This window comes from Triticum aestivum, chromosome 3D, assembly GCF_018294505.1.
Source record: "Triticum aestivum cultivar Chinese Spring chromosome 3D, IWGSC CS RefSeq v2.1, whole genome shotgun sequence".
NCBI classification, from domain to species: domain Eukaryota; kingdom Viridiplantae; phylum Streptophyta; class Magnoliopsida; order Poales; family Poaceae; genus Triticum; species Triticum aestivum.
In genome coordinates, this window is record NC_057802.1 from 304,216,934 (window position 1) to 304,289,022 (window position 72,089).

Consider the following 72,089-nt stretch of genomic DNA (forward strand, 5'->3'; position numbering starts at 1 on the left):
AAGGAAGTTGTCGAGGCAAAGAAGCACCCAAAGTTTTTCTACAGTTCCACCAAAATCGAGCATCCCTGTTGGCACATATATTGAGAGAGTGAGATTACTGTAATAGTGGGACTAGTTGATGAAACATACACTAACAAATAGAACCACCCTCATTATCTTAATGGGTAAAGTTAGCAGCATAGTAGTTTTGCTTAAACAGAGGTATTTGTTTATTTAATCAGTGCCAATTAGCTCAACACTCAAAGCATTGCCATGTATCATAGGTTGCAAAACTTTAACGTGCAAAGATAAAGGAGTTTCTCATGACAGTAGCACGATACAAATAGAGATGACAGCAAACTAATATGGATGAAGGCCATAGGCCGGTACCAACCTGAGCAAAAAAGCTTATTCATGTAGTCCCACAAGAGATGATAAAGCACTCACTGGAATCACTCAATAGTATATATTTTTGTGCACTTCAAATGTATGGTTGAAATCACTCTTGTTTACCAGTGCTGAGGTTATATCAAAAGATTATCAAGAACTTCCAGCAGAGTTAAAGCACTGGCTGGGATACAGTTCATTGTATTGTCTTGTGTAGTTCCACTAAAACGTATGATTGGCACAACATGATCCCTGTTTGCACAAGTAGGAACAAGGTGAAACCTTCATTAGCTTAGTGAGAAAGGATAGAAAGACATTAGCATATTACTCTAATAGTAGCATCAAATTCATCATGGACAATACACAGAAGTGGAAGGGCTCCCTGGAGGATCGTCTCACATGTAAGGTAGATGTTGCCGGAGCCCTTGAATGGCCTCGACTAAGGCCTCGGCTTTCAGCAATATCACCTTGGCACTGTTTATTCTTCTTCTTCTTCTTCCTCCTCTTCATGCTCTGTTTCTCTTTCTCCTTACCAATTGGTGAAACTAAGTACATGATTGGCCTTCTATATCGGAATTGGTTTTGTCAGTGAGGGAGTACAGGTGTACTAGTAAACAATAGCATTATTTTCTCATGGCAGTCGCAAAATAGAGATGAACACATGCATTAAATATTATTCTTACCTAAAGGAAGGTTACGGTGTCAATACGGATGATGAGGATTGGAACACAAATCTCCCTTTGTGCAGTTCCACCGAAATGAACCAACTGTTCCATTCTGACATTCCAGTTAAACATCACAAAAGTCACTTCTTTTAAGAAGTGTTTTGTGCAGTGCACCAAAAGGTCACAACAGCAACCAGGTGAAATGGATATCCCTGTTTGCACAAATAGCTACAGAGGAAATAGTCAGAGTCTCAAACAATTACTGGCAAAAACATTTGGCTAAACTTGTCATGGCTTATAACAGTGGCATGACTTCATTTTACCAGGGGCATTAGATTAATAACAACTAAATATTTGGTATAAGGGCATGGGACAGTGGGTGCACCAGCAGTCCAGCACCATGTACCTAAACCGGGGCTTAAAGTGGTGATTCAGAGTTTGTTGCCCCGAGAAACAAACATCCAAGAAACATATCTGGGTTGGTCTCATTTTTGTTCACTCTAGCCACCTACTCCTATGATTTTTTTGGAAATGGAAGCGTGCCCCCGGCCTCTGCATCATAATGATGCATGCAGCCATCTTATGTGTGGATAGCAAATCTAGTCCTGGTCATACCACTGTGTACAGCATTTCCCCTATATTTCCCTTTTCGATCAAGAGACCGGTTGGATGACCAGTATGTACTACTTTCACCCCCTATCCTTCCTATTTGTACCAAGTCCGATGCACATACTAAATTCCCCCACCCCCACTTTATTTCTTGTTTGAACCAAGTACAAGATTCGACTCCATGAAGTAGCTTTACCTCTAACAATAGAAAAAAATAGGTGACGTTGGACCATCCGATCGAGAGGGGATGAGAGGCAAAAAATGATGCACATGCAGCAACGTAGCGAGCTGGGCAAGTAGAGCTACGACGGTTTCGAAGGAAGATATACCTGAAGGTCGTCGGGATGTGGATAGGTGGGCGGCGGGAGGCCAGATCCGCCCACACTAGGGCAACGACGGAGGGATCGGAGGACCTCCCGCGCCGGCGCTCGGCCAGAGATAACGGTGCGGCAGACAGTGGGTCTCCTCCCTCGCTGTCGATGACGGCCTAAACGCTGCCCCTCCTCCCCTTCACCGGTGGAGGGGAATACGTCCGGATCTGTAACCAGCGATGAGGATAGAAAGATAGTGTTTTTTGAAGGGAGAAAGACAGTGTTACCGCCGCTATCTTGTTTAGATCCGGAGAGGTTGAGAGTGTGTGAATAGAGCAACCCTAGCAAACAAGCGCGAAGGCTCCGGCCTATATATACGTAGTGGGGTAGTTTTCCTTTTTCACTCCATCAAAACAATCGTTTAAAATTGTATACGTGCTAGGTCACTGTTTTTTTAGTTGTTGATTGTTTTTTGAGATAGCTACCCACTTATTCCAAGTGGTGTTACGGTGTGCCAGGTCACGCTTTGTATTGTTCAAGTCTGGTACAAGACCCTCCATTAAATGAACAACCACCCCCTCGTAAAAATTGTGAACAAGCCCACGGCTAAAAATATCAGAAACGTGGGCTGCCCCAACATGCATTATTATTTATATTTTCTACTCCCTCCGTTCCTAAATATAAGTATTTTTAGACATTTCAAATGGACTACAACATACGGATGCATGTACACATATTTTAAAGTATGGATTCGTTCATTTTGCTCCGTATGTAGTCACTTGTTAGAATCTCTCAAAAGACTTATATTTGGGAACGGATGGAGTATGTGGGAGTATGATGACCCACAAGTGTAGGGGATCTATCGTAGTCCTTTCCATAAGTAAGAGTGTCGAACCCAACAAGGAGCAGAAGGAAATGACAAGCGGTTTTCAGTAAGGTATTCTCTGCAAGCACTGAATTTATCGGTAACAGATGGTTTTGTGATAAGGTAATTTGTAATGGGTAACAAGTAACAAAAGTAAACAAGATGCAGCAAGGTGGCCCAATCCTTTTTGTAGCAAAGGACAAGCCGGGACAAACTCTTATATGAAGGAAAACGCTCCCGAGGACACATGGGAATTATTGCCAAGCTAGTTTTCATCACGCTCACATGATTCGCGTTCGTTACTTTGATAATTTGATATGTGGGTGGACCGGTGCTTGGGTACTGACCTTCCTTGGACAAGCATCCCACTTATGATTAACCCCTATTGCAAGCATCCGCAACTAAAAAAGAAGTATTAAGGTAAACCTAACCATAGCATGAAACATGTGGATCCAAATCAGCCCCTTACGAAGCAACGCATAAACTAGGGTTTAAGCTTCTGTCACTCTAGCAACCCATCATCTACTTATTACTTCCCAATGCCTTCCCCTAGGCCCAAATAATGGTGAAGTGTCATGTAGTCGACGTTCACATAACACCACTAGAGGAGAGACAACATACATCTCATCAAAATATTGAACGAATACCAAATTCACATGACTACTTAGAGCAAGACTTCTCCCATGTCCTCAGGAACAAACGTAACTACTCACAAATCATATTCATGTTCATAATCAGAGGAGTATTAATATGCATAAAGGATCTGAACATATGATCTTCCACCAAATAAACCAACTAGCATCAACTACAAGGAGTAATCAACACTACTAGCAACCCACAGGTACCAATCTGAGGTTTTGGGACAAAGATTGGATACAAGAGATGAACTAGGGTTTGAGAGGAGATGGTGCTGGTGAAGATGTTGATGGAGATTGACCCCCTCCCGATGAGAGGATCGATGGTGATGATGATGGTGATGATTTCCCCCTCCCGGAGGGATGTTTCCCCGGCAGAACAGCTCTGCCGGAGCGCTAGATTGGTTCCGCCAAGGTTCCGCCTCGTGGCGGCGGTGTTTTGTCCCGAAAGCTTCCTTATGAATGTTTCTAGGGCGAAAGACTTCATATAGCCAAAGATGGGCACCGGAGGCTTGCCAGGGGGCCTGAGGGAGTCCTGGATTAGGGGGTCCTCGGACAGCCGGACTATATACTTTGGCCGGACTGTTGGACTATGAAGATACAAGATTGAAGACTTAGTCTCGTGTCTAGATGGGACTCTCCTTAGCGTGGAAGGCAAGCTTGGCAAATCGGATATGTAGATCTCCTCCCTTGTAACCGACTCTATGTAACCCTAGCCCCCTCCGGTGTCTATATAAACCAGAGGGTTTAGTCCGTAGGACGACAACAATCATAATCATAGGCTAGCTTCTAGGGTTTAGCCTCTACGATCTCATGGTAGATCAACTCTTGTAATACTCATGTCATCAAGATCAATCAAGCAGGTAGTAGGGTATTACCTCCATCGAGAGGGCCCGAACCTGGGTAAACATTGTGTCCCCCGCCTCTTGTTACCATCCGCCTTAGACGCACAGTTCGGGACCCCCTACCCGAGATCCGTCGGTTTTGACACCGACATTGGTGCTTTCATTGAGAGTTTCACTGTGCCGTCACCGTAAGGCTTGATGGCTCCTTCGATCATCGGCAACAATGCGACCCAGGGTGAGGTTTTTCTCCCCGGACAGATCTTCGTATTCGGCGGCTTCGCACTGCGGGCCAACTCGCTTGGCCATCTGGAGCAGATCGAGAGCTACGCCCCTGGCCGTCAGGTTAGGTTTGGAAGCTTAAACTATACTGCCAACGTCCGCGGAGACTTGATTTTCGATGGATTCGAGCCCATGTCAGGTGCACCGCACAGTCACGACGAGCATGACTTAGCCCTGCCGTCGGACAGTGTTCGGGAGATCACACCTGCGGCTACTCCGGCCCTCGATCCGGAGCAGATTACGCCGTCCGAGGATGGGTGGATGGACCCCGCCACGGAGGCCGCACACTCAGTGGCGATAGAGCCGAATACTGACTTCACCTCCTACAAGACCTGTGTTGCCGGATCCTTGGATTCATCCCCGGCCACGGGCTCCGAACCGCCTGCGTCAGTGCCTATCGAATCTGATCAGGCACCGATCATGGAGTTTTCCTCCGCGGATATCTTTCAGCACTCGCCCCTGGGCGATGCGCTAAATTCATTAAGGTCCCTCTCCTTGTGAGGAGGCCCTTAGCCGAACTGTGTCCGGCTTGAGTGGGAAGCGGACGACAAAGAAATTCGTTCCCCACCCACCACCCACTTAATAGCCACTGTCGACGACTTATCCGACATGCTCGATTACGGCTCCGAAGACATCGACGGTATGGACGACGATGTAGGAGAAGAACAGGAACCACCGCCCACAGGGCGCTGGACTGCCACCTCATCATATGATATATACATGGTGGACACCCCCAAAGAAAGCGATGGCAACAAGGCAACAGAGGATAATCCCCTCGAGAAGCAATCTAAGAACCGGCGTCAACGGCGCCGCTCTAAGCCCCGCCATAGCAAAAGCGGTGATACCGGCACAAGAGACAATAACGTTGAGGACAGTGCCGAAGACGAAGACAATACCCTCCAGCCAGGCCTCGAGCGGGAGGATGGGCAAGCTAGCCCCAAGGAACAGGCAGCAGACGGAGAATCAGAGGATGACAATTACATGCCTCTCTCCGAAGACGAGGTGAGCCTCGGCGACGAAGAATTTATCGTGCTTGAGGATCCCGTCGAACAGGAGCGCTTCCAGCGCCGGCTTATAGCCACAGCAAAAAGCCTGAAGAAAAAGCAACAACAACTTAGAGCTAACCAAGATCTGCTAGCGGATAGATGGACTGAGGTCCTAGCGACCGAGGAATACGAACTCAAGCGCCCAACCAAAAGTTACCCAAAGCGCAGGTTGCTACCCCAACTCGAGGAGGAAGCATTAAAGTCTACGCTTCCAGCGTATGATGCGGCTGACCGGCCACCTCGTGGCCGAGACAAAGCAGCATATCAGGCCGAAGTCCAGCCCGCACCCCGCCGCCAGTCAAACAAAATTACTAAGGCCCGGGGCAATACGCAGGACCTGCGAGACATATTGGAAAACAAAGCAGGACATGCAAGATCGATCTACGGATCACGGGGGCACACCCCAACGCGTGACGATGACCGTCACGCCGGATATACTAAAAGCAAATCCGGCCGGGCCGAATACAGCAGACAAGACTTGTATGAACTGCATCGTGATATAGCCCGGCACAGAGGCGCCGCACACCCCCTATGCTTCACTGATGAAGTAATGGATCACGAATTCCCAGAGGGTTTTAAACCCGTGAACATTGAATCATATGACGGGACTACGGACCCCGCGGTATGGATAGAGGATTTCTTCCTCCACATTCACATGGCCCACGGAGATGATCTACACGCCATCAAGTACCTCCCGCTAAAACTCAGAGGGCCGGCTCGACATTGGATGAATAGCTTGCCGGCAAACTCCATTGGAAGTTGGGAGAACCTGGCAGACGCATTCCTGGACAACTTCCAGGGCACTTATGTGCGGCCACCGGATGCTGACGATTTAAGTCACATAAAACAACAGCCCGGAGAGTCAGCCTGGAAATTCTGGACTCGGTTCCTAACCAAAAAGAACCAAATTGTCGACTGTCCGGACGCCGAAGCCCTAGCGGCCTTTAAACATAACATCCGTGACGAGTGGCTCGCCTGACATCTCGGCCAAGAGAAGCCAAAATCCATGGCAGCCCTCACGACACTCATGACCCGCTTTTGCACGGGCGAAGATAGCTGGTTGGCCCGTAGCAACAACACAGCAAGCAAACCTGGCACATCAGAAGCCAGAGATAGCAACGGCAAACCCCGACGCAACAAACACAAGCGCCGCAAATATGGTGAAAACGCCAAAGATACGGCAGTTAATGCCGAATTTAGTGGCTCTAAGTCCGGTCAGCGGAAAGGGCCACTCAAAAATAACAACTCGGGTCCGTCCAGTCTGGACCGCATACTCGACCGCCAATGCCAAATTCATGGCACCCCAGGAATGCCAGCCACCCATACCAATAGAGAATGCTGGGTCTTCAAACAAGCCGGCAGGGCAGGCGCCAAAAAAAAGATGGGGGGTCCCAAAGCGATGATGGCGACGAAGAGCCCAGATCACCAAATACAGGAGGGCAAAAGAAATTTCGCCCGCAAATCCAAACGGTGAACGTGGTAAACAACACCCACATTCCCAACCCGGACCGGATGTGCACCCTTAGGGATGCCGACTTAACGGAACTAGTCGTCCCACAATATAAACTAGGGCCGGTCACCTTCAACCGCACGGATCGTCCAGTTAACGCCAATCAGGGCAATCCAGCCGCACTAGTCCTCGACCCAATAATTGACGGGTTCCACCTCACACGAGTCCTTATGGACGGAGGCAGCAGTCTAAACCTACTTTACCAGGACACAGTGCGCAAGATGGGCATTGATCATTCGATGATCAAACCAACTAAAGCCACTTTGAGAGGCATTATACCAGGTGTGGAAGCCAGCTGTACAGGCTCCATTGCCCTTGAGGTAGTCTTCGGATCAGCAGACAATTACCGTACCGAAGAGTTAATCTTCGAAATCGTCCCCTTCCGCAGTGATTATCAGGCACTGCTCGGACGAACCGCGTTCGCTCGATTCAACACGGTGCCACATTATGCCTACCGTAAGCTCAAGATGCCCGGTCCACGCGGCGTCATCACGGTTAAGGGCAAGGCCGAACTTTCCTTTGGCACCAACGAGAACACTGCTGCCTTAACAGCAGAAGCAACGAGCAGCACCTTGCAGCTGAACCTCGAGTCGACGGCCAGGCTCCCGGACACCGCCAAAGGACTCCGAACTACTTCGCGGCAGGATAGCCCGGCTCGTCCAGAGCTCAATTAAACACTCCGGCGAAGGCCAGGGCAGGCCGCACACAGCGGCTCAACCGCTCTCCGGCACATAAGCATTTCTTACATTTCCTTTGCAGGTTCACCTTTGCGCCGACCAGGACGGGTGGTATGGAGGCAGCTCGAACGCGCAAGGGAATCCTTAGATATTCCCCGCGATGACCATCCGACTATACTCCGGATCCGCACACAACTTCTTCCCCCTAGTCTCAGCAGGTTCCACAGTCACATTTCTTTTTTTATCACATTACCTGTACTCATACGCATCGACGTACTATTCAAATACAACATGTGGATTTATATGACGCTTATCTGCTGTTATTTCCTATTAAAATTCTTTTGTCAAGTGGCATCCGTACACCGAGATATGCCTTAAAACATGCCAGGGGCTTCGTTTTACCCATAATACGGCAATAAAGTCTGAGCACCTTCACGGAAGTTCGGCACCCCGAACCTATAACATTATATGCATCAGCTCCGAATCATGTCTTGGGTCAATAGTTGGGTTTGCCCGGCTCCCATGTTTTGGTACCTTACGTTCCGCTATATCGGCTAAGGTAGCACTAGGAGAACTACTGCGATTGTGTCCCGGTTCTTCCGGACGAGCACCTCAGAAGAGAAAGCCGAAAACTGACTGTCATGATACGGCGAGAGCTGGTCAGCTGTTCGAGAGGTTGTAAAATCTTTAAGGATTTCTCCCGCATAATGCCATAACCAATGCAGCGTGCGATGGATCAATTTTTCTTCCGATCGGGCGCTTATAGAGCCCCTCGTGCGGTATTCCGAACACCAGGGGCTGCGCCCACCTTCCTAAAGCTCCTATGGCTAAGTGAGAGTGATAAAGCCCTATAGTCCGATTGCCTGGTTCGTTGTGCTGAACACCTCCTTCGAAGGACCCAAAACTGGGATAAAGAGTGATCAGGTTTATCCCGAACACCCCCGTACTTCTTACGTGGGGGCAGAAGCCGACGACTGGCCAACTCTTAGGATCAATATATAAAACGGCCGCGCAGGAGGATAAACTTTTATATAACAGGCAATAAATAATATAAATGACCTTGTTCAAACATTACAAAGGACAACATAATCTGCATTCATGGAAATATAATGTCCTTGGTACACAGCTCCGCCGCAAGGTAGGATCCTTTCAGGACACCTTCATAATATAATTCGGGCTTGTGGTGCTCCTTCCCCTCTGGCGGTCCTTCGATCATCAGCTTTTCAACATCCATCTTCCCCCAGTGCACCTTTGCGTGGGCGAAGGCCATTCGCGCACCCTCTATACAGACCGACCGCTTTATGATGTCAAGTCGAGGGCAGGCACTTACAAGCCGCTTCACGAGCCCGAAGTAGCTGCTTAGAATCGGCTCAGCAGGCCATAGCCGGATAATTAAATCCTTCATGGCTAGTTCCGCCGCCTTATGCAGTTCGATCAGCTGTTTCAGTTGATCGGCAAAAGGCACCGGATGATTCGGTGCCAGATACTGCGACCAGAAGAGCTTGTCCGCAATGTTCCTTTCTTCGGCTCGGTAGAATTGGGCGGCATCTGATATGCTGTGGGGCAGTTCCGCAAACACCCCTCGAGAAATCCGAACTCAAAATTAGAAACATGGTTTTCTCCTCAAATACTTAATTTACATGGAAAAAGCCTTACCCGCCGCGATCTTCCTCGCCTCTTGGATCTCCTGCAGGGCGCCTTGGGTTCCCCCCCGGGCATCGCGCGTGGCCTGATGAGCCTTGGTGAGTTCGGATTCTTTCTCCGTTAAACTCTGCTCCAAGGTCTCGCATTTCTTAACGGTCTCTTGAAGCTTCTGCTCAGCTTCAATAACCCTGGCCTCGTGCTTCTCACGAAGGGCCTGCTCTGCGGCTGCCTTTTCCTCGGCCTTGGCCACAGCCTTCTTAAGAGCCTCGACTTCGGTCATCATCCCTAGAGAAAATCAGGGAAGATATTTTATCATATTGAAAATTCGTTCGCAATAAATGCGAACAATCCTTGCGCATACCTTGTTTATCTCCCAACTGCATTTTCAACTGGCCAAGTTCTTCTTTGGCCCTCTCCAGACTTTGATTCAGTCCGGAGACCTCCGCAGTATGAGAAGCAGAAGCCGCTACAGACGCCTGCTTATAAAAAAGAGAGATAGATGTCATCAAGTGAGTCTTCCTGCGAACATAAATTTGATCCTCTGTCCGGTTCTTTCTTTCACCGAACAGTGTATCAGGGGCTACTATCCATACCATGACACTCTTCGAAACCTCATAAAACATACCTCAAAACCTTTTATAAGGCTGATACAGGCTTCATTCAGTCCACTCTCAGCAGACTGAATCTTCTCAATCACCGCACCCATAAGGGCACGGTGTTCATAGACGATGGAGGCGCTCTTCAGCGCCGCCAACAAAGCATCCGACAGCTTTGGTTGGACAGAGGTTGCCGGTGGAACAGGTACGCCCCGTCCAGCCGAAGGAGGCCGTCTGCTTGATTCTGGAGCTGTATTGGCCTCCGGAATTGCATCCGGCTGGGAGCTGAATTCAAGATGGCTCCCGCCGATGACTCCCATGGGAATCTTCTCGCCCATGTCACCGGACCCTGAAGTTTGACCTCCAGGCGCCGCTTTCACAATCTCTTCCTCCCCTCCTTGGCCGGGGTCCTTCTGGGATGAAGCCTCGGTGTTATCCACATGTTCCGGGGAAGGGGCCTTCCGGGGCGTCCCGCTCTCCATAGCATCCGAGCTCAGCAAATCCTCTGATAAGGATTGTTCGGTGCGGGGCCTCGCCGGACTACAAAAAATACGGCTCAGGTCAAAATATTACGCCATGATGGAACTGGACGCATAAATGTGTTCAGATTTTATACTCACGAGTTCACCAGGGGCTGGGCCCTGGGATCCCGCGCCGGGCTGTTGTCGGCGGCGGCAGTAGACCCTTCCGGAAGAGGAGCTTTTCCCCTCTTAGGCGACTCGGCCTCCAAGTGTATGGAGGCCGCCCTCTTCTTTCTTCCCCCCGCGGGGGATTCATCTTCCTCCTCCTCGTCCTCTTCGGAGGCAGAACGGGCGTTGGAACCTTCGGATATTGTGTCCGAAGTGCCGCGGCGACGAAGGCCACCACGGGTCTTTCTGGCCTCCTTCTCGTCCTTCTTCTTCTTCGGCACCTTTTACGGCGCCGGGACCAGCATCTTCGTTAGAAGTGGGACGGCCGGTCCTTCGGGCAGCGGGGCCGGACAGTGGATTCGCTCCGCCTTCGTCGTCCAGCCCTAGGGGAGTTGAGGAAAACACACTAAGAATTTCCCTTGGGTTATGCGGATAAAACGTATGATAACTTACCGAGCTTGCAGGGCGGGACAGTTGGTAGCCGCGGTCCTCGGCCGAGTCCGGCCATGATTTGCCGGACTTGAAAAGCACCTTCCAGATATCTTTGTGCGAAGAGCCAAAGAGCTCTCGCAGGGTCTGGTGCTTGGCCGGATCGAATTCCCATAGATTGCAAGTCCGGTGTTGACAAGGCAGGATCCGGCGAACTAACATCACCTGGACTACATTGACAAGTTCGATGTTCTTGTCCTCCATGCCCTTAACGCGTGTCTGGAGCACCGACAGTTCGTCGGGCGAAGACCAGTTCAGGCCTTTCTTGAGCCAGGACGTAAGCCGCAGTGGGGCTCCGGATCGGAACTCGGGAGCAGCGGCCCATCCCGTGCCGCGCGGCTCAGTGATGTAAAACCACTGCTGTTGCCACTCCTTGACGGAATCATTAAAAGTACCTGTTGGCCATGTGATGTTGGGCATCTTGCTCACCATAGCGCCCCCGCACTCGGCGTGCTCGCCGCTCACCACCTTGGGTTTCACATTAAAGATCTTCAGCCATAGGCCGAAGTGTGGCGAGATGCGGAGGAAAGCCTCGCACACGACAATGAATGTCGAGATGTTGAGGAAGGAATTGGGGGATAGATCATGAAAATCGATCCCATAATAATACATGATGCCGCGAACGAGCGGGTGGAGGGGAAACCCTAGCCCGCGGACAAAATGAGGGAGGAATACAACCCTCTCGTGGGGTTCCGGAGTAGGGACGATCTGTCCCGCCGTCGGAAGACGGTGGCTGATTTTCTTGGCCAGGTACCCGGCCTCCCGAAGCTTTTTGATATCCTTCTCCCGGACGGTAGAGGCCATCCACTTGCCTCCTGCTCCAGATCCGGACATTTTCGGAAGGCCTTTGTGGGCGGAGAAGACGAACGCTTGGGCGCTGGAGCTCGAGCGAAAGGGAATGAATCGGGAAGGAGAAAGCGTGGGTGCGAAAGGGAGTCCTTATCCCCTTATAAAGGCAGCAGGGATCCTGCGCCTCCCCACTTGCCTGATAAACTCGCTTATTCCCCAAGCACCGTGATTAATGGCGCGGTTGGGTTACCCACACCCATATTGATGAGAATCCCGTGATAAGGGGACACGATCTCTGCTTCAACAAGACGTGCCAAGAAAACCGCCTCGCAGTATGTGCAGTAGCTGGTTGAGAAAAATGGTTCGAATAATGACCGGGCCATGGCGTGATGTCACGCTACTAAATGTGTCAGCAGATTAGATTTGTGGGATATTATACTCTCTACGGTGGTATGTGGAATTTGTTTTGCAGAGCCGGACACGATCCTTGTGTTCGAAATCATCTACGGAGTATTCGGAGGAAGAACCCGCCTTGCAATGCCGAAGACAATCTGCGCGCCGGACTCATCGTCATTGAAGCCTGGTTCAGGGGCTACTGAGGGAGTCCTGGATTAGGGGGTCCTCGGACAGCCGGACTATATACTTTGGCCGGACTGTTGGACTATGAAGATACAAGATTGAAGACTTCGTCCCGTGTCCGGATGGGACTCTCCTTGGCGTGGAAGGCAAGCTTGGCAAATCGGATATGTAGATCTCCTCCCTTGTAACCGACTCTGTGTAACCCTAGCCCCCTCCGGTGTCTATATAAACCAGAGGGTTTAGTCCGTAGGACGACAACAATCATAATCGTAGGCTAGCTTCTAGGGTTTAGCCTCTACGATCTCGTGGTAGATCAACTCTTCTAATACTCATATCATCAAGATCAATCAAGCAGGAAGTAGGGTATTACCTCCATCGAGAGGGCCCGAACCTGGGTAAACAATGTGTCCCCCGCCTCTTCTTACCATCCACCTTAGACGCACAGTTCGGGACCCCCTACCCGAGATCCGCCGGTTTTGACACCGATAGGGCCCACGAGGCAGGGGCGCGCCCAGGGGGGTAGGGCGCGCCCCACCCTCGTGGCCAGGGTGTGGGCCCCCTTGGGTTGATTCTTTCTCCAATATTTTTTATATATTCCAAAACGTGCCTGCGTGAAGTTTCAGGACTTTTGGAGTTGTGCAAAATAGGTCTCTAATATTTGCTCCTTTTCCAGCCCAGAATTCCAGCTGCCGGCATTCTCCCTCTTCATGTAAACCATGTAAAATGAGAGAGAATAGGCATAAGTATAGTGACATAATGTGTAATAACAGCCCATAATGCAATAAATATCGATATAAAAGCATGATGCAAAATGGACGTATCAACTCCCCCAAGCTTAGACCTCGCTTGTCCTCAAGCGGAAGCCGATAACGAAAAATATGTCCACATGTTTAGAGATAGAGGTGTCGATAAAAGAAAATACGGACATGGGGGCATCATGATCATTCTTATAACAACAACACATATATATATTGTCATATGATTTCTTATGCTAAAGTAACAATATATTCACAATGTAAAGTATGAATCAGAAACTTCATTGAAAACTAACAAACTATGATCTCGGTCATTGAGGAAATTGCAATTTATCATAACATAGGAAAGAGTCAATAGAAGAGCTTTTCAGCAAGTCCACAGATGACCCACAAGTATAGGGGATCTATCGTAGTCCTTTCGATAAGTAAGAGTGTTGAACCCAACGAGGAGCAGAAGGAAATGATAAGCGGTTTTTAGCAAGGTATTCTCTGCAAGCACTGAAATTATCGGTAATAGATAGTTTCGTGATAAGGTAATTTGTAACGAGCAACAAGTAAAAAAAGAAAATAAAGTGCAGCAAGGTGGCCCAATCGTTTTTGTAGCAAAGGACAAGCCTGGACAAACTCTTATATAGAGAAAGCGCTCCCGAGGACACATGGGAATTATCGTCAAGCTAGTTTTCATCACGTTCATATGATTCGCGTTCGGTACTTTGATAATTTGATATGTGGGTGGACCGGTGCTTGGGTGCTATCCTTACTTGGACAATCATCCCACTTATGATTAACCCCTATTGCAAGCATCCGCAACTACAAAAGAAGTATTAAGGTAAACCTAACCATAGCATGAAACATATGGATCCAAATCAGCCCCTTACGAAGCAACGCATAAACTAGGGTTTAAGCTTCTATCACTCTAGCAACCCATCATCTACTTATTAATTCCCAATGCCTTCCTCTAGGCCCAAATAATGGTGAAGTGTCATGTAGTCGACGTTCACATAACACCACTAGAGGAGAGACAACATACATCTCATCAAAATATTGAACGAATACCAAATTCACATGACTACTAATAGCAAGACTTCTCCCATGTCCTCAGGAACAAAAGTAACAACTCACAAAGCATATTCATGTTCATAATCAGAGGAGTATTAATATGCATATAGGATCTGAACATATGATCTTCCACCAAATAAACCAACTAGCATCAACTATAAGGAGTAATCAACACTACTAGCAACCCACAAGTACCAATCTGAGGCTTTGGGACAAAGATTGGATACAAGAGATGAACTAGGGTTTGAGAGGAGATGGTGCTGGTGAAGATGTTGATGGAGATTGGCCCCCTCCCGATGAGAGGAGCGTTGGTGATGATGATGGCGATGATTTCCCCCTCCCGGAGGGAAGTTTCCCCGGCAGAACAGCTCTGCCGGAGCCCTAGATTGGTTCCGCCAAGGTTCCGCCTCGTGGCGGCGGAGTTTCTTCCCGAAAGCTTGCTTATAATTTTTTCTCAGATGAAAGACTTCATATAGCAGAAGATGGGCACCGGAGGGCCACCAGGGGGCCCACGAGGTAGGGGGCGTGCCCAGGGGGGTAGGGCGTGCCTCCCACCCTCGTGGCCAGGGTGTGGCCCCCTATGGTATTTTCTCCGTCCAGTATTTTTTATTAATTCCAAAAATGACTTCCGTGAAGTTTCAGGACTTTTGGAGCTGTGCAGAATAGGTCTCTAATATCTGCTCCTTTTCCAGCCCAGAATTCCAGCTGCCGGCATTCTCCCTCTTCATGTAAACCTTGTAAAATAAGAGAGAATAGGCATAAGTATTGTGACATAATGTGTAATAACAACCCATGATGCAATAAATTTCAATATAAAAGCATGATGCAAAATGGACGTATCATCCACATACTCAACTATCATTTAGTCTTTCACAATTGCTAACACTCACGCAATACTTATGGGTATGGAGTTTTAATCAGACACAGAGAAAGATAGGGGCTTACAGTGTTGCCTCCCAACCTTTTACCTCAAGGGTAATGTCAACAATAATAGTTCATGCTAACTTACATCCAATTGGATATATATATCAGGGTCTTTCCAACACAATGTGCTTGCCAAAGGATAAAAAATAAAAAGGAAAGGTGAAGATCACCTTATCTCTTGTATAAGGTATAAGGCAAAAGTAGAAGATAGGCCCTTCGTAGAGGGAAGCAGAGGTTATCATGTGCTTTTATGGTTGGATGCATGAAATCTTAATGCAAAAGAACGTCACTTTATATTGCCACTTGTGATATGGACCTTTATTATGCAGTCCGTCGCTTTTATTGCTTCCACATCACAAGATCGTATAAAGCTTATTTTCTCCACACTAATAAATCATACATATTTAGAGAGCAATTTTTATTGCATGCAACAATGACAACTTACTTGAAGAATCTTACTCAATCCATAGGTAGGTATGATGGACACTCATGGCAAAACTGGGTTTAAGGATATTTGGAAGCACAAGTAGTATCTCTACTTGGTGCGAAGAATTTGGCTAGCATGAGGGGGAAAGGCAAGCCCAACATGTTGGACGATCCATGACAATATACTTTATTTCGGATATAAGAAAACATAACCCATTACGTTGTCTTCCTTGTCCAACATCAACCTTTTAGCATGTCATATTTTAATGAGTGCTCACAATCATAAAAGATGTCCAAGATAGTATATTTATATGTGAAAACTTCTCTTTCTTTATTAGTTCCTATTAATTGCAATGATGACCAAAACTATGTTTGTCAACTCTCAACAACTTTTATTCATCATACTCTTTATATGTGAAGTCATTACTCTCCATAAGATCAATATGATCTCTTTAATTCTTTTTACTCTTTCTTTTATTCTTTCAAGATCATAGCAAGATAACCAAGCCCTCGACTCAAAACTAATCTTTATTATATATAGCTCACAGACTCGATTACATAGAAGGATCATAAAGCAAAACTCAAACTAGATCATACTTATACTTTATTCTACTAGATCAAGATATTACCAAAAGGATCGAACTAAGAAAAAGGTAAAGATAGGAGTGTGATGGTGATACGATACCGGGGCACCTCCCCCAAGCTTGGCAGTTGCCAAGGGGAGTGCCCATACCCATGTGATTATATCTCTTTCCTCTGGGGTGGTGATGATGGAGTTGTTGATGATGTAGGCTTGTCGTCCATCTTCCAAGGCATAGGCTCACCATCATAAAAGGATGATCGAGTCTCCGGGATCCTCAAATCTGCAGCCAAACTCATCCTCTTGAATCTATATTCATACTCACAGTTTTGGTTTTGCAGGTCATAGATCTGGGCTTGGAGGCGCTCAATTTTCTTGTGAAGCTTGAAGATGGCATCCCCAATGTTCTTGGCATCCAGCTTGTGGTTATTGGTGAACTCCATGATCATTATGTGATTGGCATCGAGTCCACGTTCCACCATCTCCTGGTACTTGAAAACTTGTTGCTCCATTGCTTCGAGCCTTGTCTCCGTGCTTCCGGTCCTCCTTGTTCCCTCAACATCGCGGATGTGCAACAACCCCTCATGCATCTCAATGGTTTGAGGATGTTGTAGCACTTCCGCGAGGTAGGGGTTGATGACCTTCTCGAAGAACTTGTCCTTGGGGGCACTTCGAGACGTCATGGTGATCTAGATCTGTCAGAAAACAGCTTGAAACAAAAACAGAGGATATTTGCATGATACGGTAGTCAAAACCTTCAGGAGATTATATAGTGAATTTTTACCGACTAAAAGAAGTATCGTGCAAGAAAACGGAGTCCGGAGGGCACACGAGGTGCCCACGAGGCAGGGGGCACGCCCTCCACCCTCGTGGATGCCTCGTGTCCTCTTCGGACTACTTCTTATTTTCCTATTTTCTTAAATATTCCAAAACGGAGAAAAATTGCCATTAGAACTGTTTTGGAGTCGGTTTACTTACCGTACCACATACCTATTCCTCTTCGGAGTCTGAAACATTCTGGAAAGTGTCCCTTATATATTCCTCCGAGGTTACGGTTTCAATAACATTAATTTCAACATTTATGGGATTACCTGAGATATAGTGTTTGATTCTTTGACCGTTCACCACCTTCGGATTTGTGCCTTCGAAGTTGTTGATTTTTATGGCACCGGAACGATAGACCTCCTCGATAACGTAAGGGCCTTCTCATTTAGAGAGAAGTTTTCCTGCAAAAAATCTTATACGAGAGTTGTATAGCAAAACATAATCACCTACATTAAACTCACGCTTTTGTATCCTTTTGTCATGCCATCTTTTAACTTTTTGTTTGAACAGTTTGGCATTCTCATAGGCCTGGGTTCTCCACTCATCAAGTGAGCTAATGTCAAATAACCTCTTCTCACCGGCAAGTTTGAAATCATAATTGAGCTCTTTAATGGCCCAATATGCCTTATGTTCTAGTTCGAGACGTAACTGACAAGCTTTTCCATAAACCATTTTATAAGGAGACATACCCATAGGATTTTTATATGCAGTTCTATAGGCCCATAATGCATCATCAAGTTTCTTGGACCAATTCTTTCTAGATCTATTAACAGTCTTTTGCAAAATTAATTTGAGCTCTCTATTACTAAGTTCTACTTGACCACTAGACTGCGGGTGATATGGAGATGCAATTCTATGATTAACATCATGCTTAGCAAGCATTTTATGAAAAGCACCATGAATAAAATGTGAACCACCATCAGTCATTAAATATCTAGGAACTCCAAACCTCAGAAAAATAACTTCTTTAAGCATGTTAATAGAGGTGTTATGATCATCACTACTAGTAGGAATAGCTTCTACCCACTTAGTAACATAATCAACAACAACGAAAATATGTGTATGCCCGTTAGCGGAAGGAAACGGTCCCATATAATCAAAGCCCCAAACATCAAATGGTTCAATAACAAGTGAATAATTCATAGGCATTTCTTGATGTCTACTAATATTACCGATTCTTTGACATTCATCACAAGACAAGACAAACTTACGGGCATCTTTGAAGAGAGTAGGCCAATAAAAACCGGATTACAATACCTTATGTGCAGTTCTATCTCCAGCGTGGTGTCCTCCATAAGCCTCGGAGTGACACTTGCGTAGGATATGTTCCTGTTCATGCTCAGGTACACAACGTCTAATAACACAATCTACTCCTTTATAAAGGTGTGGATCATCCCAGAAGTAATGTCTTAAATCATAGAAAAACTTTTTCTTTTGCTGGTATGTGAAACTAGGTGGTATAAATTTAGCAATAATGTAATTAGCATAATCAACATACCATGGAGTAGTGCGAGAAGCATTTATGACAGCTAATTGTTCATCAGGAAAGCTATCATCAATAGGTAGTGGGTCATCAAGAACATTCTCTAACCTAGACAAGTTGTCTGCAACGGGGTTCTCAGCTCCCTTTCTATCAATAATATGCAAATCAAATTCTTGTAGCAAGAGAACCCATCTAATAAGTCTAGGTTTAGCATCTTTCTTTTCCATAAGATATTTAATAGCAAGATGATCAGTGTGAACAGTTACTTTAGAATCAACAATATAAGGTCGAAACTTATCACAAGCAAATACAACTGGTAAAAATTCTTTTTCAGTAGTAGCATAATTTCTCTGGGCACTGTCTAGAGTTTTACTAGCATATTGGATAACATTTAATTTCTTATCAACTCTTTGTCCTAGAACATCATCTACATCATTATCACTAGCATCACACATAATTTCAAAGGGTAAATTCCAATCAGGTGGCTGGACAATAGGTGCAGAAATCAAGGCTTTCTTAAGTATTTCAAATGCTTCTACACAATCATCATCAAAGATAAAAGGGACATCTTTTTGTAAATGATTAGTCAGAGGCCTAGAAATTTTTGAGTAGTCTTTAATGAACCTCCTATAAAAACTGGCATGACCAAGGAAACTTCTTATACCTTTGATGTCCTTAGGACACGACATCTTTTCAATAGCATCAACATTAGCTTTATCAACTTCAATACCTCTTTCAGGAATTTTATGCCCCAAGACAATACCTTCATTAACCATAAAGTGGCACTTCTCCCAATTCAAGACAAGATTAGTTTCTTCACATCTCTGCAAAACTCGATCAAGGTGCTCAAGCAATCATCAAAATAAGTTCCATATACGGAGAAATCATCCATGGAAACCTCAACAATCTTTTCACAAAAATTAGAGAATATAGCCGTCATGCATCTTTGAAAGGTAGCAGGTGCATTGCATAAACCAAAAGGCATACGTCTATAAGCAAAGGTACCGAAAGGGCAAGTTAAAGTGGTCTTTTCTTCATCCTCTTTTGACACAGGTATTTGAGAGAAAGCAGAATAACTGTCTAGAAAGAAAAAATGTGTATGTTTGGATAATCTTTCTAGCATTTGATCAATAAAAGGTAAAGGGTAATGATCCTTTTTAGTAGCTTTATTTAGTTTGTGGAAATCAATTACCATTCTATAACCTGTAACAATTCTTTGTGGGATCAATTCATCTTTACAATAGTAATACCTCCCTTCTTACGGACACAATGGACAGGACTTACCCACTGACTATCCACAACAGGATAAATTATACCTGCCTCCAGAAGCTTTAGTATTTCTTTTCTTACCACTTCCTTCATCTTAGGATTTAACCTTCGTTGGTGATCAACAACCGGTTTAGCGTCTTTCTCCAATTTTATTTTGTGCTGGCGTAGAGTGGGACTAATACCCTTAAGGTCATCAAGAGTATATCCAATAGTAGCACTGTGCTTCTTCATAGTTTTCAATAATTTCTTTTCTTCATGCTCTGAAAGGTTAGCACTAATAATAATAGGATATATCTTTTTCTCATCAAGATAAGCATACTTAAGAGTATCAGGTAATGGTTTAAGCTCAAACACGGGATCACCCTTGGGTGGAGGAGGATCCCCTAGGATTTCAACAGGCAAGTTGTGTTTCAAAATAGGTCCCTGTTTAAATAATACTTCATCTATTTCCCTTCTTTCATTCATAAACATATCATTTTCATGGTCGAGCAAATATTGTTCTAAAGGGTCATTAGGAGGCACTGCAATAGAAGCAAGACCAATAATTTCATCTTTACTGGGCAATTCTTTATCATGGGGTTGTCTACGAAATTTAGCAAAATTAAACTCATGAGACATATCCCCTAAACCAATAGTAACAACATCCTTTTTGCAATCTATCTTAGCATTAACAGTATTCAAGAAGGGTCTACCAAATATAATGGGACAAAAGTCATCTTGTGGGGAACCAAGAACAAGAACATCAGCAGGATATTTAACTTTCCGGCACAAGACTTCAATATCTCTAACAATCCCAACTGGTGAAATAGTGTCTCTATTGGCAAGCTTAATTGTAACATCAATTTCCTCTATCTCAGCAGGTGCAGTATCAGGCATAATTTCTTTGTATAAGGAATGAGGTATTGCACTTGCACTAGCACCCATATCACATAAGCCATGATAGAAATGATCTCCTATTTTAACAGAAATAACAGGCATGCCTACAACAGGTCTATGCTTATTTTTAGTATCAGGTCTAGCAATTCTAGCAGCTTTATCACAGAAGTAAATAACATGCCCATCAATATTATCGGCCAGGATATCTTTAACCATAGCAATACTAGGTTCAACTTTAATTTTCTCAGGGGGTGTAGGTGTTCTAGTATTACTCTTACGAACTACAGTTGAAGCTTTAGCATTATCCTTTATTCTAACAGGGAAAGGTGGTTTCTCAATATAAGCAGTAGGAACAACAGAATCAACATTATAAGTGATAGTTTTTTCTTCAACTTTAATAGGTGCAACTACTTTTACTTCAATGGGAGGATTATATTTAAACCACATCTCCTTAGGGATATCAACATGAGTAGCAAAGGATTCACAGAAAGAAGCTACTATCTCAGAGTCAAGTCCATATTTGGTGCTAAATTCACGGAAAACGTCGGTATCCGTAAAAGATTTAACACAATCAAACTTAGGTGTTATACCTGACTCCTTACCTTCGTCGAGATCCCAATCTTTAGAGTTGCGTTTATCTTTCCAATAAATCCCATTTGAATTCAATAGTCTTCAGCATAAAAGAGCCAGTACAAGAAGTATCGAGCATGGAGCGATTGTTGAGAGAAAGCCGAGCATAAATTTTTTGAATAATAATTTATCTTGAGAGCTCATGATTGGGGCATGAATATAACATTGACTTAAGCCTCCCCCAAGCTTGAGCGATGCTTTCTCCTTCACGAGGCCAAAAATTATATATATAGTTACGATCACGATGAACAAGATGCATAGGATAAAACTTCTGATGAAATTCTAATTTCAATCGGTTGTAGTTCCATGATCCCATATCATCACATAGCCTAAACCATGTCAATGCCTTTCCCTTTAAAGATAAAGGGAAGACCTTCTTCTTGATAACATCCTCGGTCATACCTGCAAGCTTAAATAATCCATGAACTTCATCCACATATATTAGGTGCAAATCGGGATGTATTGTTCCACATGTGAAAGGATTAGCTAGCAGTTTCTCTATCATACCCGAAGGAATTTCAAAGTGAACATTTTTAGTAGGTTCAGTAGGTTGAGGAGCAACTCTTTGCTCTACTGGTCGAGGTGAAGATACCCCGAACAAGCCCCTCAAAGGATTACTTTCCATAGTAACAAGTGACAGTAAATTTCAGCACTCTATATAATTTTTTCCTTACTAGATTCCACTTACCAAAGGCGCTTCACTCCCCGGCAACGGCGCAAGAAAAGAGTCTTGATGACCCACAAGTGTAGGGGATCTATCGTAGTCCTTTCGATAAGTAAGAGTGTCGAACCCAATGAGGAGCAGAAGGAAATGACAAGCGGTTTTCAGTAAGGTATTCTCTGCAAGCACTGAATTTATCGGTAACACATAGTTTTGTGATAAGGTAATTTGTAACGGGTAACAAGTAACAAAAGTAAACAAGATGCAGCAAGGTGGCCCAATCCTTTTTGTAGCAAAGGACAAGCCGGGACAAACTCTTATATGAAGGAAAATGCTCCCGAGGACACATGGGAATTATCGTCAAGCTAGTTTTCATCACGCTCACATGATTCGCGTTCGTTACTTTGATAATTTGATATGTGGGTGGACCGGTGCTTGGGTACTGACCTTCCTTGGACAAGCATCCCACTTATGATTAACCCCTATTGCAAGCATCCGCAACTACAAAAGAAGTATTAAGGTAAACCTAACCATAGCATGAAACATGTGGATCCAAATCAGCCCCTTACGAAGCAACGCATAAACTAGGATTTAAGCTTCTGTCACTCTAGCAACCCATCATCTACTTATTACTTCCCAATGCCTTCCCCTAGGCCCAAATAATGGTGAAGTGTCATGTAGTTGACGTTCACATAACACCACTAGAGGAGAGACAACATACATCTCATCAAAATATCGAACGAATACCAAATTCACATGACTACTTATAGCAAGACTTCTCCCATGTCCTCAGGAACAAAAGTAACTACTCACAAATCATATTCCTGTTCATATAAAGAGGGGTATTAATATGCATAAAGGATATGAACATATGATCTTCCACCAAATAAACCAACTAGCATCAACTACAAGGAGTAATCAACACTACTAGCAACCCACAGGTACCAATCTGAGGTTTTGGGACAAAGATTGGATACAAGAGATGAACTAGGGTTTGAGAGGAGATGGTGCTGGTGAATATGTTGATGGAGATTGACCCCCTCCCAATGAGAGGATCAATGGTGATGACGATGGTGATGATTTCGCCCTCCCGGAGGTAAGTTTCCCCGGCAGAACAGCTCCGCTGGAGCCCTAGATTGGTTCCGCCAAGGTTCCGCCTCGTGGCGGCGGTGTTTCGTCCCGAAAGCTTCCTTATGAATTTTTCCATGGCGAAAGACTTCATATAGCCAAAGATGGGCATCGGAGGCCTGCCGGGGGGCCCACGAGGCAGGGGGCACGCCCTCGTGGCCAGGGTGTGGGCCCCCTCTGGTTGATTCTTTCTCCAGTATTTTTTATATATTCCAAAATGTGCCTCCGTGAAGTTTCAGGACTTTTGGAGTTGTGCAGAATAGGTCTCTAATATTTGCTTTTTTTCCAGCCCAGAATTCCAGCTGCCGACATTCTCCCTCTTCATGTAAACCTTCTAAAATGAGAGAGAATAGACATAAGTATTGTGACATAATGTGTAATAACAACCCATAATGCAATAAATATCGATATAAAAGCATGATGCAAAATGGACGTATCAGAGCATCCTCAAAACAAAATGTGAGAGTACAATATTTATTGGGCCCCTTTGTAATTGGTGCTAAATTTTGACCAAAGATTTAACTGACAAAATGTTAGTGCATGTTAACAAAAATTATATCGTTTGATTCGTATTTGAACATAGTTTTCAGTGATGTAGGGGCTGTTTGGTTTCCAGCCACATATTGCCACACTTTGCCACACCTCACCTTAGGCAATTTGACCAAGTTAGGTGGGTGTTTGGTTCTAGCCACACCTAAGACAAGAATTTTTTCATTAGGAGTGAACCCCACATGTCATAGACACAAAAAGTGTGGCAAGATTCCCTTAGGCAAGCCAAAGTGGGTCTAACAATTTTAGCAACTCAAGTTAGGCAAGTGTGACAAGTGTGGCACAAATAATGTGGCAACATAAGACAAACATAGTCACAATCCAAACAGCCCCGTAATTTTTTGTGACATGCATGAACATTTGGTTAATTAAATTTATAGTCAAAATTTGGCAAGGTGCATCAAATCAACACATGCAAGTATCAAAAGGAAAGTCACGGCATGCATGCATGCATGTGTTGTACTCCCTCCGTTTCCAAATATAAGTATTTTTAGAGATTGCAACAAGTGACTACATACGAAGCAAAATGAGTGAATCTACACTCTAAAATATGTCTACATACATCTGTATGTTGTAGTCCATTTGAAATTTCTAAAAAGAATTATTATATTTAGGAACGGAGGGAGTAACTAATGCATTGGTAAACGCAAATTATTGAAATATATCGAGTGCAATGCTTTGATGTGTCGCGTCAACTCGTACAAGACCGAGAAGTTTGATTACTACAACGCCCTCTTGCCTTAACCGCACCTGCCTTTGGCTACATGACAGGTGGGCCACCGACCTGTTGGGCCCACCTGTCATAGACGCAAAGGCAGGAGTAGTAAGTAAATGAAGCTGCGTCCCTCCCTCGCCCATGAGCGTGGTGTCTGGCAGGACTAGGAGAAGCTTTCGTTTGCTACACGCTCTCCCTCCCGCACGCGGTGGACATGCATCAGTTCAATCGGTGTCAGACGGCCAAAAGCATACTATAGTACTCCTCCACTGCAGTAGTACTCCATCATTGTTCGACTTCCCGAAGAGGCGAAGAGCCAAGCGCAGCCCAGACACTCGTGTGGCAGTTTCATGTGTAGAGTAGTCTAGGATAGCGTGTACCATGCCTGTAAGCTTAAAATCGTTGGGGTCGGCTCCATGCTTTTTTTGATTAAAATAATCTTGTGGCCCTACCTGTCATCCTGGTGATTCTAGTTTGCACGCTCATCTGGTCAAGACAGGAATATATATTTTAATTTGTGGTGGGGTAAATGTTAGAGGTTGCAGCAAATGGAGTATTGTACACTGCGAGTCTTTCAGCCAAGTTTAGAGGCAACCATGTGGGGCCAGTGCTATGATGTGTCGCGTCAACTCGTACAACGAGGAGAAGCTTGATTTTACTACTACACGCCTTCTCCCTCACCCATGCGCGCGGTGGCTATCCCTCCCGCACGCGGTGGACGGACATGCAGCAGTGGATTCGATACTACTGTAGAAGCAGTAGTAGTAACATCATTGTTCGTCTTCTCGAAGAGGCGAAGAGCCAAGCACAACCCGAACGTGGCAGTTTCGAACGCTCGCGTGGCAGTCTTTGTGTAGGGGTGGGGCGTGGTGCGGAGCCTTGGAGCACGCATATAGCCAGGCTCTTGCATGAGGCAAAATTGCTATTTGAGCCCACTATTGTAGTACTAGTACTTGCTAGTATATCCCTGTAAACCGGAAAGGAGTATTTGCCTTTCTAGAGATTTCACCGCGTGCAGTACTGGCTCAAATCTCAAATCTCATCAACCAAGGCATTTTGTGATTGGAGGAATGTATCTCATACTTTACAAAACTACCCTAATTAAAATCATGCATTAATTACGTAGTTCTCTCGTTTTCCTCTCCGCCTTGGTCGCGGTTCACAATATTGAGCACTCCTATATGACTACCCGCTCTATCTACATGCGGGACATCAAAGCATGCGGGCCCGCGTGCCATCCACCAAATCACAGCGAGGTGCTACAGTCGAGACTCACCGGTCACCCCGGTGTGGCCGTCATGACCCGTCATATCACAAAATCCACCTTTACCAGCAGCGGTAAAGTGGCCTCGAAGTGACCTCGAAGTTGGACAGGACGAAGCAACCATCATTTCACTGGAATGCTCGTTGAAGCCCTTTCTCCCCTTTCTTGAAGAAAACCTCACTCCAGGCTACTCACTTCTGCCATTTTTCTTCTGTACCGACGAAGGAAAGGTGGGCGAATCAGTGATGCTGCTATATTTTCATTCCAAGAATCTTCTTTTTGCGAAGCATCGACCGATTCTCACAGCCTATTCTTTTCCTGTTTTCAATGCGATTGTGGTTTCCTTTCGATTGCTTTTTGTTTGTCAGTTCATTTATGGATCCTGGAGCACTAGCCAAAGAGTTGCCGGCGGACAACCCACTGGAGACAGCGATCTCCAGGAAGCGAGCACCGACCAACGAGTTGACTATGTTGGCGAGCCAACCCATGGAGACGAAGAACTCCAAGAAACAAGCACTGGCCAAAGAGTTGATGACGTTGGCGGACGAACTCCTCAAAGAAAGTTGGAAGAACAGCAAGGGCCCCACCGTGCCTACCCCAGAAATTCTAAGGCCACCTATGCGAGGCTCAAGGCCGAGTTTGAGGAGATAGTCGCCGTTGAGAAGCAGTATTCCCCGGGCACGGTGGGGTGTCGCCGACAAAGCCGGGAAGGAGAACGACGGCGTCTGGCCAGCATGTGAGAAGTAGTAGTACTAGTAGTAGTTAGTGTGTGTGTCTGTGTCTGAGTACGTGCATGTACCGGTACTACTATTTACTACTGTAGTTTTTAGAGCAAATTACCAGTACATTAGCCTAGAATCAATGGAAAATTCCTATCCTATGCATCAAATGGCATCTCTTTCTCTATAGGAATTGAGATGCATGTCATCTCACTTCCTATGATTTTCATATTCCTATAAAATTCCTATTCTATGAACGAAAGGAGGCCTCTGCTGGAGTAACTACTGTAGCTAGCAGTACTGCTAGTACAGTAGTTTTCTTCAAGAAGAGGACTTCAACGAAGTCATGATGGTTCCTTCGTCCGAGCAACTTCACAGTGGGAAAGGTTGGGCCTATGATTTGATGGCTCATTAGTCATTACTACTGCGGCGCGACGACATGGGTGACTCTCCCTTGGAGTTCTGCGTGCATGGCAAGTGGACCAGGATGGTCGACGTCCCACATGTTGGCGAACGGAAGTACTCTTTCTGTCGTGGTTTTGTCACGGCAGATGTCCTAGAGAAAGGACTTAGTCGTGGAGCCATTGCTATGGGTTAGCTTAAAGGGGTTAAAGCGGACAAGGGACGCAAGAGAGTTTTATACTAGTTCACCCCCTTACGATGAAGGTAAAAGCCTACATCTAGTTGTGATGGAATTGATGGGGTTTCGATGACCAGGGAGCGAATACGCTTTGCCTAAGTCTTGGGTTGTTGTCTGTTGTCCGTGAACCGCCGCCGGGTCGTCCCCTTATATACATGGGTTGACGCCCGTCGGTTTACAGAATCCCGAGGCCGGCTCATAATCGTGTCCGGCTCGGTCTCTGCTACTTCTATCTTACAACACAAGTTTACATATCAATGCCGGTTTATGTCTACAGGCCTTAAACCGGCTTTGGGCCCTGGGCCTTCATGAAGCGTCACCGTCTGTCTTCATGGACTTCAGATACAGATGAACTACTTATGGGGTTAACCCGGCCTCTCCTGGCCGGTTTACGCCCAGTGGTAATATCCCCAACATTAGGCCCCAGATTGATTTGAACTGGTTCATGTCAATCCTCAATACTTAAGAAAATTTCTTCTTCAACATCTTCACATAATCTTGTAAACCGCCATGACACCATCTTCTAGGATCATGGTAAACCGCCATGATGTCACCTGTCATTAACGAGCCTCCGACAATCGAGGCGACAGCTCCGCCTCATATCCAAAATTTAGGCTCCTCGATTTTCGTACCTAACGCTTATCTTTCTGCCCTTATAAATAGGGCCAGGGGGTCTTTCCATTTTTCCCCTCGTGCCTCTTCGCGTCGTCGTCTTCCTCGCTCCGACCGACCCTCAAGCTTTGCCGCCGCCGTCGTCCTTCGCCTCTGCTTCGACAAAGGCCGCGGCATCAACCTGATCGCATCAGAGAAAAGCGGTGATCCTCCGCTGCTTCCTCCTGCACCAGTAAGTCCCTCTTCTTCTCGCCCTAGATCCGCCATTAGGGTTCGGTGTTCTTCGCCGCTTGAAGCTGTTCTTCCTTCGGTAGCACCAATGGCCGGTTAGATCTGACTATTTTCAACACCTTTTGTAGTTTAGACTCCCTTCTTTTGTTAAGGCACCTGCTTGATATCCAACTCATCTCAACTTGGTGATCCTTTAGCACGTTGGAAATTAGGTCAGAATATATTTTGTTTTTCCAACGCAGGGTAGATCTGAAATCACCATAGCAAGATGTGAAACTTGTTTCTTCCTTCACTTACACACTTTGAATACCAGATTGGGCGGTTTAACTTCACAGATAAAAGGATGACCCGGTAGATACCATTAGTCCCCTGTTGAACCGCCAATGCATTACACCGTTTCCATTGTCAGACTTCGGTTTACGAATAACCAAATCCGGTTTATCAATATGCTTGTATCCTTATACCGCCGTATAGTTGTCCACTGTAAATCTTAAACCGGTAATAATCATGTTTCAGATCTTTCATTGCCATGGCCAAGCAAGTCTATGAATGCAATTGGGCTCCTTCTCGAGTAACCGAAGAACAGCTAAACAATCTTGTTAAAACGGGTGCTTTAGCTAAAAAAGATGTCATCCACTGGAGGGTCCCTGGCCCGGAAAATCCTCCTACACCCAAGGACGGAGAGGTAGTCGTGTTTGCTGATCATCTCGGACGAGGTTTTAGCCCTCCCGGTTCAAAAAATTTCCGGGATGTACTAGCCAGTTTTCAACTGCGCCCTCAAGACATCGGTCCCAATTCTGTGACCAACATCTTCCACTTCCAAGTCTTTTGTGAGGTTTATCTACAAGAGGAACCTACCGTCGAACTGTTTAGGGATTTCTTTCACTTAAACCGTCGCACAGAGTTCTCGGATGGACCCAATACAGAACTGGGCGAGATGGAGGTTCAGAAAAGGAAGGAAGTCACCTTCCCTCATCCCAAACTCCACAGCCACCCCAAAGAGTGGAACCAGACTTGGTTTTATTACATGGATACATCTCCACCTGATGAAAACCCCCTGCCAGGTTACCGCCCTGAACGCCTGAGCAACACACATCCTTTTCCTCAGAGGTTGACTGCAAGAGAAAGGGCCAGCTATGCTCCTCAATTATCAAAACTTAGAGCCTTCATGGCAAACGGTTTGACAGGAGTTCATCTCGCTCGTTGTTGGATAAGCTGGAGTATTCTGCCCTTAAGCCGGCGCTCCGGTTTGATGTGTGAGTATACGGGGAGCTTGAAGGATGCTCAGCACCACATTGACATTCAGCTTACAGATGCAGAAGTCACTGAGGCTGTAAAAAAGATACTGAACGAACCGGAGGCTGTCTGTGCCCAAACTGGAGTACTCCCTTTCTGCACCTTCAACAAACCACCAGCTGTAAGAATCATATAATCTTTTTATCTGAAGTTGCTTCTGTCCAAATATTCTCTGAAAGTGTGATTATTTTCCGACAGGGTGATGATCCGTTCTGGAACAAGAAACCATCACAAGACAAACCGGCGAAGCCGCAAGACAAACCGGTCAAGCCAGTTCGTCCAAAGACCAAGGTTGTTAAAAAACCTGCCAAGAGAAGGACCACTGCATCCTCCGATCTACTAGCTGATGACGATGTGGGTAATCTGGAAACAGAGGTAGAACTTGACTCTCTTGGTTCATTTTTCGTACACCTCATTGACAATGATTATTATCAGGACGACGCTGAAGGCAGCCATGCTGATGACGTAGAGGTAACCATTCTTTCCTCCGATTCAGATCCTCTGCCAACATCAAAAATCCGTCAAGCAAACCGGAAAGTAAAATTTTCTCACCCCTTGCTTACTTGGACCCAAACTTTCTTTTGAAGACGCAGCAGCACGAGGCTCGCCGCACAACCCGGCACAGCGGCCAGGTAGTTACCTCCGCCGGTTTACCGAACAGTCCGGTTCGGAAACGCCTATCAGAGGTCTCTTATCCCATTGATACTTCATACCCCAAAGCAGGTTGTTTCCGCCAGCCTCTTAACCCGTCTGATTCAAATTATCAGGGTACTTCTCACTCATCTTCTGGCGAGTCATCGGCCACACAGCTTCCACCCCTCAAAACAGTTCCTGGGTGAGCTATGCACGTGACTTTATTCTTGATGTGTTATCTTTACATACTGTACTGATCCTCATGTCTATCTTTTCTCAGCGCCGAGCCGAGACCCAGCAAGAAGGCTCGGTTAAGCAAGCCGACTGATGATAATGTAGCTGGTGAACCGGAAAAAACTCCAGATCCGGAAGAAACCGACGCTGACGCCATGCTTAATGATCCGCCGCCTCAGGACCATGACTTCCTTGCCGATCAAGTGCAAGTTGACACTACAAGCCATACCGACCGGCCAACCAGCCCTGTCCGCACTGATGACAAACCGGCCAGTCCTGTTAAGGATACTGACAAACCGCCAACTCCAGTGACGGCTGCTGATGACAAAGATGATGACGTTATGATTACTGGCACTGGCCACACCACTCCTGGCAATCCTGTCGCTTTGTCAAAGCATACTGCCAAGGACGAGCTTTCTGCTATCGGCAAAGGCAAATGGAATGCCGATTTATCAAGCTACGCTCATCTCAACGCTCAAGACATTCACTCTAGCTTCTTGAACCGTTTGTATACCAGCCGTGACTATGAAGCTACTTTGGTAAACTTGATGAAGGAGCGATATGAGGTAACTACTAATTTTCTTTTGTCCGATTGCAGTTTATCAACTCCTAGTAGCCCCTAAGTGACGGTTTATGATACCAATCTAAACCGGGACTTTTTTCATAATGCAACTTTGCATATTTAGCCTCCAGGGACCGGATTACCTCTTTAAGATGAACCAGTTCCTCAAAATTTGCCATACTGCTCTTTTACTGGTATAGCCCCCAAGGGCCAGTTTAACTTTATAAAGATGAACCGGGACTGTAGAAGAATTCCCATACCAATAGTTTTTGAACAAACACACATTAGCCCCCAAGTGCCAAGATTAATACTTGTATTGTGCTTGGGACTTGTACAAATTTCTGATAAGGAGCAAATATGCATTAGCCCCCAAGTATCAAGGGCATAACTTGTTATGTGCTTGGTACTTCAAATATATAATGTCAACTCATTATACATCTATCCCTTTATAGGCTGAGCTGAGCAAGAAGGAAAGACAAACCGCTGATCTGCAAGAGAACATCAAAACCCAGCAAGCTGAAGCCTCCAAAGCGAAGGAAGAATTGACCCGCGCTCTAGGCGCTATGGAGAAACTGAAAGAGGGCTTCAACAAAGAGCGGGCAGATTGGGAGACTGAAAAATCCGCTTTGATAAAAAGGGCTGAAAACGCAGAAGCCGCTCTTAAACCGGTGGTTGATGAACTGACCGGCGTAAAGCGGCAGATTCATGCCATGACTGCTGCTGTGTTCGGTAAACATCTTTTCCTTAATACTTTCAACATATCTTTCTCATGTGTTGTCAGTTTACTGATGTGTACAATGGTGCAGGAACTCACATTAGCCATCTGGGCTCTGATGTACAGAAGAAGTTGAAAGCGGCCTATACTCTGATAGAGCAGCTGTATACCGGTGCGCAGCGGATCATCTGCACCGCTTCACACAATAAACCTCCTCCAACATTGATCAAGGACACCTTAGAAAGGCTATCCATGCTGCCTGCCCGGGTTTGAAGAACTAAAGAAAGCTGCGGCAAGGGCCGGAGCTCTGACCGCTCTAACCCGGGCAAAGGCGTGGGTGCCTGATCTTGATCCGGTGGACGTGGCTAAAGGCTTCCCAAGCTTAAAAGAAGACGGATCAGAATTTGGCCAGGAGGATCTCCGCGCCATAAACCGGGAAGTACGTCCACTGGCTTGTCAATTGGCTGAAGAAGCTGATCTCTCATACTATCAGGCAAGTTATGATGACAAGAACAGACGGATTGCTGCACCAATTCCAGAAGCGCAAAATCTGATCCCTCCAATCCGTAAGCACACTTATGCCCCTGATATTGAACAGTCAACCCTTATAAGTGACGAAGCTGTGTTCCAAGATTTAACTGGGATCAACTGGACAACTGTTGACTTCTAGCCGCTGGGTAGAGACGAAGAAGATGAACCGGTGCAAGATGATCCGCAGCCGTCAGGTCAAGCTGATAAGCAATCATAATCCGGGGGCCGGTTTAGGCTTCCACGCTGCAATGCTTATTGAGAAACAATTATCCCTTTGGGCACTGAAACGCCTTGTAATAGGCTAGTTAAAACACTTGGTCTGTTATGCCTTCATGCATATTTATCTGCAACTGATGCGTGTTAATCCGCCATGCTTAAGATATGATGTTCATAATCCATAGCTATTTATTCAAGTTGTTCCTGTAGATAAGAAGCTTAAAGCGCCCTGGCGGTTTACCACCGGGCGGGTCATGATACCCAAATATATATGACCAAGGTTTATAACCAAGGTTGTAAAAGATAACCAAATATGGAAATATATGATACCTGTGACCGTTAGGCATAATGTTGGCTGACCAACTTTGTAATGGGGGTAATAACCCTAATCCGGAGTAAAAGTAACTCCTGTTATATGATGCCGGTTTATAATAGGGTTGTGATAAACACCGGTTTATTCCATACTGGTGACTTTGAGTCAAAACCAGACCGGGCTGATAGTCTCCGGATTATAACTTGATCATGTACTGACAACTTGTAGTTGTCAACCTAACCGGGTTGATAAACACCGGTTTGAAAACATCACAAATCTTATCAAAAGAAAGAGAAACTTAGCAAAAGGCAAATAAAACCGTTGTAGTCGAGGCTTTTCATGGGCTGCCAGGCCCTAAATTCGACAGCAAAGAATCCCCAAGCAACATTGTGAGTTGTGCTCAGTGGGTGCCTATGTTTGAGCTGTTGTTTTACAACACTCCCTTTGGCCCCGGATTGATGTGGCTTTGAGCCGATCAAGAGGTGTGACTGTGGTTCGGATACGACCAAGCCTCCAAGTGATGCTGTGGCATTGCGCCGATCAAGAGGTGTAGCTATGGTTCGGGTACGACCAAGCCCCCAAGTGATGCTGTGGCATTGCGCCGATCAAGAGGTGTAGCTATGGTTCGGATACGACCAAGCCCCCAAGTGATGCTGTGGCATTGCGCCGATCAAGAGGTGCAGCTATGGTTCGGATACGACCAAGCCCCCAAGTGATGTTGTGGCATTGCGCCGATCAAGAGGTGTAGCTATGGTTCGGATACGACCAAGCCCCCAAGTGATCTAATATGAAGCTTTGAGAAGCTAAATCAAGTGGTAAACCGGACGATGCTTTGTAAGCTCCATGTAACCACACATGATGTAAGAAAAACAACAGATACCGCGCTTTAGCTGAGGTTCCAGTTTATTATATTGATCATAATATATACATTGTCATAATATGTACATAAGCAGAGCATATAGCTCAAGTATAGTAAGGCCGAAGATGAGCAATATTCCACGGCCGGTTGGTCTCCTCCTCCGATTTACGTGAGTCTTTGCGCTCTCAAACATCGATTAGGTAGTACGACCCGTTGTGTAGATTCTTGCTGACCACAAAGGGTCCTTCCCAAGGGGGGATAGCTTGTGCATATCCGTCTGATCCTGGATGAGCCGAAGCACCAAATCACCTTCTTGAAAGGTTCTGGTTCTAACCCGGCGGCTATGATAACGACGCAGATCTTGCTGATAAATCGCCGAACGGGCTGCCGCCATGTCACGTTCTTCATCTAACAGGTCAAGAGCTTCCTGCCGTGCCTTCTCGTTGTCAGCTTCAATATATGTCGCTACACGAGGCGAGTCATGACGAATGTCACTAGGAAGAACTGCTTCCGCTCCATAAACCATGAAAAATGGTGTGTACCCTGTCGATCTGTTGGGTGTGGTATTGATGCTCCACAACACAGAAGGTAACTCCTCAACCCAACAACCCGGCGTCCGTTGCAAAGGAACCATAAGCCGGGGTTTGATGCCTCTCAAGATCTCTTGATTGGCCCTCTCCGCTTGACCATTAGACTGTGGGTGAGCCACTGATGACACGTCAAGTCGGATGTGCTCACGTTGACAGAACTTCTTCATCGCACCTTTTGGCAGATTGGTACCATTGTCTGTTATAATGTTGTGTGGAAAGCCGAACCGGAAGATCACCTTTTTGATGAATTGAACCGGTTTATGTTGGGAACCCAGGCGGCTTAAAGCGTCCGCCGCTTCATTCTTCCGCCGGTCCACATGAACCACCTGATAACCTTTAAAGTGACCTGCAACAATGTCCACCTCACGACGATATGCTGCCATGAGTGGGTCCTTGGAATCCCAAGTGCCAGACACTTGTTGAGCCACCAGATCCGAGTCACCGAAGCACTTAACTCGGCTTAGGCTCATCTCCTTAGCCATCCGAAGACCATGGAGTAAAGCTTCATATACAGCTGCATTGTTAGTGCAAGGGAACATTAAACGGAGAACATAACAAAACTTATCACCTCGTGGGGAAGTTAATACGACTCCAGCCCCCAAGCCCTCCAATTGCCTGGACCCATCAAAATGAATAGTCCAATAAGTATGATCCGGCTTCTCTTCTGGCGCTTGTAGTTCTGTCCAATCATTGATGAAATCCACAAGTGCCTGAGATTTGATCGCCGTTCGGGGTATGTATTTCAACCCGTGAGGCCCGAGCTCTATAGCCCACTTAGCAATCCGGCCAGTTGCTTCCCTATTCTGGATTATATCTCCCAACGGAGCAGAGCTGACCACCGTGATGGGATGACCTTGGAAATACTGCTTAAGCTTCCGACTTGCCATAAAAACCCCATACACCAATTTTTGCCAATGCGGGTACCTCTGCTTGGACTCAATAAGTACCTCACTGATATAGTAAACCGGCCGCTGAACTGGATATTCCTTTCCTGCCTCCTTGCGCTCCACCACAATAGCCACACTAACAGCCCGAGCGTTAGCTGCCACATACAGCAACAATGGTTCTTTGTCAACCGAAGCAGCGAGAATCGACAGATTAGCTAGCTGCCGCTTTAAGTCTTCAAATGCTTCATTAGCGGCGTCACTCCAGACGAAGTCATCCGTTTTCTTCAGCATCTGATACAAAGGGATGGCCTTCTCGCCAAGGCGACTGACAAACCGGCTCAACGTGGCAATCCGGCCTGCCAGGCGTTGAACATCATTGATACACTTCGGTTTAGCCAAGGAGGTGATGGCTTTGATCTTTTCCGGATTAGCTTCAATGCCCCTGTTAGACACCAAAAATCCCAAGAGCTTCCTGCAGGTACACCAAAGACACACTTGGCCGGATTAAGCATCATTTTATAAACCCGCAGGTTATCAAAGGTTTCCTTCAAGTCATCAATCAATGTCTCCTTCTTCCTTGATTTTACCACAATATCATCCACATAGACGTGAACATTGCGGCTGATCTATTTATGAAGACAATTCTGCACACACCGTTGATAAGTCGCCTGGGCACTCTTGAGCCCAAAGGGCATGGACACATAGCAGAAGGCTCCAAAAGGAGTTATGAAGGCTGTCTTCTCCTGGTCCTTAACTGCCATTTTGATCTGATAATAACCAGAATATGCATCCAAAAAACTTAAACGCTCACAACCCACCGTAGCATCAATAATTTGATCAATACGGGGGAGGGCAAAAGGATCTGCTGGACAAGCTTTGTTGAGATCTGTGTAGTCCACACACATACGCCAAGTGCCGTTCTTTTTAAGGACCAGCACCAGATTAGCCAACCACTCAGGATGGAATACTTCACCGATAAATCCAGCTGCCAAGAGCCTGGCTACTTCTTCTCCAATAGCCTTGCGTCTTTCTTCATTGAACCGGCGGAGAAACTGCTTGACCGGTTTATACTTGGGATCAACATTGAGAGTGTGCTCAGCGAGTTCTCTCGGTACACCTGGCATGTCAGAAGGCTTCCATGCAAAGATGTCCCCATTCTCACGGATGAACTCGATGAGCGCGCTTTCCTATTTCGGATCCAAGTTAGCGCTGATGCTAAACTGCTTGGACGAATCGCCAGGCACGAAGTCCACAAGATTAGTCTCATCAGCCGATTTAAACTTCAGGGCCGGATCATGGTCTGTAGTTGGTTTCTTCAACGAAGTCATATCTGCCGGATCAACATTGTCCTTGTAAAACTTCAACTCTTCTGTTGCACAAACCGACTCAGCGTAAGCCGCATCACCTTCTTCACACTCCAGAGCAATCTTGCGGCTCCCATGCACGGTTATAGTTCCCTTGTGACCCGGCATCTTGAGCTGCAGATAGACATAACAAAGCCCTGCCATAAACTTAGCATAAGCTGGCCGTCCAAATAGGGCATGATACGGGCTTTTGATTTTCACCACTTCAAAGGTCAAAGTTTCTGATCTTGAGTCATGCTCATCTCCAAAAGCCACCTCCAGAGCTATCTTACCAATAGGATATGCCGATTTACCAGGCACCACACCATGGAACACCGTGTTGGACGGTTTAAGATTTTTATCTGTTAACCCCATGCGACGGAAAGTTTCGTGATAAAGGATATTGATACTACTCCCTCCATCCATGAGTACCTTAGTGAACTTATAACCTCCCACCTGAGGTGCCACCGCCAGAGCCAGATGACCCGGATTGTCAACCCGGGGTGGATGATCTTCTCTACTCCACACAATCGGCTGCTCGGACCAGCGCAAATAACGGGGCACCGCCGGTTCAACGGCATTCACCACCCTTTTATGAAGCTTCTGACCGCGCTTGTCCAAGCTAGTGGTGAAGACATGATACTGTCCGCCATTCAACTGCTTCGGGTTGCTCTGGTAACCCGACTGCTGCTGCTGCTGATTGCCCTGATTATTTTGATTGTTATGTCCACCCTGATTGTCGTGGAAGCCTGAACCAGAATTTCCTCCGCCATAACCCGGCCCATGAGACCCGGGGCCTGAACCGCCTCCTGGTCCATGATCATACCGGAAAGAATCAGAATTTTTGAACTCTTGCATGATGTAACAATCTTTACAGAGGTGCGTGGACGGGTCCTCCTTCGTCCCATGCTTTGGACAGGGCTGGTTCAACAGATAAGACAAACGGTCCGGATTAGGACTTGGCCTTCCACCGCGCTGGGGCGGTTTACCCTTACGCCGCTGGCCCTTGTCATGTGTATTAGTGTCTAACGCCCACGATGCGGCTATATCTCCCACGTGTCGAGGCACGACTTAGAGGCATAACCGCATTGTGGTTTTGTCGCAAGAAGGGTCATCTTCACACAATCCCATGTAATGAACAAGAATGGGATAAAGAGTTGGCTTACAATCGCCACTTCACACAATACATAAATAAATCATACATCATTCAGAGTACACACATAGGTCCGACTACGGAACCAAAATAAAAGAAGACAACCCAACTGCTAGATCCCTGATCGTCCCAACTGGGCTCCACTACTGATCAACATGAAAAGAAACAACACAACGAACAAGATCTTCATCGAGCTCCCACTTGAGCTCAGTTGCGTCACCTGCACTGGTATCATCGGCACCTGCACCTGTTTTGGAAGTATCTGTGAGTCACGAGGACTCAGCAATCTCACACCCACGAGATCAAGACTATTTAAGCTTAAAGGAAAGGATGGGGTAGTGAGGTGGAGCTGCAGCAAGCACTAAGCATATATGGTGGCTAACATACGCAAATGGGAGCGAGAAGAGAAGCAACGGAACGGTCATGAACCAGCAATGGTCAAGCAGTGATCCTGAACCTCTACTTACGTCAAACATAACCCAGAAACCATGTTCACTTCCCGGACTCCGCCGAGAAGAGACCATCAACCGCGTGTGTAGCCGTGATGGTCTCTTCTCGGCGGAGTCCGGGAAGTGAACACAGTTTCTGGGTTATGTTTGACGTAAGTAGAGGTTAAGGATCACTTCTTGATCATTGCTAGTTCATGACCGTTCCGTTGCTTCTCTTCTCGCTCCCATTTGCGTATGTTAGCCACCATATATGCTTAGTGCTTGCTGCAGCTCCACCTCATTACCCCATCCTTTCCTTTAAGCTTAAATAGTCTTGATCTCGCGGGTGTGAGATTGCTGAGTCCTCGTGACTCACAGATACTTCCAAAACAGTTGCAGGTGCCGATGATACCAGTGCAGGTGACACAACTGAGCTCAAGTGGGAGCTCGATGAAGATCTTGTTCGTTGTGTTGTTTCTTTTCATGTTGATCAGTAGTGGAGCCCAGTTGGGACGATCAGGGATCTAGCAGTTGGGTTGTCTTCTTTTATTTTGGTTCCGTAGTCGGACCTATGTGTGTACTCTGAATGATGTATGATTTATTTATGTATTGTGTGAAGTGGCGATTGTAAGCCAATTCTTTATCCCATTCTTGTTCATTACATGGGATTGTGTGAAGATGACCCTTCTTGCGACAAAACCACAATGCGGTTATGCCTCTAAGTCGTGCCTCGACACGTGGGAGATATAGCCGCATCGTGGGCGTTACAAGTTGGCAATCAGAGCCATCCCCGACTTAGGAGCCCCCTGCTTGATCGAATCGCTGGCGTTGTTGAGTCTAGAACAAAAATGTTTTGAGTCTTAGGATTATATATATCGGAGAGTAGGATTCTTTTTACTCCTCAGTCCCTTCGTCGCTCTGGTGAGGCCTCCTGACGTAGAAGTTTTGACTTTTCTCTCCTCAAATTTTCACTAATTTTTTTTAGGATCACGCGGGTATCTTGGAATCGTTTCGATGGTTTTGTGACGAGAACATTGTTCTTGGTGCCTCCTGACATTTAGGGGTTGTGGCAGTGTCCCGGGGAGTTGAGCTCCGAGGTGTTGTCGTCACAATTTTATCGTTGCAGTTATGGAATACCTGAGTTTCGCCGACATCGAAATCTCTTTTATGCAGTTGTTGGTGAGATCACCTCGACGCCACCCAGTACTGGGGCGGGAGTTCGGGAGTATTGCCATAACTCGTATAACGGATGCTTTTCGAAGGTTGAGGTACACAATTTCCGAAGGTTTTCTTGGTTATGTGTTGACGGATGGATACAGCTGGATCTAGGTATTGTTAGTTTGGGTGATATATTTTGTGTCCCCTGTATCCCCAACACCTGATTGCATAACCAGAAAGTTTCGGCAGTTTATAAGTGGGAATTCAAGTAGCTCTTAGGATATCTTTCCGACAAATGCATGATATGAGATTGGGGTTCGACCGGTTGGTTTTACAGTGGTCTCGTAGTGTCTTAAAGAGTCCTTGGCTATGCCGACTCGGGGACGCTTCGTATGTCATGTGCACTGCCTTGTACATGATGGTGCTATACGATCGAGCCCGTGTGGGCCCCACCACGAAAACTTCGGACGAAATCTCTATCATATGTTTGTTCCGGCTTATTCTGCAAGCCAATCCTTGTTTTTGTTTTGTTTTGTGGTATTCGAGTTGCTTCGAAGTCAAATGTTGAATCCATACCTTCCTAAGCGGTGTTCTCATATTTCTATGTGGATGCTAATCCTTCTTCATCTTCAAGGTTGTCTTTTCAATTCTTTCCAATCGGCGTGCTTCTCTTCAAGTGGATCCAATCATTCCAACATTCGCAAGATCAATTCTAAGTTTTTCTCAATGGTGTTCGTTTCATCCGACCCAAGTTGCCTTTGTTTTCCCACCCTCCCACCCTTTTCTTCAAGGACTCAGATTTCTTAACCAAGTATCCATTTTATTCATGTGAAGTCCCTTCATTCTTTTCAATCAGTGTTCTTATCCGGTGATTTCCCAGGAAGATGGTCACGAAGCTTCAAGTTTACCATTCTTCATTCTTTTCTCCTCCGGTGGATTCAATTCAAGCCTTCAGTGTCTATCGTATTCCTTTCCTCGTTTCAAATGCTTTCTCATGCCGGCGTACCTCTTAATCATCCACCTCTCGCTTTCCATTTGTTCCGGTGTGCTGAAGATATCTCGGAAAATTCGGGTTATCATTCCTAATTTGTTCAAGATATCTCGAGGTTGTTATCTCTTTTGAACCATTTAATTCAACCGGTGCAATCTCCTTTTCAAGTAATCATTTCAACGGTGGTTCTTTTCAGTGGGCCCTAACCCACAGGTCTTTTCCCAAGATCTTACCTGACTCTTCTAATTTTTTCTGGAGTTATTCCCAAATTCTTTTCGAAGTTTGACGTAAGAATGAATTATCATCAGTCAAATCTCTTTCTCCAAGATCTTTCAAATTCTTTCATCGTTGGTTCATCATTTTTATTATCCATTGTTCCGGAGTGCCTCAATAATTCATGGTGGTGTTTCTCATCATGATTCTCAACATTTGAAGACCGAAGAAGAGTTTCTCTTAAATCTTGCTCCATTCTCTTCAAGATTCATGGTTCTAGCTTGATGCCATCCTCTCATAATTGTTTTTGATTGTGACAATTCTTTTCTTACCCATCCGGAGCATTTCAGAGTTGTTTTCATTTCTTGATCATCCAAAGGCCATCATTTCAGAAGATTTCTTCGTTCTAAGTTTTCAGCTCTCGTTCTCCAAATCTTACCGGTGCATCATTCAAATATCCTCTAATCAGTTCGTGATCTCTTTGTTCTCATATATTTATATTCCGTCAAGTATCTTTATTCTTTTTTCTAAATCTTCTCGGTGAATTGTGCCTTTGCTACTTTCTTTTTCAATTCTTACGGTGGTTCGTTCAAGATTCCTTTTCCTATGTCCGCATATTAATTTATTCGTTGTTTCAATCCTACCGGTGGTTCGATGAAGACCTTCCCAAGTTTGCGCTATATCTATCTTAATCCTTTCTATGAGAATAAGTAGTATGCCAAATCCGTTGCTTGTCATCAATCTAAATTGGTGAAGGATACGCGTAATGTAATTCTTATTCTTGTTTCCTCCAAGTGTTTAATTCTTTCAACCGGAGTTCGTTCATGTTATCAAATTTTCAGCTCCAAGTTGTTCATCTTTTCTTTCCGGAGCTCCAGGTTATTTCAATTATATCATTTCAAAGCTTCATCTAATCATTGCAAGGCTTCTCCTGGAGTTCTTTTCAAGTTTCCATTTCGTTTGATCATTCTTTTATTACCGGAGTTCTTCATCGAGGCTCTACATGGTGGCTCATCAAGGATTCGTTTCATTCATCAATTGTTCTTCAAGATTTCTCTCGGAGTCAAGATCCGTCAAGCTTTACTCTAAAATAAACATGGTGCTCAACACATGTTTGTTTTGAGAAGTTCAAGCATTCTTCATCTTGCATTCCGAAGTGCAATTCTTTCTCTCTTATCTTTTGAGGTGGTGTTATGTCATTTTTGATAATTTTCTTCATGTTTCATGATTCACAAGTTGTCATGAATGAGATATTTAAACCCATCATATTTTCTTTGTCCATGAGTTGTTTCAACCCATAATAATCTCTTTGTTGGAGTTATCTTGTGTCATATTTCATCTAAAGCCTTCCCTAAGGAATGTTGCTATTATGGTGCTTATCAATGATCCAAGTTTTCTCCTATCCTCTCAGCGAGAGAAGATTTCTTCTCTTCGTTGATCTCAAGCAAGCAATTGTTTTCGTCAGTGGCAAAATTTTCACCTCATGTTTTGAGATGTCTCCATAATCCCACGAGGATCATATCCTTTTGTTGTTGGTTTTTTCCAACAACTCCGTTCTAACCTTCTTGGAAGGATGCTTCCCAAATTCAATTGTGGTGGAAGTTATCATTTTATTCTCCGTTATCTTATTCCGACGATCTATCTTCTATTCGTTCCTCCCAAAGGCATTGTGATGTTGCTCTCTTTGACCAATCATCTTGTTTTGTCAAGATCATGTAATTTTTCTTTTCTTATCCGTTTAGCCGGAGTGTCGTGTTTTCATTCGAGTTCTCTCATCTTATCAAGTTTTGTCTCCTTCCTCAACCGGAGGGCTGTCTGAAATGTTCCTTACCCCTTGTGCCATTCTTTCATTAGTTCCGGAGGCAATGTGTTGTTAATTTCATCAAGTATCCTCTCATCTTGTCAAGATCATGTTCAATTCCTTCCATTTACAGTTGGAGTGCTGTCCAAATTATATCATTCTTATTCCTTCCCTACCTTGTTTTAACCGGAGTGGTTTAATTATCTATCGTGTCACTTAAACTCAAAAGTTCACATGGTGTTCCTTGTTTCTCTTTTCTACCTATGTGCTGTCATATTAATTATGGTCCGTTAAGCTACAAGGTTCTTGTAATGGTCCTTGTTCCTCTTGCTGAACGGAGTGTTGTAAATTTTGTTCCCCTCCGTCGTGTCGTTTCTTCAAGCCTTGCGACCTCTCAAGGTTTTTTTTTGGTTTCACTCGTTTGTCAAAGAAGCAACTTTGTTTTACCTCTTCCTCTTCCGTTTCTCTCTGGTGCCATCCTAGATCTCGGGACGAGATCCTCTTGTAGTGGTGGAGTGTTGTAACGCCCCGAGACCGACGCTCTGTTTGCCTTCCTTGTTTTGCGAGTCAGCTGTGTTTTATTTGTGTGTTGCATTCATCATCGCATCATTTGCATTGCATCGGCGCTCTGTTGCCGTCATTGTTTTCAAACATGCATCCGATCGTAGTTGCCGCGTTCCTCCCTTGCTTTTGTTGACCGTTCCGAGACCAACCGTGTTTTCGGTTCCCTCTTGTCAAACCATCTAACCTCTCTCGTCAGCCCGCGATCCCCTCCCGCGCGTCCGAAAGTTGTTCCGTACCCGACCCGGTTTGTTGTTACCGTTGGGTCCGGATCATCCCCTAACATCTACAAAACATCTCCGTTTTGTTATTTGGACTCCCTACCTATTTATTCTTGATCGTCCGATTGCGATCGGAGGGACGAGGTAGCCCCTACCCTAATCTCATTGCAGTATAAATAGTGGACAAACCTAAAATCTAGGGACCTGTCCCATCCTCCCAGCCGCGCCGCCACTCTACCAAATCCCCATCGGGATCCATCCCACCCAACTAGATCGCTCCGACCACCTCCCTCGTTTTGCGTCGCTGTCCAACCAGACCAATCCCGCAGCGCTCCTCCTCCTCCTGCACGAGCCCTGCTCGTCCCTGGCCTCCTCCTCGCCTCGCGTCCAAAGACCAGCGCCACCAAGAGGCAATCTCACGAGGTTCCCCGTGCCCCCTGCCTTCCCTTTCTTCTTCTTCCCTGCCCTCTACTCCCTCCTCTGCTCTAATCTCTCTCTCTCCTTCGCCTGCTTCCGCAGGAACCAAAGGTGCTCTGCCCCGTCGCCATGGACAGGAGTCGCCGCTCCCAAGTTCCACCTCATGCATGACCCCGTCGGCCGGATCTGCTCGAGCTCGCAGTCCCCTGCGCCTCAAGCTCCTCCCGCCGGAGCCGCAAGTCCCGTGCCTCTGTGTTCAACGGCGCCGTCTGCATCCCGCCTGAATGGATCGAGCGATCCTGCTCGTCCCGCGCCGTGCCAAGCTGTCGTCTCCTGCCTCGTCGTGCTCCTCTGCCTCCCTTGCGTCGCCGAGCGCCATCGCCCGCTGCAGCCATCGTCTTGATCCAGGCGGGATCGAGCCCGATGACGACGACCAGTGCCTCGTCCCGCTCCTTGTGTTGCCCCGCGCGCCGCCAAGCTCCACGCCACCGGAGTCCTCCAGCGCGCCCTCTGCCTCGCGCGTCCGCGCGCCTGGGACGCCACCTCTTTGCCCGTTGACCGAGAGCACGGTCATCTCGAGCCGATCCCCTGCCGCTCATCTTCGTTGACCGTTCCACCCCAGCACCTGGGCCAGCGGCCACCGGCTCCAGCCAGCCTCTCCATCGACTGGGCCTTGGCCCATGGTGAGGCCCCCCAGCGCCCCTTTGTTATTCTTCTGTTGGGCCTGCTCCGGTTTTAGATTCGGCCCAGTGTAGTTTTTTTTCCATGTCTGCGATTTAGCTATTATCCAGAGTATTGCAGTTTTACAGTAGACCCTTGCACTTCATGCATTTAATAACTCGACAACCGTGCATCGGATTAAAACAAACTAAATATGTAAAATGCTCAGAAATTTGTGTAGTTTAATAATATGCTGCTTGCACCCATGTTTAATATGTTTAAAGTGCTGTTTATTTAATTTGCTTAAATGCCATGTTAAAATGATTTATTCCATAACTAAATAACCGTAGCTCGGATTTAATTAAACTTTATATGTAAATGGTGTAGAAAAATGCCTAGTTTAACATGGTGCACTTTATTTTGTTGTTTAACAACATTAAAATTGTGTTTAGGGCAGAACAGTAGCAAATTCGAAATATGCATATGAGGATTTTCCGGAATTGTTGTTTGTTGTTCCGGCCTCATGTAAACTTGCCTAAATAGTTAGTTTACTTATGTTTCACCTCTTGCCATGTTTAACAACATTTAATATTGTTGGGCACATAAACAAGAGAGAACTAAATAATTGATGTGGTGTTTCTTCAATATGCAACTCGTTGCATATTGAGCTCCACTTAATTTGTGGTGTTGTTTGTTGCACTTTGCCATGCCATGCCTCATTAAACCGGACATGCATCATATTTGCTTTTGCATCATGCCATGTGTATGTGGTGGTTGTTTACTATGTTGTTTGTTTCTTTCCGGGTTGCTTCTCTCGCTAGCTTCGGTTTCGTTCCGGAGTTGTGAGGATTCGTTCGACTCCATCCGTTTGTTTTCTTCATGGACTCGTTCTTCTTCCTTGCGGGATCTCATGCAAAATGACCATACCCTCGAAATCACCTCTATCCTTGCTTGCTAGCTGTCCGCTCTATTGCTATGTCGCGCTACCTACCACTTGCTTATCAAGCCTCCCAAATTGCCATGAACCTCTAACCTTTGTCACCCTTCCTAGCAAACCGTTGTGTGGCTATGTTACCGCTTTTGCTCAGCCCCTCTTATAGCGTTGCTAGTTGCAGGAGAAGATGAAGATTGCTCCATGTTGGATTATGTTTATGTTGGGATATCACAATATCTCTTATTTTAATTAATGTATCTATATACTTGGTAAAGGGTGGAAGGCTCGGCCTTATGCCTGGTGTTTTGTTCCACTCTTGCCGCCCTAGTTTCCGTCATACCGGTGTTATGTTCCTTGATTTTGCGTTCCTTACGCGGTTGGGTGATTTATGGGACCCCCTCGACAGTTCGCTTTGAATAAAACTCCTCCAGCAAGGCCCAACCTTGGTTTTACCATTCGCCTACCTAAGCCTTTTTCCCTTGGGTTCTGCAGACTCAAGGGTCATCTTTATTTTAAACCCCCCGGGCCAGTGTTCCTCTGAGTGCTGGTCCAAACTAGAGCCCTTTGCAGCGCCACCTTGGGGAAACTTGAGGTCTGGTTTTAGTTGTACGGACTGCTCATCTGGTGTGCCCTGAGAACGAGATATGTGCAGATCCTATCGGGATTTGTCGGCACATTCGGGCGGCTTTGCTGGTCTTGTTTTACCATTGTCGAAATGTCTTGTAAACCGGGATTCCGAGACTGATCGGGTCTTCCTGGGAGAAGGTTTATCCTTCGTTGACCATGAGAGCTTATAATGGCTAAGTTGGGACACCCCTGCAGGGTATTATCTTTCGAAAGCCGTGCCCGCGGTTATGTGGCAGATGGGAATTTGTTAATATCCGGTTGTAGAGAACTTGACACTCGACCTTAATTAAAACGCATCAACCGCGTGTGTAGCCGTGATGGTCTCTTCTCGGCGGAGTCCGGGAAGTGAACACGGTTTCTGGGTTATGTTTGACGTAAGTAGGAGTTCAGGATCACTTCTTGATCATGGCTAGTTCACGACCGTTCCGTTGCTTCTCTTCTCGCTCTTATTTGCGTATGTTAGCCACCATATATGCTTAGTCGCTGCTGCAACCTCACCACCTTACCCTTGCCTACCCTTAAGCTTAAATAGTCTTGATCTCGCGGGTGTGAGATTGCTGAGTCCTCGTGACTCACAGATTACTTCCAAAACAGTTGCAGGTGCCGAAGATACCAGTGCAGGTGACGCAACTGAGCTCAAGTGGGAGCTCGATGAAGATCTTGTTCGTTGTGTTGTTTCTTTTCATGTTGATCAGTAGTGGTGCCCAGTTGGGACGATCAGGGATCTAGCAGTTGGGTTGTCTTCTTTTATTTTGGTTCCGTAGTCGGACCTATGTGTGTATCTTGCATGATGTATGATTTTATTATGTATTGTGTGAAGTGGCGATTGTAAGCCAATTCTTTATCCCATTCTTGTTCATTACATGGGATTGTGTGAAGATGACCCTTCTTGCGACAAAACCACAATGCGGTTATGCCTCTAAGTCATGCCTCGACACGTGGGAGATATAGCCGCATCGTGGGTGTTACATAGTGTTAGCCACAAAGTCTAAACCATGGTCCGCTTTATGCTTGCCGCCGTTTCCATGACCCGCCGGGTTGTGGTGCTGCCCCTTGGCGTTGCCGCTCTTCTTTCCCTTCCCTGTCTTATCATCGTCAGACTCGGGATCCTTGGTACTATCAGAGTCGGCATACTTCACCAGTGCAGCCATGAGGGTTCCCATGTCATTACAATGACGTTTGACCCGTCCCAACTTCAACTTCAGGGGTTCAAACCGGCAATTGCCTTCCAATGTTAAAACTGCTGTGTCAGCGTTGATGCGGTCTGATGAATGCAAAATCTCCGAAACCCGGCGCACCCAATGGGTTGTTGACTCTCCTTCTTCCTGGACACAGGCAGCTAAGTCCACAATCGACATGGGCTGCTTGCATGTATCCTTGAAATTCTGAATAAACCGGGCTCTCAACTCGGCCCATGACCTGATAGAATTAGCCGGTAAACTCTTTAGCCAAGTGCGGGCCGTCCCTTCTAGCATCATGGTGAAGTACTTCGCACATGCCGCATCATCCACATCCAGCATCTCCATGGCCATCTCATAGCTTTCGACCCATGTTTCAGGGGATAAATCGGCGGTGTAATTCGGCACCTTGCGCGGGCCCTTGAAATCCTTGGGCAGGCGCACATTGCGCAGCGCTGGGACAAGACATGGCACTCCCAAAGAACTAGAGGTAACTCCTGGTTCCACCGATGTGGTTGGACGAACCGGAGTAAGCTGACGGGCTTCATGCTGCGCCGCTAACTCGGCCTCTCTGCGTGCCCGAGCCCGGTCCACCACCTCCTGAGCATCACCAGCACCACCCGCCGGGTTATTGCCACGGGGCGGATCACGGTTCCGCGCATTGCTTGACACTGCCGGTTCATCCATACGCCTGCTGTAACTCCGGCTTGGACGGGGAGTGGAATGAATCCGATCGCGACTATACGAATAAGCCTCCTGTTGAACCAAAGCTGTCGGAAGAAGCTCCTTAACCCGACGCGTCTCGACCGCCGCCGGAGAATCGCCTTCGATCGTGATGGCCACTAGCCGTGAAGCGGCAGCGACAATGTTGTCCATCGGGTTAGAGTAATGACCCGGTGGCGTGGGGACATGCGGTGTTACAATGTTGTTCTGACGAGGCGGATCCGCCAAACGTGGCTGAACCGGCGCCCCTGCTCCAGGTGCCTCCGCCCGGTTTACCACCGGCGGATTACTGGTCCCTGCTCCTGGGGTGTTAAAGAGATTTCTAGCGTCATAAACGGGCGGCAGGCGAGATCGGTGCCTCCTCTTCAGGACTTCGTTCGACGCACTCTGATCCAGCATAATCCGGTAAGCTTGTGCATCCAAAGCGGCCCGCTCCGCGGCTATCCTAGTATCCTCAGCTGCTAATTCGGCTTTGGCCTGGGTGATCTGATCTTTCACTTTCGTGATTTCCGCATTGTGTGCATCCTGATCCGCCGGGTTAACCTCTGCCATTAGCATTGCCAACGCATCAAACAAATCAGATAGAACCTGAGCTGGCGGTCGCACAGGGCCTCCTGCCCCGGCCGCTGCCGATCTGGAAATCATCGCCGCTGCGGTCGAAGAGTGGACCGCCAGTTGCATGCCGGCCATGAAGATCGCAACCCGGTTTGGCAGATCAAAGGGGTCCGGAATACTGTCGCCATCGGAACAGCCCCAATCCGGCCATCTTGTAACTGATATAACGATTCGGTCTCTCCGGTCGATGACTCGTCTCCAGAATAAACGACGGCCTCACCACCAGATTCCGATCTGTCCTCAGATTCCCCTCCATGGATAACTCCCACGAAGGCACGCTTCATGACAGGCTTGACCCGGGCAGATCTCGCACACTGAGCCGTTTCGACGAGGTCGGTGCAGATGTCCGGCTCAGGGCCCGGTTCGCCGATCTTGCCAATGAAAACGTGTATGCTACCAAAGGGGACCCGGTACCCATACTCGATTGAGCCGGCCTCGGGGCCCCAGCCTGCATCGTTGATGTAGAGCTTGCCGCGATGACTCTTGGTCATCCGGCCCACAGCGTAACCCTTGAGTCCTTCGAAGTTGCCCTCCAAGAACTTGAAACCATCGCGCGATAGCCCCACGGTGGGCGCCAACTGTCGTGGTTTTGTCACGACAGATGTCCTAGAGAAAGGACTTAGTCGTGGAGCCATCGCTACGGGTTAGCTTAAAGGGGTTAAAGTGGACAAGGGACGCAAGAGAGTTTTATACTAGTTCGGCCCCTTACGATGAAGGTAAAAGCCTACGTCTAGTTGTGATGGAATTGATGGGGTTTCGATGACCAGGGAGCGAATATGCTTTGCCTGAGTCTTGGGTTGTTGTCTGTTGTCTGTGAACCGCAGCCGGGTCGTCCCCTTATATACATGGGTTGACGCCCGTCGGTTTACAGAATCCCGAGGCTGGCTCATAATCGTGTCCGGCTCGGTCTCTGCTACTTCTATCTTACAACACAAGTTTCCATATCAATGCCGGTTTATGTCTACAGGCCTTAAACCGGCTTTGGGCCTTGGGCCTTCATGAAGCATCACCGTCTGTCTTCATGGACTTCAGATACAGATGAACTACTTATGGGGTTAACCTGGCGTCTCCTGGCCGGTTTACGCCCAGTGGTAATATCCCCAACACTTTCCGATATCGAGGAGCAAGGAAACCGCGTGGTATAGTATCACTGCTGATTTATTTATTTTTTCCGATGAATGCTAGCATTTCAACTCTTACGATGAAGGAGTGCCAAAAACGGCACGTGCTGGATGTCCCACACGTCAGCGAAAGGAGTGGGACATGAACAGCGTGGTAGAGCGTCTCCACTTCTTCCACTTCTGGGTCGGAGACCACACCTAGTAGTACTAGTGGTATGAATGATACAAAGTGCGACCCGGAGAGAAAGACACATCTAGTTGGAAGGTCTCGGGGCATACACGTAAACAAATATAAAACCTACTATGTGCCTCCAATTAATATAGTAGTAGTACAGTACTTAGGCACGTACTCCATAACATCACCGTGCATTGCACGTACAACATTTAGTGGTATGGAGTAGACAAATGCCTATATGCCACGCATGTTCATACTATTTGTGCCTTTCTACTTCACTTACTGCGCTACATTACTCAGGTTCGTACGTCCACTCTTGGGTACATGTCCGTCTCGTAGTTCCAGTCCCACGTGTTCTTCATAGATGGAACGATCCATATCATCGCAGTTAGTGTGGCTCCCCACGATGGAGACTCATCCAAACTATGGCCAGCCATGACGCGGAGAAGTCGCGTGCACCGGGAAGCGGCGCTCTCTCGGCGGTTGCGCTGCTTCAAATCCGGCGCGAGTGAGAGGTCGCCTCCGCTCTGGCCGGGCATTAATGCAGCACTGACGCTCCAGGGCGACGCTAACCGTTTCACGCGGGAAGCGCGCGCTGGCAAGGGAGTATTGGTTTTGAACCATTTCAGCTGTAGTACTGGTAGTTTGCAAAACTACTCAATTATTGCACTTAGTTTCTTAAGAAATTGTGGTAAAAAACGTTTCTCCACAGCCCGCTTCCCTTCTCCTTCCTCTTCCACCGCCCGCGCACATCCGCGGGAAGCGACCGATCAACCCTTATATAGGAGTGCTAGCACAAAAAGATGCATGCATGACCACTAAAATTTCCAGATTAAAGCGCCGCTCCGGCGGGAGTATGGTGTATGTCATTACCTTCGGCCGGGCCATGGCTACCGGGCGACGGCGACCAGGGAAGAGGCGGTGGGAGGGGAATGAATGCAGCTACTGTTTGGGTTCGCCGTCCGGCTTAAATAAATGCGCACCATCACGTGTACCCACGGGTGCACAAATTGTAACATACGTGTCTACTTAAGTGGGTGTCACGTAACTGGTATGTGTGTGTGATTCTGAGAGATAGAGTGCGTGTGTGCGACTCTACTCTTCGGACATGTACTCAACCTTTTGCATCGGGATATAAGTATAATGGTATTACACTTTAGCTAGTGATTTACGTGGCCATGTTAACGTGGTTGTGTTAAAAAGTGTCACTTCCTGCTCGTGATTTGCGTTATATAATTACAAGCAAGATGCTCGTGCATTGCACGGAACATCAATATGCATTCTTTTACAAAACACCTGTTGTGATTGACCCATGCAGGAGTAATCCCATGTGTAAAAACTAATGATATCTCGAGAATTATATCGGAAAACTGGTATCTCGAGAATTTCATCGAAAAAATGAAAGATGAGAGATAAGGTGAGGAGGAGTGCAGTGTGGTGGTGACTGGTGGTCGTACTCGGCGGAGGCATGGGGATGGACGGCGCCAACAGGTGGCAGCGGCCACCATGCTAGATTGTTCCAAAGACTTCCTTTTTTAATTGCTCAGCAATTAGGTTGTGGGAGATAAGGATGTGGAGAGAGGTGCGGGTATCTTTTGTAAAATTATCCTAGTTTGCTTTGTATCCGTGAGATATAGATCGGGCAGTCTATATTACAAGATGGCAGGCACACCATCATCACCAACTCGGTTTTTTATAAGAGTAGAGATAGAGATGATAAGTTTGCTAACTACTAAAGTAAAGTGGAATTTGTCCATGTTATACAAGTAAATTCAGGTGATTGTTTATCATACGGGTAAGGTTGGACGAAGGGTGGTAGGAACAAATGCTCCGCCTAGAGCATGTGTGTGTGAGATGGAGTCTTAGTGTGTGCGTGTGTGTCTGGGGGGTGGGTGGGTGGGTGCGTGTGTGTGTGTATGAGAGAGAGAGATGGAGTCATAGTGTGTGTGGGGGGTGGGTGGGTGGGTGCATGTGTGTGTGGGGGGGTGCGCGCGCGCATGTGTGTGTGACGCGGGGTCCTCGGTGGCGGATGTAATTTAAGTGTGCGTGGCTTCATCACAGAGAGGTGATGTGTATGGAAGAGGCCACCAACGATGGGGTGCGAGAGAGAAAAGGCCCGTAGAGAGGGAAGAGAAGGTGTGTGCGCGTGAGAGGAGTCAACATCGAGAGAACGTGTTTGTTCAAGAGACACCGAGGAAGACTACTATATATCGATGGTGCATGTAGGCGGGAATTAAATGAAGGGATGGTCTTATTAGTTTCGGGGATATAGGGGAAGAGTGAGAGGGGGGTAGCTAGAAGGAGATTATTAAGTGTGAGTGTGTGTTTTACCCATCCAGACGGAAGTTATGTGCACACAAGAAGAGAACCATTCAATGTGGCGTTAGGGTTGAGAGTAATTAACTACGTATGGAGACATAGAGACCTTGAACGTGCATGTGCGGGAGGTATACATTTATACGTGGATGCGTGTGTGTGTGTGCGCGCGCGCATGATCGAGATAAAAGAAAGAAGACATAAGTCATAAGATCAACAACATGGGAGAGACGGATCGGTATGACAATATGCATGCATGTCAGAGTGCAGGGAAGAAGGCCCGACAATTGAGCATGTGTTTTTGTCTTTAAGAGATAGTGGCGTGGGTTGGAGAATGCATCTATGGCGAGCAGAGGGAGTAAGACACAACGATTGTGCAAAAGAGATCAACCTATAAATGCATATATGGAGAGACATATATAGTGTGGGTGATAGGAAGCAAGAGTGCGTGCGTGAAAGAAATGTTGACGGAGAAATTATAGATAGATACAGAGATGGAAATGCTAGCTAGAGGACATCGGCTATTTTGAGTGTTGGAGATGACCGCCGGGTGGTTCAGAGGGTGAAGTTATGTGTGTGTGAGAGAAAGATAAAAAGAGGGCACTTGACTGCATGTAGAGAGAAACATACATAGTGTGCGTGATAGGAAGCAAGAGTGAGGGCGAGAAAGAAGGTTGATGGAGAAACAGATAAATAGAAAGATAAAGATGCTAGCTAGTGTGCATTAGAGATAGGAGTCGAGTGGATCAGAAGGCTGAGTTATGTGTGTGGGTGTGAGAGAGATGAAGAAAGGGTGCATGTGACTCACATACAAACAAATATCAGAGAGAAATGAGATCCCGAGAGACGGAGTTTTGTGTCTGCGAGAGAGAAAGATATTTCACAACGAGAGTGATAGCTAGAGAGACATATGAGGGAACGCAAGATATCTCTAGGGAGAGAGAGTGTGTGTGAGCGACATTCAAGAGAATGGTGGAGAGATATGAGACCCTGGGAGACAGAGTTTGTGTTTGTGTGTGACAAAGAGATATTTAAGAGGAAGAGTCGTAGCTTCTCATACCTAAGGAGCGAAAGACATCTTTTTGTGAGAGGGTGTGTGCGAGTGGCACACAGGGGAATAGTAGAGAGAAATGAGACCCTGGGAGAGTTTGTGTTTGTGTGAGAGAAAGAGATTTCACATGGAGAATCATAGTTAGAGACACATAGCAGGGAGCGAGATATACTTAGAGAGAGATAGAGTGATGGAGGTCGAGGGAGAGAGTACCGTCAGTGTGTTATATAAAACATCATTGTCGACATACAGGTAGCATGAGAGATACCCGAGAGACGATGAACGTGTATAGGTCTAGAGAGATACTCCTATATAAGCATGAGTGATAGCTATATGAGACGAATATCTGGATTAAAGGGGATTCAAATATTTAAACTGGAGATCACGACATCGATAATATCATAATGCAAATTGGTGTATCAAACATGCATATTCATTTGAATTTGGGGACACGTGTAATGTTATATAGTTTATCAATATTAGTGATCCATATATTCTTTAATTAGAGACAATGCATGGTTTATATGCAATTAATGTCTAAACAAGATTACACTATATGTTGCGTGTGTGAAACACATTATACATGTTTGAGAAGTAAAAAAATAAAAACCCGCATGAAACACACATTAATTGGAGACAGTTAGCGAGGAATGCATACATTGGATTTCAACATAAAGTGGTTTCAAATATTTGAAAATCCAAATTAAGATGGATACAGCCTTATGAATCTCAGATCATGCCATTTGTAAACCATATTTATGTATAAAGGGTGTTGTGCTTTTGAAAGTATATATATAAAAAATGATGTATATAGAATTTATTCCAATCGAAAATGGATCCTGCCCAAACAAAAATAGAATACAAACTGGATTCGAATTGAGTATGCACGGTAAACGTGCACTCTTGCTCTGCAAAAATTTGAACGAAGCGGGGAAAGTCGCACTAACCGCCCGAAACCAAAATCTGCAAAATCAAAATTACTGCCTATCCCTGCCACGCAAAGCCTATCGGCTCGATTTCTATAGGTTTCGATAGGGGTAGGTTTGTAATTTCACTCAAACGTGACATAACCGCCTCTCACCTGGATTCATACACGGTGGGCGCCAAAACACAGTGTCTCCTCGGCCGAAATCGACTCCCTCCCTGATTCATACATGATGGGCGCCAAAAACAAACTCTCATCGGCAAATATTCGGTGTATGCGAGATTACTGTCTTATCCCCAACCGACTAATATTGTTGTGATGTAGGAAATTTTAAACGAGGGCTAAGTTTGAAAATTTCCTCGCATTTGAGACAAGAGCACCCTGAAGACATGGTTCCCCCCTTCCTCTCTCCCTCCATTTCCCCATTCGTACTCCGTCGGCACCAAAACACCCTCTCCACCCCAGCCTCCTCCGTCCGCCACCCCATCCACCGCCGTCCTCCTCCACCATGCCGGAGCTGATACCCTGACGCCGTCGGCCATTACAAGAGATCGACCTCTCTTATCCATGGCTTTGGACCGGGATCCTTGCATCCCGTCCTCTCGCTTCATCCCCGCCGTCATCCACCTTGCCGGCGCCGCTCCCACGACCGTCTCGTCCACCGCGCCCTGCCGCCACCGTATACCCTCCTAGATCTGCATCGACGCCACCGACAGCCATCGCTACCGCAGCACCGTCAAATTCTCAATAGATGCATTGACAGCGCCGCACCAGAGGCGGTACTCTTTCGTATCTGCTCAACTTATTTATCGCAGCAAGAAAATAGATCGCCACTGCTTTACTCTGATTTCTTGTCCATCACTTACTTGTTAGTTGAAAGCAAACATTGGTTGTGAAGTTGCCTTTGTCGGTTTGCACCTTCAGATCCGCCATGGCACGCTCAACACTATACACGCAATGCTTATGGTTTTCCCCTTTTATATTCCACACTAGTTAAATGACAGTAGACTAAATTTCAAAATTGGGTCAGTCGATTTTTGAGAGCTCGCCAGAGTTCGCCGGTGCAAAGGAAGGGGCTCGGGTGGGGACGGTGGTTGTGGGGGGCGGTGTTGGGGCCTCGCCGAACGAAGAAAACTCGACGCGGGTGGGGGCGGGGCTAGGGGTGGTGGCGGCGGAGGAACACAGGCGGCGGGGGCGGTGGTTCGGCCGGCGGCCCGTGCGGTGTTCTGTATGGGAAGCACAGTATGTTCCTTGTCAGGAAGGGGAGCAGGGACATCTGCAGTTGACACCTCTATTGGGCCGGTTCTCCTAAATGATTTTGCACTTCTAGTTGGTCTGCCATAATACCCCAGAAATGGTGGGAGCCGCGCGGTCTTTGATAGACTAAACTGATAGTAATAGTTGTGCGCCTTCAGATGAATAGAGCTGGCCTGTAGGTGATCGATAGGCTGCATATTAGTAGCGGCAAAACCCTATGTTTTCCAGCCAGTTCCGCTTTCCCGATTTCTGCCTACTGGCTCTGCGCTCTCGTTAGCATGGTTTAGCAATAAACTTTCTATACGGTATATTATGAACCTATCATCTGCCAACTATCCTTACATCTGGGGCCCCCAACAGGGAGCCTATTTTTTGTGTGTAGTTGTGCCAAATTATATTAATCTACTCACCATATTACAGCACACATGGGCTCTCTCATGAGAATCCAGTGATAGTACACAAGGGTTTACAGGGAGCCTCTATTATATTACAATATCCTCTGCATTAGAAAGATAATCTCACTACTATTTGTGTTTTCATGCTTTACAGATATTGTACGTAATCACAATGAATATAAGAATGCGCACATCAGAAGAATATTGTTGAACAGTTCAATGCGTAACAAACTTGGCATCAAGGGATTGAGGTCCATTGTGGATGCAATGAAACCTACATGCTCCCGACCTATAGATTCGTATTCAGAATATGATCCTAATGACTATTCTGAGCTCAAGGAGTCAAAGGCAGATGGCCTATCCTGTTCACCCAATAAGGTGCCTGTTCTAATTTGGCAAGGTTTTATTTGTTGCACATATCTTGCATAAGGTGTCTTGCATTTCTTTTGCTTCGTTGCACCGCCATCTGCATAGTTTACTCATGATATATGTGAAGATGCCATGCCCATCCATTATCAACACCTATTCCATTTGTCGTCATACCATGTTTTTCCATTCAAATGCTGTTCTTGTGTTTCAGACATCCAAAAGGAAGAGGGTGATTGCAGAACCTGAAGGAGTACAAGCAAAGTCCTTGAAAAAGGTGGTGCTACCGGAGAAATCACATAGCACCCGACGTATATTGGCGATAGAACCAGCGCCGCAAAACCTAGGATATCGCAACTATGCTAGTCGCTGCTTTGCTCTTGTGAGTACCTATTGTCCCATCGCTGTCCTTACATTCATACCTGGTGGATTATGTGACATTATTGTGCATTATAGCTTGCTTATGCACTGTTCGCTCCAAATTATCAGATCTATATTAATGCTTAAATTAATGTAGAATAAACCTAATGCCTGAAGAAATTTAGTTCTGCATTGTTCTTGTAAGTATCTGTTGTCCTTATATTTGTCAGCTAGTTCTTCATGTACACTTTGCAGCTTATTTTCCCTTGACCTCCATTTTTCTATACATCAGATCTACATTTACTCTTGCCAAAATATTGAATAAAACCAATGTTACTGAAGAAGTTTAGCTCCGCACTGCTCTTGTCAGTGCCTTCTGCCTGTATGCTGTATTTGCATTTTTACTTTGCATCTTAAGTTAAATAATCGCCATTTGTTCCTATATTTTCACATCTATATTTACTCTTAACAAAATGTAGAATAAAGGCAATACTCTTGAAGAAGAGTGTGAGGTAAACTTCTTGAATTGCCCCCCATCAATATGGACAAGGCCTTTATAGAGCCTGTCTTCACTACTAATGTAAGTTTGTCCTCCTCGAGCCTTCAAACTTTGTTGTTTATATTTGGATAGCTATGAGTGCAAATGCTGTTTATTTTTGTCGTCTGCATCAAATTGCTTGTTCAAAGTTTATAAAGTAGAAGTACATAAACATAAGTTTGTCATTCTCAATTTCAGTCCTTAGTTGTACAATCTAGTTCCTTATTCGTACCATGTAAATTAAACTAAACATAGCAAGTTATCTTCTTTAGCAGTATGTGTATGCTTGTGTTCTTGATCTGTAATCCAGTGGTGTGGTGAGACTACCAACAACAACACAATGTCATATCCTGCTATGTCTCAACTATGAACAATGCGATATTATATTAATGTTATTTAAATCGTGTCTCTTTATTTACCAATCTGAAATGGTATAAATTGATAGTACACTCACCATTCATGCTTATACGTTGTTTAGAACTACATCTATGCTTGTGTTCTTGATCTGTAATCCAGTGGTCTGGTGAAGCTGGCCGCTCCTGCACAATGCCATTTCCTGCCGTCTTAACTATGAACAATGCCTATTATGTTAATGCTATTTTAAACCGTGTCTCTTTATTTCTGACAAAGAAATGATATGAATTGATAGCGCTGATGCTTATACGTGCAAAACCTGTTATCTACCTACTTGTTTCTCTTTTAGGGTGACAACACTGCTGCTAGGAAGAACTGCCACAATGATAGTGAGACGAACCCATTGTTTGTCCCTCTAACACATATTCCAGAGGAGAAGGCAACACATATTGAGGGTAGGGATACAACCACGAAGTCACATCTTGATTTAGTGTCAAACTTACTCAGTGACACAAGCTCGATGAAGTCGCCGCCTGAATCTGTTCGACTTCTTCAGTCTGAAATTCAAGCAGAAATACATGCTTCCGCTCAAATACGACTGGAACTCCAATCTCTATGCAAGATTAATCGTAAGTACATGACATTTATTGATGCTATGCAGCTTAAGTTGGTGGATATGAGCGCCAAAGAAGCGCAGTCTCATCAGGTTGCTAAGCTGCTTGCGCTGCAGCTGCTGGGCCGGGCTAACCTTTCTTGAACTGTATTGAAGTGATGTCGGTTCTGTCTATTATTTTGTCCGCCTGTTAACTTCCACTGGTGGCGACCTTCCCAGTTTATGTAATCTGCTGTCTGGTTGCCCTTTATTATCACTGGCGGCAAACTTTGATGCCGAGGGGATGTAATATGCTGTAATTTCTTTGTTGTATAGTCTAGGTTTATTCTTGGTCGGTATGCTGTAATTTAGGCCGGAAGGTTCAGTGGATCTCAGTGTTGTCGGTCTTCAGGGCAGCCCGTTACTCCTATGGGCCAAAACGTGGGCCTATAATCATCTTGGGCCGTTAGCAGGTCTAAACCTTATGGTTGTTTCCCGCCTTTAACAAGTCGAGTAAAGTTCTAGCCAGCTGGGCCAGAGAATACAATGGGCTTTTAATAGGAAAAAACCTAGATTGGGCTAGCGTTGAGCCTAAAAATTCTAGGGCCAATACAGGCCGAAACTGCCTAAGGCCCATGTTTGGCCCAAATAGGACGAGCAGTTAACAAGCCAAAATATATCTCAGGCCCGTTTGGCCCAATAAAATTATGGGCTTTAAGCAGGCCGGTATCCACGCGGGCCATAGGCCCAAAAGTGTCACGGGCCATTATCAGATGGGATGTAAGTAGGCCGGATTCAACGCAGGCTGTAATTAGGCCAAACTGTTACACGGGCCATTAACAGGCCGATAGGCCAGTTGGGCTGAAATTTATCCACGAAGACTACGGACCATTAAGAGGCCTAAAGTTACTTCGGACAAGAAATAGCCCAGTTTCTGCGTGGGCCGTTAAATGGCCTAAAGTTAAACCGGGCCGACAACATCCCAGATACTCCACGGGCCGCTAACAGGCTGGAACTATTATCGGGCCGAACTGGTAAACGGGCATTTAACAGGCTGAAATACAAACCTGTCTTAGAAGGCCCAAAGGTACAGTGGCCTGTTAACGGGTCTGATCCGATATGGGCCGTAATTTGCCCCAAAACTCGGCAGGCTGTGAACGGGCCTGATCTGGTATGGGCCTCAATTTGACCCAAAACATGGCAGGCTGTTAACTAGCCAGCCCACTAGCGTCTGAAAAAACATGGTGGGCCTTTAGCTGGGCTGGCCTTTTCACCGGAATGGGCCTCTATTGGGTCGGCCATGTGTCGACGTATCATAGGCGCCTCCTGTCCAATGAGTGGATGACATCTGTCCCAACGAGGAGCTGACACGTGGTTCCGCCGGCCAATGAGAATTTTACACGTGGAAAATCCCCATTGGTCCGGGCCGTTAACGGGTTATCGGATCCAAAATCGGACCTGATAGCTTAATGGCGAGCCATTACGGTCGATGCCATGTGTCACTCACCCTTGATGAAAGCACTTCTATGACGCGCGATTTATCGTCATGGAAGTGTACACTTCTGTGATGATAATTTTGGTAATGTCATGGAACACTTCTACGACAGCACAAGTATGACTATCTTGATTCTGTCATAAATTTGTCATGGATGTACATGCATGACACAAAACGTGACCTACTGTGACAAACACGTATCATCACGGAAGTGTATTTTTTTAGTGTCCCCTCCAACCAGGCTAGTCTTTTTCTTGGGGGGAAGGGGGGAGGGAGGCAAGGCCTCTCACAAGTCCGTGTTGCTCTCTTGTTGGGCTTGGTAGACGCATGTGGGTCAGAAACACTGGTTAGTGGACTCGGGATTACTTAACACCTACTCCTTTGAGTTTGATTGTTGGGGGAAACCACCTCGTGTGAGGGGGTTACACTGTATGTGGAGATGATGTTATCGAGACTATGACTATGACGCCATATACCTCGAACTACCCCTGGCCTCGCCTAAAAAATGGGACAAGACCTAGGGTTACAATTTGCTAACGGGGTTCTTGACTTGCATGCCAAGATGAGTACCGTCCAAGAGGAGGGCTTCTTTTGGATCGAGTGGCCCTAACCACGCCTTGGCTTCTTGGACCTTGAGGCTGAGTGACCGACTACCTTACGGCCAAACATATCCCGTATGTACCTTCAATATCCTTTGCTTCCCAATGTATGAGCGTGCGCGTATATGTATGATCATGTCTTAGGGTTAGTAGTTTGGTAAGGTGAATATGCATAGGGCGGCCAAAGTGACAAATATTATCGAGCCTGAGCTTACGAGTTGATACATATGGAATAAAGAGGACCCATTGATCTTAATGCTACGGTTGGGTTTACCTTAAAAAATTCTTAGTAGTTGCAGATGCTTGCCAAGGGTTTCAATCATCAGTATGTATGAGTTCAAGTATGGATAGTATATTAGCATATGCCTCTACTATATATAAACAATAATTCATGTTTATCGGCCAAGCATCATAGCCAATAGCCTAGGGACAATTCCGCAACATCTACCACTGCTACTCCACACTCGCCATCCTTTACTTTATTGTACCTTTACATTAAAACAACTAACTTTATTTACAGGTACTTTTATATCTTGCAAACTATCCTTTTTATACCTGCAAAGTACTTTTGAGTTATATAGTCTAGGTAAAGCAAATTTTGGTGTGTGTAGGGTTCTATCATTGACAAATAGAACCTAAAATAATACAAGTCCCGTCGTTGACCATTGATACCATCGTGTAGATGGCCCTGGCACTTGGCAGTACATGGGCATAGATATTTGGTGTGATTTCTTAGATGAAAGCCCCTAGGACATCAATCCTCCCCAAATAGAGTGGAGTTTTGCTCCCAACAATGACATGAGTTGGAACACGCAATAACATAAGAGATTCAGGTGGAGATATAAATGGGAAAGCCTGCCCATGGCCTTGCACCGTCGGCGCGCTGCAGCCATAGCCACGGTCGCGCATGGCAAGGTTTAGCCATCTGAGATTCAGAAAACCCAGTCCCACAACCCACTTGGGCACACACTCTGCCTCCCAGGTGTCGATGCAATTCTCGCCATTAGCCTTCTCTTTACCACACAATAAGAATCTGTGGAATTTTTTTTATGGCAACAAATGTCTTCACAGTAAGATTGAGGGCCATCACTCCATGGACGGGTATAGCACATAGGATCGTCTTGATAAGTAGGAGGTGTCTATGCTTTGGTAAAGACATGGCCCTCCAGGTACGAAGTATGTTTGTGACTTGATCCACAATGAGTTGGAGCTGGGCTGCAGACTCCTAGAGATATTTACATGGGAAGCTTCCAATCAGGCATCCAAGGCCAGTCGCCACCAGGATTATCAGCTAATTGGCATAGAAGAACACTTAATTATATCGACCCGAAGGCCTGAGGCCATACCAAAGTCTGAGAGCAATGTAATGCATGCCTTAACATCTGTCTTGAATAGCTTCAGAAAGATCATCACGTTAATAGAAAATAGCGACAAGCGCTAGTGCTCGCCCGAGCAAGTAAGGGGTGAGATAATTCCCCTAATAGCCACATACACAAAGAGACGATGTGGGCCCTCCATGATGAGTAATAAGAGTAGAGGGGAGATTAGATCTCCTTGGCAGAGGCCCTTACAGTTCACGAGGACATCACCCACATTTCTATTGAGCACGACGCGAGTTGTGGCCAAAGATAGAATGCCGCAAATCCAGCCCGTCCGCCGATGCTCAAACCCCATCTTTCGCATAACCTCCACCAAAATGCTCAATCGACAGTGTTGAAAGCCTTGGATATGTCTTATTTCAGCATGATCATCGGCTCTCTAATGTGTGTGGTTTTCTCATCGTACATTGCACTAGCATGAAGTTATCACACAAAGATAGACCATGCATGAAAGCACTTTGATGCGTGCCAACCAACTTTGATAGGGGATTTGTAGCACGCATGTGTGGGGGCACACAACCCCCCTTTTTTTGGCTTTCGATTTTCAATCTTTCATATTTTTGAACAAAAAGCACAAATTAAGTTTCGTTTTCGTATTCTTGTTTCTGGTTACTGATATCTACTATGCAACTTTCCTATAGACTTTGTTGGGCCTCCAATCGTAGAGTTTCGTAGCACAACAACAAATTTTCGTCAAGTGGATGACCTAAGGTTTAAATCCATGAGAGGTGTAGGATGAAGATGGTTCTCTCTCAAACAATCCTGCAACCAAATACAAGTAGTCTCTTGTGTCCCCAACACACCCAATACAAATCAGTTGTATATGTGCACTAGTTCGGCGAAGAGGTGATGACAGATGTGTAATATGGATGGTAGAAATAGCTTTTTGTAATCTGAACAAATAAAAACAGCAAGGTAGCAAGTAAAACAAGTGAGCAACAACGTTGTCTCAATGCTTGAAAGCAAGGCCTAGGGTTCATACTTTCACTAGTGCAATCTCTCAACATCATTAACATAACTGAACCACATGATAATACCTCAAAGTGCAGCAAAGAATCACTCCAAAGTCTCTATTTCTATCGGAGAAAGTAGGATGAAATCATGTAGGCGGCAAAACCACCTCAAAGTTGCATTTCCAATCAATCTTATGAACCACCCCAAAACTGTCATGAATAGTCATATAGATCGTACTATGACAACACCATAAGATACATATCGTTCAACCTTGATGTCACCTAGAGTACCCCAATGTCACCACGAGTACCCGCAAGTTAATACTAGACATGCATCATGCAATCTCAAACCCAAAGTATTCAATTAAACAAGAAGAAACCTCAAAGATCAAGACTCAATTCACCACAAAAAGAGATAGAGGGAGATGAACATTGTAAGAGTCAACTATATTAATAAAGATCATGATACATCAAGATCGGAATCCATCACGAACATGAGATAGAGAGAGAGAGAGAGATCAAACACATAGCTACTAGTACAAACCCTCAACCTCAAGGATGAACTACTCACACATCACCATGAGAACGGAGGAGAAGTTGGTGGTGATGGCGATGACCAAGATGTCCCCGGAGGCATCCCAGCGTCACCGGAGGAGAGGGGGAAGGTCCCCTCATTCTTTTTATTCTCCCTTGGCCCTCAGGGGAGCGAGGGAGCTCTCCCTAGATTGGATCTCTCTTCTGTCTTCTATTTTTCACGTCTATTTTCTCGCCTTTCATCGTTTATTTTACAGTCGAAGTTCAGTAACTCCGATTGGGCTGTAATTTTTGCTTTTTGTGGTGAAAGAGGGCTCCAACCTACCTAAGGGCTGCCCACAAGTCAAGGGGGCTCATCGGCCTGGCTTGTGGGGCCCTCGGGCACCATCTTGCGTTGATTCTTTTTCCCCCAAAACACATATATTTCATAAAAAATCACACCACAATTTTCCATCGTGTTTGGACCTTCCTAGATATGGATTTCCCGCGAAACAAAAAAACATGCAAAAAATAGAAACTACCATTGGGCACTAGATTAATAAGTCAGTACATAAAAATAATATAAAAGTGCACCAAAACCATATATCATTGTTGTACAACATGAATACTTCATAAATTATAGATACGTTGGAGACGTATCAGTTACAAGGGCTTTCAAAGGAGATCAATTTTGAATAAGTTTTGATGAGTTTTTAGAATTTCATTAAGTTTCAACTTCTGAAACTTGGTACGAGCGACCGATAAAATCGTAAGTTTCAGAACCGGTGACTGACAAAATCGTAAGTTTTAAGTTTCAACTCCGAAACTTGGTATGAGCTACCAACACAATCGTACGTTTTAGAAGCTGTGACTGGCAAAAGCGCAAGCTTTATAAACTAAAAGTTAAATATTGTTGTGCCCTCATGCGGGATCCAACAACTTTGCGGATCACGAGGCAATTGGATGGCTGGCATGGTTGTGCGGATGTGCTCTCCTCCGAATTTTTGAACCAACTTTGGCACTTTGATGCGTGCCAACCAACTTTGTGACAACTACTAGGCAGAGGCGCGGCGCCATGCCGGCGCCCGTGCAAGAGCTCGTTGTTGGTTCATCTAGGACCTATCTTAAATTTGTGCCATTTAGCATGTGTGAATGCTAATTTAAATTTGGTTTTCTGAATTCTTTTGTTACTGCATTGATGGGCTTGAATATTTTGATAAAAATGTAAAGTCAACATTCTAAATTGATCGACCCGGACCGTGTCAATATGGGTGGCAACAAAGGAACCACTTTAGATCATATAGAAACTTAGGTAAGGTGACAATAGTATAGTGGTTTTTGTAGTCACTACTGAATTAAAGGAACACCCAGCCAAAAGTAGGGTTACTCTGCTTAGTTCATACACATACTTAGATGATAACTTGTCTTCCATTTCATGGATATAATGGTCTTCACACTTCATTCTTCATGACAACTAGAGGTGTCTTTGGAAGGGAACAACTATTTTGTTGCGTGGCTGGAAAAGTAAGACATTTTATTCGAGACAGGTGGGAAACATTGAATAGGAAACTTTTTCCTGTTGCGTGCTGCTAACCTTTTTCATTGGTTTGCCTTGTCCCGGGGGATCGCCGGTGATTGTTTCCTTTCATTTCTCACATTCACCTATGTCTGATGCCTGAAACCATTACACATGATTACTTAAGCCGGAGAATTCGCGTTGTTCATACACTACTGCAGGATGCTGCTAACGCGACACTACAATCAGAGACCCTTCGACGAAACTGTGTGTGATGAAATAATCGCAAATGGTGGTATAAAAACCCGTCAAAAAGGTGCAAAATGTTTGCGATGACGGATGCATCAGACACGGTTCGGATTTTAGTTGCGTGTGCGATGCAGGGCATACGGTTCAGTTCAATTAACTATTTGCGATGAGGAGGAACAAAAGAAACGGGCAGCCAGATGGAGGTGTGTGCGATGTACAGCATACGCTTCACTCGGATGAATTGTTTGTGATTAGGCAACACAAAAGAAACGGTCAGCCAGATCAAGGTGTGTGCGATATATGGCATGTGGTTCACTCAGATGAACTGTTTGGGTTGAGACAAGAGAACAGAAACGGTCAGCCAGATTAAGGTGTGTGCGATGTACATCATATGGTTCACTCGGATGAACTATTTGTGATTAGGAAACACAAAAGAAACGGTCAGCCAGATCAAGGTGTGTGCGATATACGGCACACAGTTCACTCGGCCTTGTCGTCAGTGTGTGACCTCTGTGGCAATCGTTCGCTCCCCACTAGCCTCTTCTTGTATCATGGCAACCGTCCACCGCCTCTTCGCCTTTCCCTCTCGATTTGGAACTGCTGTCGCACGCTCTCCCTCCCTCCATTTGCCTTCACCCTACCTTCTGATGTTGTTCGATCATCTTCTCCATGGAGGGAACAGGCCGGAAGCGACCCCGTTATTCTTGCCCCGATCTAAAAGATGACGTGGTGGAGGAACTCATTGATCGGTGGGACGTCATCACCTCGGCTAGCATGGCAGGTTCGTTCAAGGCCATTCTCGACTCAACTAATAACATCATTACAAGGAACCCAAGTGTCCAGGAGCAGTTTGATCTCCCCCATCTTGTTCGCCGTGACCCTGCTGACTGGCGCGGGGACAATGAAAGCCTCGCCTTGTGCAAGTTGATGCCGCTTGATAATGATACGTGTGATGTTAAGATGCCATCGCTTGAGGGCAAGGCTTGGGCAGGCGCAAATGGAGATTGGGTTGTTTATATTGGGTACAACTGCGAGTGGGAACTTGTGAATGTGTACACTCGTCACCGGGTTCCACTTCCAAAAATCTCAGACTGCCCAGCGGTTGAGTACACCGGTATTCTACGTGAGTTCAAATACGATCATGGTGACTGTCGTCTACGGAAGGTAGCAATATGTCGAGTTCCCAACCGCTCTTGGGATTACACGAACTATGAAGTTGTTGCCATCTTCGACAAGCTTGTTGCCATCTTCGACAAGCTTGTTGCCTTCCTTACTTCCGCGCCTCGACGGATATTGCTCAAAAATCAATTTCTGTAGACGGATGAGTACTGTGATGCAATTCAATACGAGGGTCTAGTGTTTGCTGCCACCACCCGCGGCACTGTTTTTGCATGGAATCCTGATGCTTTCGGTATGTTTGTCTTCCACCGTAATTATAATTGTTTCATCCACATGCATGCGGGTTAGCTAGTTTCCCTTTAGTAATTAACCTTCTTGTGTTTCCAAGGTCCTGTGAACATTCCACCACCTATACTTCAAATTTTTTATAACCAAGGGGGAGATGACAATGCTGATGATCACGAGCATGAGGACCCATATACTCAGTGGCGCCTGGCAACTTATTCCGATGGATCACTGATACATCTCCAACATATCTATAATTTTTGATTGTTCCATGCTATTATATTACCCATCTAGGAAGTTTTATACGCATTTATATGCTATTTTATATATTTTTGGGACTAACCTATTAACCAAGGGCCTAGTGCCAGTTTTTTGGTTTTTCCTTGTTTTTGAGTATCGCAGAAAAGGAAAACCAAACGGAGTCTAATTGACCTGAAAATTGACGGAGATTATTTTTGGACCAGAAGAAGCCCACGGAGTATCGGAGATGGACCAGAGGAGTCCCGAGGCCACCACGAGGGTGGGGGCGCGCCCTACCCCCTGGGCGCGCCCCCCTATCTCGTGGCCTCCTCGGGGACCCCCTGACTTGTTCCCGACGCCAAAACCTCTTATATATAGAGAAACCTCCAGAACATAACCTAGATCGGGAGTTCCGCCGCCACAAGCCTCTGTAGCCACCAAAAACCAATTGAGACCCTGTTCCGGCACCCTGCCGGAGGGGGGAACCCTCACAGGTGGCCATCTTCATCATCCCGACACTCTCCAAGACGAGGAGGGAGTAGTTCACCCTCGGGGCAGAGGGTATCTACCAGTAGCTATGTGTTTGATCTCTCTCTCTCGTGTTCTTGATTTGGCACGATCTTGATGTATCGCGAGCTTTGCTATTATAGTTGGATCTTATGATGTTTCTCCCCCTCTACTCTCTTGTAATGGATTGAGTTTTCCCTTTGAAGTTATCTTATCAGATTGAGTCTTTAAGGATTTGAGAACACTTGATGTATGTCTTGCATGTGCTTATCTATGGTGACAATGGGATATTCACGTGATCCACTTGATGTATGTTTTGGTGATCAACTTGTGAGTTCCGTGACCTTGTGAAATTATGCATAGGGGTTGGCACACGTATCCGGTAGAAACTTTGGGGCACTCTTTGAAGTTCTTTGTGTTGGTTGAATAGATGAATCTGAGATTGTGTGATGCATATCGTATAATCATACCCACGGATACTTGAGGTGACATTGGAGTATCTAGGTGACATTAGGGTTTTGGTTGATATGTGTCTTAAGGTGTTATTCTAGTACAAACTCTAGGATAGATCGAACGGAAAGAATAGCTACGTGTTATTTTACTACGGGCACTTGAATAGATCGATCAGAAAGAATAACTTTGAGGTGGTTTCGTACCCTACAATAATCTCTTCGTTTGGTCTCCGCTACTAGTGACTTTGGAGTGACTCTTTGTTGCATTTTGAGGGATAGTTATATGATCCAGTTATGTTATTATTGTTGAGAGAACTTGCACTAGTGAAAGTATGAACCCTAGGCCTTGTTTCAACGCATTGCAATACCGTTTTCGTGCACTTTTATCATTAGTTACCTTGCGGTTTCTATATTTTCAGATTACAAAAACCTATATCTACCATCCATATTGCACTTGTATCACCATCTCTTTGCCGAACTAGTGCACCTATACAATTTACCATTGTATTGGGGTGTGTTGGGGACACAAGAGACTCTTTGTTATTTGGTTGCTGGGTTGTTTGAGAGAGACCATCTTCATCCTACGCCTCCCACGGATTGATAAACCTTAGGTCATCCACTTTAGGGAAATTTGCTACTGTCCTACAAACCTCTGCACTTGGAGGCCCAACAATGTCTACAAGAAGAAGGTTGTGTAGTAGACATCAATCACCTCTTCTTGTCTTTATACAGGGCACTGCTGATGTTACTAAGGAAGCAAGTGTTGTCTTGAATGATGAGCATGATTGCAATGTTGTTAGTACGAACTCTTTGAATATCCATAGTACTAATGATGATTGCACTAGTCATGATGAAAATGTCTCTTATAAGCATGTCAATTTTTGTGGAGTGCATAGAGTTTGCAAGTACACACCAAATAGGGAAGATAGATTTTGCAAGAGGCATAAGTATTTAGAAACTAAATGGTTGCAAGAAAGGCTAGATGTTTGTGCTGAAAATTTAAATTTTCTTAGCCATCCTTGTGAACTTTGCAATGAACGTGGTCATTTAAATATCCAATGCAAATTGTTTCATGATCGTATCGTGTCCAAAAATTGTGATGACTTGATTTCCCTTGCACATCATAATGAACTTAGTTTACTTTTGGGCTATGAAGAAATGAAATGTATAACTACGGATATGCCATAATTTGTCATTGATAAAGTTCTTGATTTTGATCTAGAAGAAACTTTTATGTATTGTGCGGTGAATTGCATTGAAAATCCTTATATTGCCAATTACATAAAGAAAACAAAATAAATAGAAGATGAAGAGAATACTAATGAAAGGGAAGAGACTTCCCAATATTCTCCTATTATTTCTTACGATGAATCAGGTAATGAGGAGGAGCTTTCTATTCAACCAATCTCATTAATAAGGAGCTCAAAAAAGAGGGTTAAACCCACACATGATGTGAAGAAGAAAAATAAAAGATGGAGAAGCAAAGGTAGAAAGGTATCCCTCCCAAATGATGTTGATCCTATTACTCATTGTGATGATGATAATTGCTATACTATTGGTGCTATCCATACTATTAATGATGAGAGTGATTATGCTTATGATATGAAAAGGCCCAAGCTTGGGGATGCCATGTTTGATGAGAATGACATGTCTGAGAATATATTTTCTGCAATTAATGTTTGTCCCAATCTTGGGGATGCTATGTTTAATGAAGATGATATTTTTAGCCTCCCAAGTTTTGATGAGCAAATTTATTATGATGATAGCATGCCTCCTATTTATGATGATTATTGTGATGACACTTATGCTATAAAAAGTAGTGATGATTATATTAAAACTTGTCATGATTATGATTACCCTTTTTTCTAAACATTACTCTTTTAATGTGGAAACAATTTATAGTATTCGAGTTTCTTATGATACTCTCACTATTCCAAATGAGAAGAAAATTGCTTATGTGGAGAGTAGTAAATTTTCTATGCTTGTATATCATGAAAAGAATGCTTTATGTGATGGTTGTATTCTTGAATTCATTCATGATGCTACTGAAAATTATTATAAGGGAGGAACATATGCTTGTAGGAATTGCAATAATATCAAGTTTCTCTCTATGTGCTTAAAGTTTTGAAGTTATGCTTGTTTTGCCTTCCTATGCTAGTTGATTATTGTTACCATAAGTTGTTTGCTCACAAAATCCCTATGCATAGGAAGTGGGTTAGACTTAAACGTGCTAGTCATATTCTTCATGATGCTCTCTTTATGTTTCAATTCTTATCTTTTATGTGAGCATCATTGAAATTATCATGCCTAGCTAGGGGCGTTAAACGTTAGCGCTTGTTGGGAGGCAACCCAATTTTATTTTTGTTCTTTACTTTTTTTCTCCTGTTTAGTAATAAATAACTCATCTAGCCACTGTTAGATGTGGTTTTATTTAATTAGTGTTTGTGCCAAGTAGAACCTTTGGGAAGACTTGGGTGAAGTCTATGTGATCTTTGCTGTAAAAAACAGAAACTTGTGCGCTCACAAGATTAGCTGCCATTTTTTTAACTGGAGAGTGATTTTAGGTTGATTCTTTTTGAAGATGATTAATAGAAAAATTCCTCAGGTCCTCCAATTTATTTAGAATTTTTGGAGTTCCATAAGTATACGTTTGATACAGATTACTACAGACTGTTCTGTTTTTGACAGATTCCGTTTTCGTTGTGTTGTTTGCTTATTTTGATGAATCTATGAGTAGTATCGGAGGGTATGAACCATAGCGAAGTTGGAATACAGTAGATATTACACCAATATGAATTTATAATGAGTTCACAATAGTACCTAAGTGGTGGTTTTATTTTCTTATACTAACGGAGATTACGAGTTTTCTGTTGAGTTTTGTGTTGTGAAGTTTTCAAGTTTTGGGTAAAGATTCAATGGACTATGGAATAAGGAGTGGAAAGAGCCTAAGCTTGGGGATTCCCAAGGCACCCCAAGGTAATATTCAAGGACAACCAAGGGCCTAAGCTTGGGGATGCCCCGGAAGGCATCCCCTCTTTCGTCTCGTTCATCGGTAACTTTACTTGGAGCTATATTTTTGTTCACCACATGATATGTGTTTTGCTTGGAGCGTCATTTTATTTTCTTTTGTTTTGCTTGCTGTTTGAATAAAATCCCAAGATCTGAAATTTTTAAATGTTAGAGAGTCTTCACATAGTTATATAATCATTCGACTACTCATTGATCTTCACTTATATCTTTTGGAGTAGTTTATCGTTTGCTCTAGTGCTTCACTTATATCTTTTTAGAGCACGACAATGGTTTTATTTTGAAGAAATAGATGAACTCTCATGCTTCACTTACATTATTTTGAGAGTCTTAAATAGCATGGTAATTTGATTTGGTTATGAATTTAGTCTTAATATGATGGGCATCCAAGAGGGATATAATAAAAACTTTCATATAAAGTGCATTGAATACTATGAGAAGTTTGATTCCTTATGATTGTTTTGAGATATGAAGATGGTGATATTAGAGTCATGCTAGTTGAGTAGTTGTGAATTTGAGAGATACTTGTGTTAAAGTTTGTGATTCCCGTAGCATGCACGTATGGTGAACCGTTATGTGATGAAGTCGGAGCATAATTTATTTATTGATTGTCTTCCTTATGAGTGGCGGTCGGGGACGAGCGATGGTCTTTTCCTACCAATCTATCCCCCTAGGAGCATGCGCGTAGTACTTTGTTTCGATAACTAATAGATTTTTGCAATAAGTATCTGAGTTCTTTATGAATAATGTTGAGTCCATGGATTATACGCTCTCACCCTTCCACCATTGCTAGCCTCTTTTGTGCGGCGCAACTTTCGCCGGTACCATACACCCACCATTACCTTCCTCAAAACAGCCGCCATACCTACCTATTATGGCATTTCCATAGCCATTCCGAGATATATTGCCATGCAACTTTCCACCGTTCTGTTTGTTATGACACGCTTCATCATTGTCATATTGCTTTGCATGATCATGTAGTTGACATTGTATTTGTGGCAAGGCCACCATTCATCATTCATACATGTCACTCTTGATTCATTGCATATCCCGGTACACCGCCGGAGGCATTCACATAGAGTCATATTTGATCTAAGTATCGAGTTGTAATTCTTGAGTTGTAAGTAGAGAGTCTCCTATGTTGTCACTTTCATATACTAGCGGGAATTTAAATTATAGAACTTGGCTTGTATATTCCAATGATGGCTTCCTCAAAATGCCCTAGGTCTTCGTGAGCAAGTGAGTTGGATGCACACCCACTTAGTTTCTTTTTGAGCTTTCATACACTTATAGCTCTAGTGCATCCGTTGCATGGCAATCCCTACTCACTCACATCGATATCTATTGATGGGAATCTCCATAGCCCGTTGATACGCCTAGTTGGTGTGAGACTGTCTTCTCCTTTTTGTCTTCTCCACAACCACCATTCTATTCCACCTATAGTGCTATGTCCATGGCTCACGCTCATGTATTGCGTGAAGATTGAAAAAGTTTGAGAACATCAAAAGTATGAAACAATTGCTTGGCTTGTCATCGGGGTTGTGCATGATTTAAATATTTTGTGTGATGAAGATAGAGCATAGCCAGACTATATGATTTTGTAGGGATAGCTTGCTTTGGCCATGTTATTTTGAGAAGACATGATTGCTTTGTTAGTATGCTTGAAGTATTATTGTTTTCATGTCAATATTAAACTTTTGTTTTGAATCTTATGGATCTGAATATTCTTGCCACAATAAAGAAGATTACATTGATAAATATGTTAGGTAGCATTCCACATAAAATTTTTTGTTTTTATCATTTACCTACTCGAGGACGAGCAGGAATTAAGCTTGGGGATGCTTGATACGTCTCCAACATATCTATAATTTTTTATTGTTCCATGCTATTATATTATCCATCTAGGATGTTTTATATGCATTTATATGCTATCTTATATGATTTTCGGGACTAACCTATTAACCTAGAGCCCAGGGCCAGTTTCTGTTTTTCCTTGTTTTTGAGTATCGCAGAAAAGGAAAACCAAACGGAGTCCAATTGACCTGAAAATTGACGGAGATTATTTTTGGACCAGAAGAATCCCACGGAGTATCGGAGATGGACCAGAGGAGTCCCGAGGCCACCATGAGGGTGGGGGGCGCGCCCCCCTATCTCGTGGCCACCTCGGGGACCCCCCTGACTTGTTCCCGACTCCAAAACCTCTTATATATATAGAAACCTCCAGAACATAACCTACATCGAGAGTTCCGCTACCGCAAGCCTCTGTAGCCACCAAAAACCAATCGGGACCCTGTTCCGGCACACTGCCTGTCGGCGTCCTGGGAACGGGGGTCCCCAGACTTGCCTGCCTACGGCCCATAGCGTGGCTATGCGAGCAGGCCTGTACGGCCCATCTTCATCAACAAGGCGTTCAAGACCCTCGCGAGGGGCCAAGCTTCGCGGGGCAGACGACCCAAGACCTCCTCAGGAGCGGCCACGTTTGGCAGGCTCACGAGGAGCGGAGATATCAAGGCGGGGCAAAACCTCGCGAGGCTCTCGTGACGTGAGCCATGACGATCGACACCAG